This window comes from Medicago sativa, chromosome 7, assembly GCF_051527215.1.
Source record: "Medicago sativa cultivar Bolivia chromosome 7, Bolivia_mono, whole genome shotgun sequence".
Taxonomy (NCBI): domain Eukaryota; kingdom Viridiplantae; phylum Streptophyta; class Magnoliopsida; order Fabales; family Fabaceae; genus Medicago; species Medicago sativa.
Window position 1 is genome coordinate 47,768,614 of NC_140755.1, and position 72,089 is coordinate 47,840,702.

The 72,089-nt window shown below is 37.6% G+C and overlaps 5 protein-coding genes, 1 long non-coding RNA gene, 1 other non-coding gene and 2 pseudogenes across 18 annotated transcripts; 6 read left to right on the plus strand and 3 right to left on the minus strand.

The window, feature by feature from the left end:
- Positions 1–5,222: 5,222 nt before the first annotated feature.
- LOC146906304 (uncharacterized) lies at positions 5,223–10,176 on the minus strand (annotated as a pseudogene).
- A 10,985-nt stretch (positions 10,177–21,161) lies between these two features.
- LOC146906305 (uncharacterized) lies at positions 21,162–25,996 on the minus strand. 12 transcript variants are annotated; one of them, XR_015019457.1, is made up of 8 exons: positions 25,258–25,996; positions 24,512–24,736; positions 23,831–23,934; positions 23,627–23,715; positions 23,221–23,277; positions 22,469–23,062; positions 21,922–22,014; positions 21,162–21,466 (listed from the first exon to the last, which is right to left on the minus strand). It is a non-coding gene; the product is annotated as an uncharacterized LOC146906305 (long non-coding RNA). The 12 variants fall into 12 exon arrangements; XR_015019459.1 differs by lacking the exons at positions 23,627–23,715; positions 24,512–24,736 and adding an exon at positions 22,269–22,345; XR_015019460.1 differs by lacking the exon at positions 23,627–23,715.
- Positions 25,997–37,154: 11,158 nt separating this feature from the next.
- On the plus strand, positions 37,155–37,562 carry LOC146906306 (uncharacterized). The gene has a single exon (XM_085728788.1). It carries the CDS (start codon positions 37,155–37,157, stop codon positions 37,560–37,562), a length of 408 nt encoding a protein of 135 aa, XP_085584914.1.
- A 2,604-nt stretch (positions 37,563–40,166) lies between these two features.
- LOC146906307 (uncharacterized) lies at positions 40,167–41,206 on the plus strand. Its single transcript, XM_085728789.1, has 2 exons — positions 40,167–40,499; positions 40,733–41,206. Exons 1-2 carry the CDS (start codon positions 40,167–40,169, stop codon positions 41,204–41,206), a joined length of 807 nt encoding a protein of 268 aa, XP_085584915.1.
- LOC146906308 (small nucleolar RNA R71) lies at positions 40,529–40,635 on the minus strand. The gene has a single exon (XR_015020851.1). It is a non-coding gene; the product is annotated as a small nucleolar RNA R71 (small nucleolar RNA).
- Positions 41,207–41,640: 434 nt separating the features above from the next.
- Positions 41,641–42,261, plus strand: LOC146906309 (uncharacterized). The gene has a single exon (XM_085727131.1). It carries the CDS (start codon positions 41,641–41,643, stop codon positions 42,259–42,261), a length of 621 nt encoding a protein of 206 aa, XP_085583257.1.
- Positions 42,262–48,922: 6,661 nt separating this feature from the next.
- On the plus strand, positions 48,923–49,669 carry LOC146906310 (secreted RxLR effector protein 161-like). Its single transcript, XM_085728790.1, has one exon. It carries the CDS (start codon positions 48,935–48,937, stop codon positions 49,667–49,669), a length of 735 nt encoding a protein of 244 aa, XP_085584916.1. The 5' UTR covers positions 48,923–48,934.
- A 499-nt stretch (positions 49,670–50,168) lies between these two features.
- On the plus strand, positions 50,169–51,763 carry LOC146906311 (uncharacterized; annotated as a pseudogene).
- Positions 51,764–55,304: 3,541 nt separating this feature from the next.
- Positions 55,305–59,307, plus strand: LOC146906312 (uncharacterized). The gene is made up of 2 exons (XM_085728791.1): positions 55,305–55,334; positions 57,997–59,307. Exons 1-2 carry the CDS (start codon positions 55,305–55,307, stop codon positions 59,305–59,307), a joined length of 1,341 nt encoding a protein of 446 aa, XP_085584917.1.
- The last annotated feature ends 12,782 nt before the right edge of the window (positions 59,308–72,089 follow it).

Here is a 72,089-nt window from a genome sequence, read left to right on the forward strand (position 1 = left end):
GTTAAATCAAGTTCGAGAAAATTCCGCTGGCGATTCTGCCTCAAACCTGGTATCAGAGCCAGTAATACAATCTTAAGGGATAAATGGTGAAAATAAAAATAAAAAAGAAAATAAAAATATCTTTTTTCCAAAAACAAAAGCTTTTTAAAATCGCTTTTCCAACTAACCGATTTAAAAAGACAGTTACGTGTCACCCTACTATTAGGCCATACAAGCAACATCAGTTGACTTTTTAACCGACTTTAAAACTCGCAAACATGAGTTGTCAAAATTTCGTTGGCTGTGCCCAAAGACAGGTGTTAGGCTTGTGCCTATGCAAGTGTTTCTCTAATTCAATACCTTCTCAAATCAACCTTAAATATATATTAAATCATACTTCCTTTTCTTTGCCTTGTCCATCACCTCATTAACTATAAGAGCAAACAAGGATATCATCCCAAAATTATTTCATAAAACCAAATTAAAACTATTAAGAGCAGAGGTTTTGAAACTATTACCGTCTCAAACTACAAGTTTATATCTTCCTCCTCACTAAAAACTGAGATCAAAGTTTCAATTTCTCCTTGAGATAAAGGTTGAAAATCCATGTTATCCAACCCGAAATGAACTTGAGGTACACTCATATATCGCCGTCTATTAATTGTGTGTCTATCTATATATATATAACTTATCCCAAGAGTAACTCTACATAGTGTTACTCTATTTATTAATTTGTTACGGACATTAGATTTCTTCAATCCAACTGTTGAATTAAAAGTTGTTATTTACTATATTAGCTTAAATTTGTTTACAAAAATTCAACAATTGTAATTATGTAATTGAATAACCGGCATTTACTCATACTTTTGAAAAACTATATATTTTCAATTGAACTTAGTGATGCATTATCAAAAGTGAGCTTTGTTTTATCATACTCCCAGATCGTTGTTTTATCATACATATAGCTTTACACAATTGAGAAGAAATGAGATAAGAATGCATCAAAGGTTGTTTCCTTAACTCCTATGAACTTTCGCTCTCCGAATCACTACCCGGTTATGCTATTCTCTCAATAATGTATTTCTAAAATTTGTAGTGGTGAATTATGTTGGGTAAAATATGCATTTCATCCCTGCAATTATAGGCCATTTGATTTTTCATTCCTGAGCTTACTAATCCTCCCATTTTGCCCCTGTAAAAGTTAATCATTTGAAAATTCGTCCCTCATCAGAGTTACTAATTTCCTATCTTAAAAAGAATAATTTTCCACTTTTTATTCATCAAGTAGTTTCCACTTATTTTATAAATTAATTACATAAGTAAGCCACACGTTGCTTGCACTCGTTTTCAGTTAGGGCAGGCAGGCAGCCATGAGAGAGAGTGGAAGGGAAAAAGACAGTTAGACCCATGGCTGAGGTTGTTTGATTGTAATTTTTTACCTATTCTTTTATATGTTTTTCTCCCTTTTCTTTTTCAACACCTTTTGTCTTGTTTATGCCGGCCTTTTGGGAATTGCAATATAAAATTGGTAACATAGGCACAAGGAGGAATTTTTCCACTTTTTATTCATCAAATAGTTTCCATTCAATTATCTAGCATGCTCTACACGCACTCTGAGATGTGTAAACTGTACCATAATTCTTTCGTATTTTATTATAAAAAATATCACATTAAAAAAATATTTGTGTTTTATTATAAATCATTTTATATTGTTCCCGTGAGTTTAGCTCAGTTGGTAAGGACAATGCATAATGCAAGATCCGATGTTCGAATCCCGGACACCACAAAAAAAAATCATTTTATAAAATATCAATGCTTCATTAATGATTTTTTTCTATCATATTATTTACTATTTGTACTTTTTTTTTCTTCTTCTAATTTTTAATTTCTTTTACCTATATCATGAATAAATGATAATTTTATAAAATTATTCAAAAAAAATAAATTTAAATAGAAAAATTACTACATTTTTTAATATATGTGAAGATGTCGAAATGATGTATAATAAATTACAGAGAAAAATATTATATTACGCTACCAGATCCAATTAAATTAGTATATGATGATCACAAATCTCTTCCAAAAAAAAATACATAATCACAAAATCTAGGAGTTATCAAAAGTTTGATTGTCTCCGCTAAAAAAAGTTTGGCTGTCTTGGTGTGCATGTTCTTTACTATTTTAATATTAAACTAAAGCTAAAACACACCTTTTATGCATTATTAACAGAAACAATTTATATTAGTTTTTGTTGGAAAAATTATGACATAGAATTATCATTAACAAATAAATCAAAGAGAAATATTATCACAAATGAATTGACTCATAATAAGATAAAAATGAAGATTGGAAAACTTATCGATTTTGACTGAGGCATGCAAAATGCACTGGACTTGAGAGCATTTCGCCACCACATGTCAATCACCTGATGCAGTTGGTCTCAAAGCTAGTGCTATCCAGGATACAACAACCACTTCTCAAAAGTAAACTAATTAATTAATAATTAATTTTAAATAAATTATAAACAAAAATTCCAACAATCCCCCATAATTTATTTTAAAGTTTTAGGTGTTTTAGGTGTTCCCAAGAGCGTGACAAATCAATGCATAACTAGTGTCTTTTGGACTATGAACTAGCACATAGAATAATGAAATTTGACCCACTAGAATGTCGGTGAGATTATAACCTCTATGAACCTCATTCCGTATGTGAATCAGTGACCTCATCAGTCACATTGATCTCTCGTCCAAAGTTTGTTCAACGCGGTGTGGTGCATTTTGGCCTTGCACCTATGCCTGGATTTCATGAGTGGCTCTAGAAAGTCTGTCCAAGCTTTCATAGAGACGACCCCACCTCCAACACTCATATAGGTAAATCTATCAAGTGTACACCACAGTCAAGCACACCACTCAAATATATGAGCTATAGATTTATTAAGAGTTTATAAACTCAACCTTCAACGCTGTAGTTTACACTATCCTACACCATATGGATCAATTCTCAAAAATAAGATGGATAGTGTCTCATCAAATTGACAAGCAACTTGTACTTACCCATATGAACATAACCTTGCAAATTTTCACAATTTATGTTGGGTTATCATCGCTCTCAATTTTTGTATTGGACATAATCCATCCCCCTTCAATGTATATATATTTTTCACTATACAGCAGCGGTATCAACAAATCACAAATAATACATTGACCAAGACGTCTCTCAGTCAATATCTCATATTTTATCAAATCAACATCTATGATATATTATCATAGGTTTGCTTAATTACGTTATAAGCAACAACACCCCCACATAGGAGAAAATTAAATCTACATTCAGATTTATTATACAGGTCTACTGGAAAATACTTTCAAGCGACAACTACCCCACATTGGTAAATATAAATTCATGTGTGGATTTTTATTCAAGTCTACTTGAAGTACTTTTCAAGTGACGGGACTCCCACATTGGGGAAATAAAGTCACACATAGGTAAATCAAGCATTGTATTATTTTAATACAATGGATAATCCACAGTATGTCACCAACAATTTAAGATGAATCTCGTATATACATCACATGAGTTTAGCAAGTGCCACAAAATATATTCAGGTCTGCTTAAATTAATTTTAAGCGACAACATAACATCTATTTCACTTGTTTAACGTCAAAGAATTCAGACAAAAACTCACTAAACATGTTTGAGGATCAGACTTCTAGTAATTAGAATACAAGTATGAGACGTGCATGAATCAAATGCACACAACTATATGAATGCACAAAGCTTTAATACATAAATAAGAATGATTTATCTGATGTTGCTAACATTTGCATTAACTCGCCAAATTATAATTTCAACAGCTATCTAATTCAAACCACCATATTCCTTGAATCATAAAATTTCTTTATGGGTGACATAATTTATCATGTTAGTATGATTCCAAAATATGGACACACAAGAAAAACAATATAGTTTTATGGCAGTCTCAAGTGTAATGTAATTAAATAAGTAAAGTTCGTAACAAACTGAAGTAAGCATATCACTAAAGCTTATACTCACAAAACTGTAAATTTTGAAAAGCTTATCAAAGGAAAACATGTTCACAATGACACAAAATAAATACTCCACGTTAATATAGAAATTCTATACATACATTGAAAAAACATAGTCATGCAGCCATTGCTTTGAATTCTGTTATATGGACACAATGTTTTCAGACTCAACTCTACACATTTAACTCAGATATTATTCAGTTAAGAATGCAAACAATCAAATTAAACAATGGTTTCTTGAAATTTTTTTTTCATCTACAACATATATTTCTCAAAGTAATAAGTACACAACAACATATCTCTCTCATCAGAAAAAAAAACAAAGATTATAATTTCTTAATTACACCATATAATCACTATGTTTCTATACAAATTCAATACAATCACATATTCAACATAAAACTCAAGACTCTTGTGAGGATTAAAGGTTAAAATATGTACCTGGACCCTTGTGGATGATTTCAAGGGGATAAATTTTTTAAAACTTACAGGAAGTTGATCACTCCATACTCCAACAGTTGAGTTTAACAACCCATTGGTTCCAAACTAAAATTGATGACAATTCTACATCTACAAAGGATTCCTCAATCAAGGGCAACAATAACACAGCATGTCTTCAAGATTCATACTCTATGTTCGCCATTCCCGACTTTCAAAATCAACAACATTTGTAGATACTTATTAGTCATTTCCATGTACACCAAGTTCACTAATTAAACTCCTGGTCATCAAAATAATCACAACGGGTTAGTGCTAGTAATCTCTCATTCAAAGGTATAAAGAATTCTGAAATTAGAATTAATAACAAATATTCTTTACAATAATAATTCTATGCCAAAATACTCTTAAGATTGTTGGAAAAATTATGACATAGAATTATCATTAACAAATAAATCAAAGAGAAATATTATCACAAATGAATTGACTCAGGGGTGCATCCAAAAACCCCACAAACGAGGACGGAAGCACACCCACACCTACCCTAAAAGATCAAAAGCAACAGAAGAAAAACAAAAATCACCAACAAACCGAGAGCTAGAAACCGCGACCACCTGCAGGCACAAAAAAAAAACTGGAAAGCCTGAAAGCCACACCAAGGAGGGAGGAGATACAACCCCACCCCACCCCACAAGCAACCCCAGGAAAAAACAACCACCAAACACCCTACCGGTTCCAACACAGGACGGAATGCATCTCCTACTCATAGAGAGAACAGGAACTAGCAGGGCCCTTAGACCGGAACCACTTCCAAGCTAAGAGTTTCAATCTGTCCACCACTGGCTCCTCTCGGAGTAAGCCACCAACAAAGATAAGGTCATTCCGGGACGCCCAAATGGTCCAAATAACAGCATGCCAAACTAGAAGCAAACCTAACCTAACTTAACTCTCTTCCCCCTCCTAACCTTGTAAACGCCTGAAACTGATGAGCAAGCCCCAGGGGCATGACAAAATCCCAGCCCAACCACCTAGACACCTAGTACCACACCGGAAAGAAGGAAGGAAAAGAAAGGAACAAGTGCGCCGAAGACTCAGATGGCGCATCATAGAAAACACACCCCACCCCTCCCTCAGGGAGCGGAACTCCTCGCCTAAAGAGGTTACTACGAGAGGGGATCCTATCGAGAAGGAGTTGCCAAGATAAAACAATGACTTTAGACGGGGCCCAAGACTTCCAAACCCTCGATACCGCCTTCAAGACCTCCCCCTAAGGGATACCCGTAACCGTAAGACCCTTAATAAGGAACGAGTACGCAGAATTCACCGAATACCGACCACCAGGACTGAGCGTCCAAGACCAAACATCCTCCCTCGCAACCATTGATCGTCTAGTGACGACCACCAGGAGATCGGAGAGCATGTCCGCTTCCCAGACGAACAGAGCTCTTCTCCAGATAAGATTCCAAACCCAAGTCCCCCCTCCCAGTGACCAAGTTCCCCCACTTTCTGATCCACCTGGAGAGAAAGGAGGTAGAGCCGCCTAAAACTAACTCTAAGGATAGTCGGCCCACACCACGGATTATGCCAAAAATGAGTGGAAAGACCTTCCCCAATCACCCTGGCCACACCATCAGAAAATCAATCTCCGATCGCCTCCCTATCACCACCCAAAAGGGAGATATTGGACCACCAGGAGGACACACCACGAAGACGAGACGGTCCTCCACCCAGATGGGGGGAAGGATGACAATCCTCATAATGAGCAATTAGGATATCACGCCACAGACCACCATCCCCAAGGAGGAAGCGCCACCGCCACTTGGGCAAAAGGGCAAGATTCACCTGACGGAGATCCCTCACACCCAGCCCCCCTCACGCTTAGGCTTACAAACAACCGCCCAAGAGACCCAGGAAATACTCTTCCTCCTCTTAACCCCTCCCCAAAGGAACTCCCTTTGAAGGCGAACAATCTTCTTCAACACTGAGACAGGCATCTTCATGATCGACATGTAGAAGATAGGGATGGCATTAAGGATGGAATTCAGGAGAACGACTCTACCACCAAGGCTAACATACTTATTCCCCCAAGACCCCAACCTATTGGAAAGCAACTGAAGAAGAGGTTCCCAAGTCTTCTGAAGGCAGGGATTAACACCGACTAGTAACCCGAGGTACTTGAAAGGGACACAACCGACTCTACAATAAAGGAAGTGCTCAGCCAACCCCAGAAACTCAGCCCCCACATTCACTCCCATCACCGAACTCTTAGCAAAATTAACCTTAAGTCCTGAAGCAAGCTCGAAACAGCGGAGAATAGTTTTAAGGGACCACAAGTTTGCCATGGAGGCTTCCCCCAAGAATAAGGTATCATCCGCATAATGAAGATGAGTGATGGAGAGATCGGAGTTCCCCACCTTAAAACCACGATACAGGCCATGAGCTTCGGCGGACCGGACCAATCCACTTAGGCCCTCAACAACCAACAAGAAGAGGAACAGAGCCAAAGGATCCCCTTGCTTCAGACCTCTCTGGATATTGATCTCCTCTGTTGGGCAGCCGTTCACAAGCACATACACACTACCACAACAAATGCAGGCACGAATCCACCTACACCATCTGACATTAAAACCTAATCTCACCAACATATACTCGAGGAAAGCCCAACTGACTGAATCGTAAGCCTTTTCAAAGTCCACCTTAAAGATAAGGCAATCTTTCTTCGACTTCCTTGCAAAATCAATAACCTCATTAACCGCGACCACACCATCCACCAATTGGCACCCCTAAATAAAGGCAGATTGGTTGGAGGAGATACGATTATCTATAACGGGGGCAAGCCTACTCGCCAAAACCTTCGCCAACAACTTATAGAGGGACCCTAAGAGAGAGATGGGACGGAAATCACCTAAGCTAGAGGGGGAGGTGAAATTCTAGCGCACTAGTTTTAATATGTTCTGTCAGATGTTTTAACGTTTGCAATATTTCGTTCAATGTTCCAACATCACAGAATAAACAGAAATAAAAAGCAAGAAAATAAATGACAGGAAAGTAAAGAACACAATGAGTTTGTTGACCTAGTTCGGTGACAAACACACCTACTCTAGAGGCTACCAAGCCAGGAAGGAAATCCACTAGTGTAGTCCTTATTCAAAAGCTCTCAGCAAAGTCCTCGTTTACACTTTATGACCTAGGACCTACCTGTATAGACTTCAACCTAGGAACTCCTAGATCTGAGATCCCATCTCACTATCCTAAGGGTCAGTCACAGCCCCTGTAACCTATCAGACCTAAACACAAACACAAAGATGAAGTTAACTTCAAACACAAACAACTAACACCTTGTTTCACAACTTCGGTGTAGTACACAAGAATATCAAACTCACACAAACAGTCCTAAATAAGTATTACAAATGATACAAGAAAGGCTCACAATAAAGATTCTAAACTTGCATCAACATGATACAAGAGCAGAATACATATAGACTCAAAACCCTAAAAATTTAAACTTTTTAGTATGACGGCTTGAATGATCAATTAGGTCTTGAAGTCTTGTATATATACTGAAGCAGCTTGGGCCAAATACTTAGTTGGGCTTTAGAACAAAGCAGATCGGTTCAGCTAATCTGCAAAATAGAAATCAGAAACAAATATGGAAAGTCCTAAAATGTCGGAACATCTTTAGGATCGTTCCAACCAATAACAAATATTTCCTAAAATATAAATACTACTTTAGAAATATTCCACAGCTGATTCTGTATAGATATTCATGTTGCTTGGACAATAAGATAAGGAAATATTGTTTCCTTAAACAATAAAGGGCGTGCGTACAAATATGCATGAACCCAGGCACACTGAATCGTGCCAGGATGTTGGAACATTGTATCCAACATCTTACAGAGATGCCTAACCATATGTTGGAACATTGGTTCCAACTTACAGATCAAGGTTTAGCAATCATGCAACCAATACAAATACCCAACAATCTCCCCCTTTGACAAATTTTTGGCTAAAACAAATTAAGGCAAAATCCAAATAATAAAGAGGGATACAGAAAACAACCATTTCTCCAAGAGCATGAACACATACCAATGAAGAAACAGCTAGCACACACAATCCAAAGAGATACCTTAGATATACTTCCTCAAGTCATCACGAACACATATTCAAGAAGAAGAAGTAGGAGGCAGTATCACTAAAGAGACATCAGAAGTGTGCATACAAGAATACCTCACAGAGTTTTCAATCATAGCTTCAGCTGTAGAGGTATTACACTTATCAGAGACATGCAGCAGCGGATAAGATATATGCATAGTCTCACAAGAGCAGAGGAAAAATAAATTCCTATGCTATAACTAGGAACCCTAAGTTCCCATACATTGGATGTTCCAACATCCTTCACCACATAGAGCACAGGAAAAATACATTCCTATGCTACAGTCAGGGAAAACAAATTCCCACACAAAAATAGGATGTTTCAACATCCTTCATAACATCAGACAGGAGTACCTGCCACACGTAGAGGCAATGGAAAAAGTAAATTTCCCATACCTACAAAGTACTATCACCAACCAACCATAGAAGCACAGAGAAATAAATTCCCATTCTTACAAGTGACAGTCATGGATGTCTAAACATCTGACTCGACATCCTGTTAACCAGCTTGGATTAGCACAAACACACATAGAAGTATCACTCCCCCCGAATATAAGAACCTATGAGTGACTACTTACATGAATATTCTATTACTCCCTCTGAATACATGCATATTAAAGGATACAAACTTCTAATGCATATATAAAAGAATACTTCAGGTTCTGGGCATAAAATCTTTCAAGAATACTCACTAACTAGCATACAAGCTAGCATACCTATCGAGGTCACACAGAGCATCTAGACTTTTAAAAGTCATACACATAGACATGTTCCATTAAATAAAGCAACATCAGGGAACATGTACAGCAGAAATACTGAGAAAAATAAATTCTCGGAATCAACATAGGGATGTTGTAGCACCAATGCTAACATCTACACAAGTTTTCTCAGACACGTTCCAACATTCTAGAGAACATCAGCAAAGAACATGTACAAAATAAAACTACTGAGAACAGATTCTCAGATCATCATTAAGACCATCAAGATGTTGTAACATCCAAGACAACATCTACACAAAACCTGAAATAGTTGCAAAATAAATACAACAATAGAAAATACCATAACATTCAGGCATACACAAACATAGGTGCATATAACACACATATAAATAGCTGCAAAATAAATGCAGACAAACAGGCATATAGAGTACAGATATATCATTTTTCTCCCCCTTTTTAGCCATAAAATATGCCAAAGCAGAAAGATAGAGGACTTCAGGAGTACTTCATTACATGTATACCCCACAAAACAAAGATGTGCAAATAAGGAGAAATACTGATAGCACGCCTCACAACACTGACGATCAAGCCTCCTCATGCAGGCAAATTCCCAACTTGCCTCTTAGATTTTCAAACTGTTTAGCATCTAAGGCCTTGGTGAAAATGTCAGCCAGTTGCTCCTCTGTGTCAACATGTTCAAGTGTCACAACCTTTTCTTCAACAAGATCTCTGATGAAATGATGTCGAATGTCAATATGCTTTGTTCTGCTATGTTGAATAGGGTTTTTGGAAATATTGATAGCACTTAGGTTGTCACAGTATAAGTGATGACATCCTGTCATTACGTAATATTAGGGACTTATTGTGACATTTTGATAGAGTTCTCATGCAATTTATACTGTTCTGGAGTGCAAAAAGCTTAAAATTTGAAGTCTGTTCGAAGGAAATCGCGCCACGCCAAATTCAAGCCGTGCTGCGATTTTTGAAGAAAAATTACATCCTCCCTGTTTGAGGGAAATCGCGGCACGCCAATTAACAAGGCGCGGCGCGATTTTGATGGGTCAGGCCCATGACTTCTATAAATACTGCACTCAAGCTGAAGAACAAGGGTTACGATTTTGGAGAACGAAAGTGCGATTTTAACACCCAGAAGGCTGCAGCGGAGAGGATTTCATCATCTCTAACCCAGTTTATGTATGTTTTAATTCTTTCATTGATTATGCTATTTGTAAACTCAATTATGAGTAGCTAAATCTCTTAGAGATTAGGTCGGAGATGAACCTATGTAACCCTAATTGATCATATGTTGCTGTGAAACTCTATTACTTATTAATGATATTCTAGTTTTCATTCAATTCAATTGTTCTTACTGCTTTTTATATCCTGATCAAATATAAACATGATTTTGTGAGATCGAATGACTACTGACCATAGCTTTCGACTTAGACCTAATTGAATTGTTCTAATAAACATGGTACTATCAATAAGGTTAGAACATCTTGTTTAACATTATACACCTTCAGCATCTGCTTCATTCAGACAAGTTGAGAACAGCTACTTCGCACTGCTATGTATTCAGCTTCAACAGTAGATAGGGACACACAATTCTGTTTCTTACTAAACCAAGAAATTAAATTATTTCCTAGAAAGAAACATTCTCCTGAGGTACCTTTTCTGTCATCAGCACTTCCTGCCCAATCAACACACAGTAGCCTATCAGCTTAGAGTTTTCAGTGGATGAGTATAAGATCCCATAGTCACTAGTGCTATTGATATATTTCAGTATCCTCTTCACTTGAGTAAGATGACACCTCTTTGGTTCAACTTGATACCTTGCACACACACCTACAACAAAAGTGATATCTGGCATGCTTGCAGTAAGATATAATAAACTCCTAATTATGCTTCTGTACATGCTTTGATCAACAGATATACCACCTTCATCCTTTGTCAGCTTCAAGTGAGTTGCAGCTGGAGTTCTCTTGTGACCACCATTATCCAAACCAAATTTCTTCACAATGTTCTTGGCATATTTGCTCTGAGAAATAAAGATAGTATCCTCCATCTGTTTAACCTGAAGGCCAAGAAAATAGGTCAACTCACCAACTAGGCTCATCTCAAACTCAGACTGCATTTGTTGAATGAAATGTTGAACCATTTTGTTCGACATTCCAGCAAAAACAATGTCATCAACATATATCTGTGCAATCATTAGTCTTCCATTATCATCTTTTACAAACAAGGTCTTGTCTGTACCTCCTTTCCTAAACAAGAAACTGAGTGAATCTTTCATACCATGCTCTGGGTGCCTGTTTTAAACCATACAAATCTTTCTTCAATCTGTAGACATGGTTGGGAAAGCTAGGATCAACAAATCCTTTTGGTTGCTCAACATAAACTTCCTCATTCAAGTACCCATTGAGAAAGGTACTCTTCACACCCATCTGGAACAGCTTGAATTTGAGTATACAGGAGACACCTAACAACAATCTTATGGATTCCAATCTAGCAACAGGTGCAAAAGTCTCATCAAAATCCAGACCCTCTATCTGAGTGTAACCCTGAGCTACAAGTCTTGCCTTATTTCTGGTCACAGTTCCATGTTCATCAGATTTGTTCTTGAAGATCCACTTAGTACCTATCACATTCATACCATCAGGTCTTGGAACTAAATCTCACACTTCACTCCTTTTGAATTGATTAAGTTCTTCTTGCATTGCTTCAATCCAAAACTCATCTGTCAGGGCTTCTTTGACATTCTTTGGTTCAATCTTGGACACAAAACAAGAGTTGGCAATGACACCAACTGACCTTCTGGTTGTGATTCCTTGGTCAGGATTCTCAATGATCAGGTCTTGAGGATAATTCTTTTGAACTCTAATAGAGGGACCCTTAGTAGTGGACATCTGATCTTGCTCTGCATCTTCACTTTCGTCTTTCTCATATTCAGATTCATTCACCTGGGTGGGTGCATTTGTTTCCTGAACAGGTGTTCCAAGATCAGCATCGACATCAGGAACCCTCTCTTTTGGCACATCATCTATCACTACATTAATAGATTCTATCACAGTTTCAGTTTTGGAATTAAAGACCCTGTAGGCTCTGCTGTTGGTAGAGTAACCAAGAAAAATTCCTTCATCACTCTTAGGATCCATTTTTCTCCTGCAATCTCTATCAGACAAGATGTAGCACTTGCTACCAAACACATGGAAGTATTTCACAGTAGGTTTTCTCCCTTTCCATAACTCACAGAGAGTTGTTGAGGTTTCAGATCTTAGGGTAACTCTGTTGTGAATATGACATGCTGTGTTTATGGCTTCAGCCCAGAAACGATAAGGTAAGTGTTTAGCATGAAGCATGACTCTGGCAGATTCTTGAAGGGTTCTGTTCTTTCTTTCCGCAACACCATTTTGCTGAGGTGTTATAGGAGAAGAAAAGTCATGTTTGATTCCTTCACCTGTGTAATATTCATCAAATCTAGCATTCTCAAATTCAGTTCCATGATCACTCCTAATTCTCACAATGCCACAGTCCTTTTCTCTTTACAGTTGTGTGCACAGATCTTTAAACACATCAAAGATATCTGATTTTTCTCTAATAAAGTTCACCCAAGTGAATCTTGAGAAGTCATCAACAACAACAAGAACATACCTTTTTCCACCAATGCTCTCAACTTGCATAGGTCTCATCAGATCCATGTGCAGAAGTTCAAGAACTTTAGAGGTTGCTTGATGTTCCAACCTTGGATGGGACATCCTTGTTTGTTTGCCAATCTGACATTCGCTACATTTGATGCCTTCAAAAATCTTTAGATCAAGTAGACCTCTGATAGCTTCTGAAGATAATGCTTTCTTCATCCCTTTTAGATGTAGATGTCCCAACCTTTGATGCCACAACTTGATCTCTTCTTCTTTGGTTAGAAGATAGGTTGAGATAAATGACTCTTCCTGAGATACCCAAAGATAGCAATTTTCCTTGGACCTTGTGCCTCTCATAAGTACTTCTCCTTTCTCATCTAAAATCAGACATTCAGGTTTGGTGAAGTTTACTTACAGTCCTAGATCACACAGCTGACTTATGCTAATTAAATTGGAAGTTAATCGTTTAGCTAGCAACACATCATCAAGTCTTGGCAAACCATGTTTAATCAGGTCTTACATCTTCCAGATAGTTTTATACACCATTCATATGTCTTGAACAACCACTATTAATATACCAGTCCTCTTTAGATGATGCTTCGAGAGATGTGTGAGCAATTAACCCAGTGTTGATACTTCTAGGTTCCATCCTTTCTTGTAGGGTTTCTGCTGAAAATGCTTGGACTCACCATGCAGCTTGAAGCAATAAGGTCTAATGTGTTCCTTCCCTTTACAGTGATCACAAACCCAAGACTTTGGTTTCTTCTTGGTCTGATGTTCCTCTGGATGTTTAAACATTGAATCTACGGTCATCATTCCAGCCTGTTCTTTCATCTGCTCGACTTGAGAGTTCAATTTTGATAACTCATCATTGAGTTCTGAGATATGAGCTAGATTATCAAATATCCTGCAGTTGTGCAATTTCTTTTAGATGTTCCTCAACCTTTTGGGTTAACTCAGTATTTTTAGCCAGCATGTCATAGTAGGATATAGCAAGCTCATCATAATACATTTCCTTTTCACAAGACTCAATGTCTGACATAATTCTACCAGTTAAGGCAGAGACATGATTTGCAGATTCCGCTTTCACCTCGTCATCTGAGTCATCACCATCTGACCAAGACACAACTAAACTCTTTTTCTGTTTCTTTAGAAAAGTAGCACACTCTGTTCTGATATGACCATACCCTTCACATTCGTGACATTGAACTCCTTTGTAATGGGAGTTCATTTCATCAGATCTTGCCACCTTCTCTTTACTAGGTTGATTGTCAATGTTGGGTCGGATGTTCTGACCATTTGGCTTGGACCTTTTGTCAAACCTTTTGAAAATCTTCTTGAATTGTCTCCCAAGAAGTGCTAGTGACTCTAACATTTTCTCATCATCTTCATAATTTCCTTGTGTATCATCAGAATCCATACTAGAACTAAAGGCAATACCCTTCCCCTTATTTCAAAGTTTTACAAGGACCCTATTAATTCATCAACCTTTAAACTAGATATATCCTGAGCCTCCTCAATAGAAGTGACTTTCATGTCAAACCTCTTAGGTAGAGATCTGAGAATTTTTCTAACAAGTTTTTCATCAGAAACTTTCTCTCCAAGAGACTCAAAAGAATTTGCAATATCTAGAATATTAAAGTGATAGTCTTGAATGCTCTCATCTTCCAACATTTTCAGTTTCTCAAATTTAGTAGTAAGAAGTTGGATTTTAGCACTTTTTACCTTGGTAGTACCTTCATGTGCAGTTTTGAGAATCTCCAAGCATTCTTAGCAACAGTACATTGTTTAATCAATATGAACATCTTCTTGTCTACACCATTGAATAACGCATTCAAAGCTTTGGAATTTCCAAGAGCCAGTTCATCTTCAGCAGCAGTCCATTCTTCTTCTGGTTTCAAAACATCTATCCTGTTACCATCAGCATCAAGTGTCACAGAATGTTCCCAACCTTTCAGAACTGCCTTCCAGGTTTTGCTGTCAATGGATTTGAGAAAAGCACTCATGCATGATTTCTAGTAGTCATAGTTTGAGCCATCCAACAGACGGGGGTTTGTTTACAAATCCACCTTCCTTGTCCATAGTGCTAGATTGAAACTTCCCTGGAGCTCACCCTAAAACAAGCAGGGTGCCTACTCTGATGCCAATTGAAATTCTAGCGCACTTGTTTTAATATGTTCTGTCAGATGTTTTAACATTTGCAATGTTCCGTTCAATGTTCCAACACCACAGAATAAATATAACTAAAAAACAAAATAAATGACAGGAAAGTAAAGAACATAATGAGTTTGTTGACCCAGTTTGTTGACAAACACAACTACTCTGGGGGCTACCAAGCCAGGAAGGAAATCCACTAGTGTAGTCCTTATTCAAAAGCTCACAGCAAACTTCTCGTTTACACTTTATAACCTAGGACCTACCCGTATAGACTTCAAACTAGGAACTCCTAGATCTGATATCCCATCTCACTATCCTAATGGTCAGTCACAGCCCCTGTGACATATCAGACCTAAACACAAACACAAAGATGAAGTTACCTTCAAACTTAAACTACTAACACCTTGTTTCACAACTTCGGTATAGTACACAAGAGTATCAAACTCACACAAACAATCATAAACAAGTATCACAAATGATACAAGAAAGGATCACAATAAAGATTCTAAACTTGCATCAACATGATACAAGAGCAGAATACATATAGACTTAAAACCCTAAAAATCTAAACTTTTTAGTATGACGGCTTGAATGATCAATTAGGTCTTGAAGTCTTGTAAATATACTGAAGCAGCTTGGGCCAAATACTTAGTTGGGCTTCAGAACAAAGCAGATCGGTTCAGCTAATATGCAAAACAGAAATCAGAAACAAATATGGAAAGTCCTAAAATGTCAGAACATCTTTAGGATCGTTCCAACCAATAACAAATATTTCCTAGAATATAAATACTACTTTAGAAATATTCCACAGCTGATTCTGTATAGATATGCGCGTTGCTTGGACAATAAGAAAAGGAAATATTGTTTCCTTAAACAATAAAGGGCGCGCGTATAAATATGCATGAACCCAGGCACACTAAACTGTGCCAGGATGTTGGAACATTGTATCCAACATCTTATAGAGATGCCTGACCACATGTTGGAACATTGGTTCCAGCTTACAGACCAAGGATATTTGTTTTAGCAACAATGCAGCCAATACAAATACCCAACAGGAGGGCAGCTTGGGGATAAGGGTAATGAAATACGAGGAGAAGCAATGTGGAAGGGTCGCAGAGTGGTAAAACTGGTCAAACATAATCCTAACTTCCCCCTTCAACAGATCATAAAAGGTCTTATAGAAGGCGAAGTTGAAACCATCCAGACCAGGGCATTTTGAACCGTTGGAGGCTAACACCACCTCTCTAATCTCCTCATCCCCAAACGGGACCATCAAACTGGCAGCCACCTCCTCAGAGAGACTAGCAAAGGGCACACCATCATGGGTAGGGCGATCGACTTCCGGTTTTGTAGAGTGGTTTTGAAGAAATCCACCACCTCTACGCGGACCTTCTGGACCTTCTCAACCGATCTATTGCCCACTCTAAGATCAAGGATGAAATTACTCCTCCTCCTCATCTTGATACTAGCATGAAAGAAGCCAAAATTAACATCCCCCTCACGCAGCCACCTCGTCCTAGACTGTCGAAAGATCTACGACTCTCTAGCTCTCAACAGATCCCACAGATTATGAAACCCTTTAAAACAAGCTTCCGTCTTTGCGGCCGACAGAGCTACTGACTCAGCCTTAAGATCAAGAAGTTTAAGCGCATCCACATGAGCAGCAATCCTATTGCAACAGCCCGATTTTCGCTAGTTTTATTTTATTATTTATTTATGTGTGTTATATGTGTTTATACGTGATTACTTGCTTTTGTGTGTATTTTGGTTGGGATTCGTAGAATTCAGTATTGGAGGGGTATTTTAGTCATTTTGGACTTAGGGGCATTTTGGTCATTTTGAGAGCAGTGGTAATTTTGTAATTTTGTTGGAGGTTATTTTTCATGCTTAGTAAGAGTATTATTTGACCAAGTTACAAAAAGGTGTAGTAATTATTTTAATTACCGTTAAGTGACCATTAGTGATATAATTTACCATTAAGTGAGTAGTGACATTTTGGGTGTTAGAATAGAAATGGGTTAGGCCCATTAAGGTTTGAGAGGTAAGCCCAATTGAGGAGAGCATGTCTATAAACTCTAGTTGTTGGTGAAATTAGGTTTTACAAACATTTCACATTTCATTTCATTTGAGAAGAGAAGAGATAGAGGCTAGAGAGAAGAACAACAACAAGGGTTAGAAGGCAAAGAGGGGATTCATCGTCTAGGACCTAAATTGAAGCTTGGGTTAGAGGATCTTGGTGTTAGAGGTAAGAGGGTTAGATTTCAACCATAATTCACATCTTTTTCTTTTTACCCATTTTGTGAAATTGTTGAATTGAGCCTAATTGATTGTAAATTCGTGTACATGTTTTGATGCAATGTTTGGGTATGTGAATTAAATGTTAATTGAGTTGTTGATGATAAAATTACATGCTTAAGTTGTGGTTATATGTATGCTTTGCATTTTTGTCCAAAAATGATGATATGATGTGTTGTTGTGATGAATTGTTGATAAGTTCATGATAATTAGTTGTTGTTGTGGTTGAGAGATGTTGTTGTTGATGATTGAAACCTTGGGTACTCATAATGATGAAGTTTGTTATGAACTTGTGTTGTTTTTGAAGTTTTGATGAAAAATGGGTCAAATGATGATTATTGTTTATAGAATGTTTTTGGGACAAATTTGATATGCATTTGTGTGTCTTTCCATGTTTAGAAATGTTTGGATGAACCTTGGGATCAAATTTGGGCATTGGAGAGTCAAAATTGGGGTTTTGGGGTGAAAATGGCTCTTTTTCCCGAGACTAGATTGTCAGAACTCGCAGCTGCGAGCAAGCTTACTCGCAACGGAAAGTAACTGCTAACTCGTAGTGGCGAGTAGACCTACTCGCAGTGGCGAGTTGTCACAGGACAGGGTTCCTGTTTTGCACTCTCGCATCTTTTTCGCTCGTTTCAGTCGTGAACTGGTTTTTGGTGCAAACATGAGAATTGTAGATAATATTTTTATCTTTCTAAGGACATTGGTTTGACTTGAATACAATTTCTGGTTTGCAAGTTATGGAGAAAATACTCTTGAAACGTTTTGTCGAAAAATCCCGCATAACTAGTTCTAAGTCGACCCAATCCTTGTGGAATGTTTTTAATCTTTAAAAACTTGAATTTAAGAGTGCAACTAAGGTGGCTAAACTGTGATGTAGTAAACCTACTTGTTTTTACTTAGAAATTGGGAAGTTCTTTGAAAAATGATAATTGAGATGAACTTTGTGATTTTTATGAATTCGTCGTATTTGGCCGATGAAATGCTTATGTAACCTCTACTGCACGTATATGTGACTTGTGAGAACGCATGGCATAGGCAATTGATCTTGTTTACTTGGTTTTGACTTAAATGTTCAATTAATTTAATTGTTGTGATTTTGAGAGACGAACTTGACTAAAGATGACTTTTGAGAACCAATTGATTGTGAATCCTTTATGGATAATTATTATATGTTATATGAAGATGATTGGTGGTGTATTTATGTGACAACTTCATGTTGAGTGATTTTTGATGTTGTTGGTGATTGTATATATGTTAAATTGGTGGTGAATTGTTGATGATTGCATATATACAAGTATTGGTGATGGTGAGGTGATTATTGTTTGTGGGGACATATGCATTTGTAGTTGAGTCATATGTTCATGCATTCATGACTGATGGTGGTGGATTTTATAACCAAGACTGATGGTGGCGGATTTTATATCCAATTGAGGTGAGTACGATGTTTTTGTTGCATCGAAGGTCACGACCTGGAGGTGATTTGGTACCACATGCATCTAGATGAGTCTAGAATCATTGCATAAACTGTTGGTGGATTGAATTGCATTGCAATATGTTTTATGATTGATTGCTAACTGTAATTTGTGGATTGAATTATTGAGGGTTAATTGTTGATTGACAAGGTGAATTTGAGATATGTGTATGATACACTTGTTGAGATGAACTTGGAATGATGGTAAAGAATAATATGCATGCATGTGGATACTTGTGAATATATGTATGGATTGTTATTCTTGAATATATTCTTTCATTTCCAATGTTCATGATAAATGTTTTTCGTGGATTATGATGATGTAATGCTAACCCTCAGTGGTTTACCACCTACCTTTCCGTATGGACGGGTAGATGGAGTGCAGGATGCTTAGTTGTTTGCTTGATGATGCCGAGGAGTGGATTTCCTCTGTTTATGCAAGTGTCTAGATTAGGGCTCTGATCTAGGATAGTTCTTGCATGTTAGTTTTATTTTTGGACTATGTATTTGGAGTTGAGATGTTATTTGTTATTTGAGAATTGGAGAATACAATTGTATTTTGTTGAGATCCAGAGATGTTTTATGAATTATATATATGTTCCGCTGCTATATTGTGTAAACATGATCTTTATGCATGTATGTTTTGTGGTTTATTCGAAGATGTAGCATCTATTTCTAGAATATGTCTGATGTATTCGCACGTTTTACTGCTTATTAGAAATAGGGTGTTACAAGTTGGTATCAGAGTCGTGGTCAGTCATGTCCAGAGTAGTAGACTAGTTTTTGTTGATACTCTCTGTTAGTATGCGAATGGTAATGAGTTACCTTCGGTACTTGTTCTTGTGTTGTTGTGTTGTTGTTCTTATCTGTTGGTTGTTTTTCCCGTTGTATGCGACATGTCTGGAAGTACTGTCGGTACTTGTTCCGGTGTTTCGTTCTTTTAGGCGGGTTTGAGTTGAGTGAGGGAGAAGCTGCATACTCCAGGTGTTACAGGTCAGGTAGAGTTGTTTCTGGTTGTGGTTTCAGCGAAGTTTGAGGAGCTTTCAAGGTTTTGTCTGTACATCAATGCGGAGGATGCTATGGTTTCCAAGTGTGTGAAGTTCGAGAGCGGTTTGAGGCCTGACATCTATCAGTACATGTGTATTCAGGAGATCTGTGATTTTGATACTTTGGTGCATAAGTGTCGTATGTTTGATGAAGTTGGGAAGGTCAAGGTTAATCACTACAAGGCTCAGAATGAGAAGAAGGGAAAGAGTTATGGATTTGGGAAGCAGTACAACAAGGACAAAGGCAAAAAGAGAGAATCTGGTGGAGGCTCTAAGGTGAATGTTGCTGAGATGAGGTGCTACAAGTGTGGCACATTAGGCCATTTTGCTAATGATTGCAAGGGTAGTGAGAAGTGCTACAAGTGTGGAGAAGCAGGTCACAAGGTTGTTGAGTGCAAGAAGGAGATCACTTGCTACAATTGTGGTGAGAAGGGGCATATCAGTACTAGGTGTACCAAACCGAAGAAGGCTGCGGGCAAGGTGTTTGCATTGAATGCGGAAGAGGTGGAGCATCCAGATAATCTCATCTGAGGTATGTGTTTTATCAATAGTACTCCTTTGATTGCAATTATTGATACTGGTGCTACTCATTCTTTTATTGCGGTTAGTTGTGTTGAGCGTTTGGGTTTGGTTGTGACTCCGTTGTCTCGTGGGATGGTTATCGACACCCCAGCTAATGGTTCAGTGACTACTTCTTTAGTGTGTGCTAAGTATCATGTTAGTTTTGGCAATGTTGATTTTGAGTTGGATCTTGTGTGTCTTCTGTTGAAGCATATGGATGTAATTTTCGGTATGGATTGGATGTTGACTTTTGGTGTTAACATTAATTGTTTGACCAAGAGTGTAATGTTTTCTAACACTAGTGCAAATCAGGGATACAAGACCTCTTTTTTAAAGATTTAAGACCTGTTTTTTACCAGTGTTATATCAGCGGGTGTTGTAAGTTTGACAAACAACACCTGTTTTTTATCCGGTATGAAAAGATCTTTTCCTACCTTTTATTTAGAAAAAACAGGTGTAATCTGTGTATATATCACACCTCTTTCACACATAAAACAGGTGTAAAAACAAACATATAACACCTTTTTATTAGCAAAAAACCGGGGTAAAATGTGGACTACTTTTTTAAAAAAAAAATTTACATTATGGCAGTTTCAACTACCATAACTGCACCTGTTTTGGGTTAAAAAAAAATGGATATTTATGGCCATAAATTATTAGTAACATATCAAACTAATAGTACAAACTATTCAAGACACTTTTACATTAAAATACAACAAATTAGAGAACAAACATAAATAAGACTCCATAACTTGCAGCCTATAGCAGAACAACACCTGCGATACTAAATACACACTGCATAATCCTTCACATACAACCAGTGACACAATAGGCAAAAACTTCTTGCTTGTACCTCAATTTTCATAACAAGAAAAATAAAATTTTATACTAAACAAACAATAAAAAAAAAATGAAACATTCCTAGAACTAGATGATCCTTTTGTTCCTCGTCCCAAGCTACCTGCACATAATGCAATCTTTTTATGATTAGATAACAAATAAGAATAACATGTTTTGGACTACAACAATAGCAGAACCAAAATATATTATAATTAACGGAAGCAAACACAAAACAAAACTCGTAGTTTCCCAAGCTTCACTTTCTTATCATCAAATAACTTAAAGGTAAGTTCTTACAATTGTATCCTCTAATGTACAACAAGAATGTGATTTATTACAATATCGATTCATTTACAATTGTATCTTAGAATGTATAGTTCAAATAAATCACTCATTTTACCATCATTGGTTATCCTAAATTTTTCATACTTCCTTTAAGCAAAATGTAGGCTCCTTCTAATTCGAATTTTTTGCTATTAACTTTTATATAGTCCAGACATCAAAATTATTTGGGTAAAGCAAAAAGATAAAAGGAGGCAATCTACAAGAAGACAAATAAAGCTCGTTATCTAGTACCTTAATCTTGACGCCTAATTACTTGTAATCACTAGGATCCAATAACTTGTAGTATATCCTCACCAAAGTCCACATATGATTCCCATCCAAAGCCTAGTAACAAATTTCAATTTAGACGCATGAAGGAAGAGGCAAAAACACAAGAAAACACGGCCCTTAACAATCAGATTTTTTTTTTTGAGAAAAAGACCATAAATAGTCTCTGCTCAAAGGCAAATAGGCAAATAATCTCTGCTCATTCCTCAAGGATACTAAAAGACCATAAATTCTCCTATTATGTGCATAATAGCAAACATTTATATTTATTTGGATCACAAAGAAACTAATAACTTAGTATAAAGATATACCATTATCTAGTGAAAGCAGTTGATTACGTACAAAACTTCTTGCTAGGTAGTTGATACACAAGTGAACAGTGAAATAACTAGCAAAAGCAACATGTTAAAAAATAGTTACAATGAACATAATATTAAACCTAGTAATTCAATACTAAACCAAGTCAAAAAATCATAATGAATACATCATATTAAACATAATAAGATCAAACCTCTGCTTGAACGAAAATATCAACCTTTCTTGACCAAAGTTGTGACCGGTATGCACATGGAGTCATAAGCATAAACACTTGTAGGCAGATCCTTCGAATATGATGCAATTTTGATACTGCACATAAATACGTCTTTTTAGAAAGTGTGTGAATACCAAGCAGTATAAACAGAAAATACATACAAAATTTTTTAGCTGCGCTCCAAATCCAAAGCTTATGTTTCTTGCTGAAATTGGCAAAGAATCAACCCACCTTTTTTACAAGTCAAAGAATTAAACAAGTACCCACATATAGACACATAGTAGTTAAAAGCATGAAAAGTATATTTATGTTTCTGTATCAATTACAAGTAACTCTTCCAAAAAAAAAAACAAATGGATTATTAAAATTTCCAAAACTAACAACAGCAAAAATCGCAACAGAGACAACAGGTTAAAAATCTAAAATAAAATAAAAATCAGGGGTATAAAAAATTGGTAAGATTGAAAGGATACTCAAGAGTTTGTGCATATAGAGATTGAAAGAATATTCCTGGGCATAAACAAAAACTTCTGCAAAATCATATTCTGCAATTGAAATATGATCTATAGAAACCTAAATCAAAAGTATGTCAATTAGGTATATTGATTAGTTCAAAACCATTACTAACAATTGATTCCATTAGACACAACGCCAAAATTGAATAAAAAAATTAGATAAATTATTTATAATTAAATAATAGGACACTTTTAGTATTCGTAGAATGAACTTACTTGCTAATGCAATTGATATCAATAAGTCATGGTGTTATCGGTACTCTTTCGTATTTGCTGCAATGTAGCATTACAAAATAGAAACAACAACTTATCAATGTTTTTATCTAGATAAAAAAAAATATATATTGATACTTGGATAAAGCTAAAGTGGAATTCTCTCACATTATTAACTAGAACTAACTAATCCCAAGAGGCACAATACAAGCCGCTTTTATTTACAGCAGCAAACTCTTGAGATTACGACTCAAATATTCATACAGACACGAAATACAACAATTCTATTAAGTTTCAATTTGAAGAAATATTCCTTAATATTCTGGATTACTTTGAAGGTTTTTTTTGGCGGCTAACAACATTTTAAACACATAAAGTAAAACAAAATTGAAAATCTAGCCAAATGTACCTGCTTGAAAATCAGTTTAAAATCTGGTTCAGTTCAGCCAAGTATCACCTTGGTAAAGAGGTGACTCAAAACATTTAGAACTAGTTTTCCTATGATTCAATTCAGTGAAAGCTTTAATAAATTTCAATCAAGTTTTGCAACAATCAATAAAAAGTGTAGCTAATGAACCAGTTTGCAAACTGGCAATACAGAATTGTATTGTACCTTAATAAACCACACAATGCAGTCTAATACACGTAATACATAGCGAAAGACACCTCCGATCTCCGTAGCTTGCCCTATTTTCTTACTTTAAGAGACTCAAATACCTGTGAATTTGGAAGAATGCATCAAATTTTAAAATGATTTCAAATGTTAAAAGCTTGATTAAAAGAAGATTACCACAAGAATTAAAATCTTATGAGGCCTAAAGTTATAAGTAAGAATTTATAGTTATTATATACTAATCAGGTTTTCTCTCCAAAACAGGATTCCTTAGAAATATCAGCAATAAAAAAAATAGCGGCAAATGAGGGTATTCAGTGTATTGTTCTATCAAACATTTTATCAAACACCTAACATTCATACTATAAAATAAAAAAGAAACAAAGCTTATCACACGGTTTGGAGGAAAATACATGGTCACGGCGACGAGCAATCTTGGCTAAAGAATCTATTTTTGATTTTTTAGACCCATAAACTCATGTATGGCACTATTGAACTCAAGAAACCAATTCAAAATCCAAGTCACATTCACGCTAATTAAAATTACAAATTCTGCAGCAAAAATAAAAATTAATCAAAAGAATCAAACATAAATGAAACAAGACCCAAACGAAATTAAACAATAGATAAAATTTTTGTAAACTGAAATTGCTAAAAAGAGATAAAACTATGTTATTACACCTCATGGCGTGTCAGAACAAAGTGAACATCGTGGTCGAAGGCCACATTAACAAATTGGATAAATTGTGTGATAGTCGTGCTTGACGCTGCAGTGCAAATCGGTGACGGTGTTGATTTTTTTGGGTCCGAGTGCGTGAATCCATGAGTAGTGTATAGAGTATAGACGGTTTGATGAGTTGAGCGTGAAGAATCAGATCGAGAGTTTGCAACCGTTTGATGTAGAACCTAAATTGATGATGAAAGACATTTGAGATCAATGCCGCTCAATAGCTTATAACATCAACACAAGAGTATGTTTTGAACTAGCTAATAGCTTAAGCATACCCTCTCTTTTTTTTTTTATCAATACCAGTACTCTTTTTTTTTTATCAATTCCAGTACCCTCTCTAACATCAAAAGAAAAAAAAAACAAAAGATAAACATTAAACTAAAGGCATAAACACAATACGTATCCCACTCATCACAAAATTTCAAACAATAACTATAACAATAATTTAATGCACATTCTACTTGTTAACTTAAATTTGACTGAATCAGAAGGAAAAAAAAACAAAAATATAAGTGGATTTCATTGAAAATTGAAAAATCATAACCAAATGAAAAAAATAAAAATTTAACAGTTGTGATTAAATGGGTCATCAACAAATCAATGAAATTCATCGAATATATTCAGGTTTTCAAGCTTCTTTACCAAACAACAAATACATCTGAAACAAAGCAGTAATCAAAAGGGAAAGAGATATTACCTTAGAGTAAACCCCAAAGATTCGGAGAGATGAAACAGAAAAGATGCAGTGCGAGTTGAAATCAGCCCCTTTTCAAATTCAGACTTTCGATCGAAGGGTTTGATTAGGAACTGATGGGAGAGCTCAATTCAGGACCTAACAAGGAAAGGGACAACAGCAGATTTTGATTGAGGAATGGGAGAGATTGATTGCGAAACAGATCGATTGAGAGAGGGACGTATAGGACTGAAGGAATAGAGGAAACGTAATGATAAATATAATATAACAAAAGAAGAAACGTATTTTTTTTATGCCAAAAAAACATTTTTTTTGTTACAAAAAAAAAACAAAAAGAAACGTATGAGAGTGAGAGTTTTAGGGAAAATAGTGAGAGGGGAAAAGATTTAGTGAGAAAAAGATATGATACCCTTTTTTTCTTAAAATCAGGTTTGGAATAAGATGAAGGAGTTTAGATAGCTGAGTTGGTTTGAATAAAAGAATAAAGAGTTTGAGGTCAATGGTTCAAGACTTGCCAAGGAGAAAAAAGCTAATATAAATAATTTAATATATTATTAAAAATAAATAAAAAAGATTCAAAATTATATTTAATCTTTATATCACACCTTTTTCCTTAAAATCAGGTATAGAATAATATTTACAAGTTTGCCACCTTGTTTTTATTTCATATTTGACACCTCTTTATTCTTAAAATCAAGTTTAAAAACTTAGACACTAAAACAAAATTTTCAATATATTTACAAAATTGCCACCTTAATTTTATTTCACACCTATTTTTAATAAAATAGGTATAATATAATAAATTCTTTTGTCAATTTTGTACTAGTGTAAGCCGGTAACTGAGGAAGGTGGGAAGTTCTTGACCGCGGAGCAAGTGAAGAAGTCCTTTGATGGCGAAGCTAGTGTGTTCATGATGTTTGCTTCCTTGAAGGAAAGTAGTGAGAAAGGTGTTGGTGATTTGCCGGTAGTCCAAGAGTTTCCAGAAGTTTTTCCGGACGACATTACCGAGTTACCGCCGGAGAGGGAAGTTGAGTTTGCAATTGATTTGGTACCTGGTACGAGTCCTATTTCGATTGCGCCGTATCGGATGTCTGCATTAGAGTTGGGTGAGTTGAAGAAGCAGTTGAAAGAGTTGCTAGAGAAACAGTTTATCAGGCCAAATGTTTCGCCGTGGGGAGCTCCAGTGTTGTTGGTTAAGAAGAAAGATGGAAGCATGAGGTTGTGTGTGGATTATCGGCAGTTGAACAAGGTGACAATTAAGAATTGGTATCCGCTTCCGAGGATTGATGATTTGATGGATCAGTTGGTTGGTGCAGAAGTGTTCAGTAAGATTGATTTGAGATCAGGATATCATCAGATTCGAGTAAAGGCGGAAGATATATCCAAAACTGCGTTCAGAACGAGGTATGGACACTATGAGTATTCTGTGATGCCATTTGGAGTATCTAATGCGCCAGGTGTTTTCATGGAATATATAAATAGAATATTACATCCTTTTCTGGATCGTTTTGTGGTGGTGTTTATCGATGATATTTTGGTGTATTCGAAGTCTGAAGAAGAGCATGCCAAGCATTTGAGGATTGTGTTGGGAGTTTTGAAGGAGAAGAAGTTGTTTGCTAAGTTTTCCAAGTGTGAGTTTTGGTTGCGGGAAGTGAGTTTCCTTGGTCATGTGATTTCTAAAGGTGGTATTGTCGTGGATCCGTCGAAGGTTGATGCAGTGTTGCAATGGGAATCACCTAAGTCTGTTTTTGAAGTGATGAGCTTTCTTGGATTGACAGGTTATTATCGGAGGTTCATTGAGGGATTCTCTAAGTTGGCATTGCCATTGACGCAGTTGACTCGGAAAGGACAAGCTTATGTTTGGAATGCTAAGTGTGAGAAGAGTTTCCAAGAGTTGAAGAAGAGGTTGACTTCGGCTCCAGTGTTGATTTTGCCGAATCTGAAGGAATCGTTTGTTGTGAATTGTGATGCTTCTAAGATGGGTCTTGGTGGTGTGCTTATGCAGAATCGTCAGGTTGTGGCTTATGCTCGAGGCAGTTGAAAGTGCATGAGAAGAATTATATGACTCATGATTTGGAATTAGCGGCTATTGTGTATGTGTTGAAGATTTGGAGGCATTATCTGTATGGTTCTAGGTTTGAGGTGTTCAGTGATCATAAGAGTTTGAAGTACTTGTTTGACCAGAAGGAGTTGAATATGAGGCAGAGGAGATGGTTGGAATATCTTAAGGATTTTGATTTCCAGTTGAGCTATCATCCTGGGAAGGCGAATGTTGTTGCCGATGCTTTGAGTAGAAAGTCGTTGCATATGTCTGCTTTGATGGTAAAAGAGTTGGAGTTGATTGAACAGTTTCGAGATTTGAGTTTGGTTAGTGAGTTGACACCGGAGGGTGTGAGACTTGGAATGTTGAAGCTGACGATTAATATTTTGGAAGAGATTAAGAATGGTCAGAAGGAAGATTTGGAACTTGTAGATCGAGTAGTGTTGGTTAACCAAGGTAAGGGTGGAGATTTCAGGTTGGATGAGAACGGTGTTTTGATGTTTCGTGATCGTGTTTGTGTACCAAGTGTTCTTGAGCTTAAGAGGCAGATTTTGGAAGAAGGTCACAGAAGTAGTTTGAGTATTCATCCAGGAGCGACTAAGATGTATCAGGATTTGAAGAGGTTGTTCTGGTGGCCTGGAATGAAGAAAGAGATTGCGGAGTTTGTGTATGCTTGTTTGGTGTGTCAGAAGTCTAAGATTGAACATCAGAAGCCGTCAGGTTTGATGCAGCCGATGTTTGTGCCAGAATGGAAGTGGGATAGTATATCAATGGACTTTGTTGGAGCGTTGCCGGAGACTGCTAAGGGTTTTGATTCTATTTGGGTGATTGTTGATCGGTTGACGAAGTCAGCACATTTTGTTCCTATTAAGACCAGTATGTCTGTGGTGAAGTTGGCTGAAATCTACATTGAGCAAATTGTTAGATTGCATGGTGTTCCTTCTAGTATTGTGTCGGATCGGGATCTGAGGTTTACTTCTAAGTTTTGGGAGAGTCTGCAAGATGCTTTGGGAACTAAGTTAAGGTTGAGTTCTGCTTATCATCCCCAGACTGATGGTCATACGGAGTGGACTACTCAGAGTTTGGAAGATTTGTTGAGAGCTTGTGTGTTGGAGCAAGGTGTTAGTTGGATTGAATGTTTACCATTGATTGAGTTTACCTACAACAACAGTTTTCATTCTAGTATCGGAATGGCACCGTTTGAGGCTTTGTATGGTCGGAGGTGTAGAACTCCGTTGTGTTGGTATGAGTCAGGAGAAAGTGCTTTGTTAGGACCGGAAGTTGTGCAAGAAACTACGGAAAAGGTTAAGATGATTCAATAGAAGATGAAAGCGTCTCAGAGTAGGCAGAAGAGTTATCATGATAAGAGGAGAAAAGATCTTGAGTTTCAGGTTGGTGATCATGTGTTTTTGAGAGTGAATCCTGTAACTGGTGTTGGTCGTGCTTTGAAGTGTCGGAAGTTGACTCCTCGTTTTGTTGGACCCTTTGAGATTGTTGAGAAGGTTGGGGTTGTAGTGTATCGGATTGCATTACCGCCATCTTTGTCGATTCTTTATGATGTGTTTCATGTGTCTCAGTTGATGAAGTATGTGTATGATGCGTCTCATGTGATTCAAATGGGTGATTTAGAAGTAAGGGATAATTTGACCGCTGAGACTTGGCCAGTTAGGATTGAGGATCGTGAAGTGAAGCGTTTGCGTGGCAAGGAGGTCGTTTTGGTTAAAGCGATTTGGGTTGGACCGACCGGTGAGAGTGCCACTTGGGAATCGGAGAGTAGGATGAGGGTTGCGTATCCAGAGTTGTTATTTTCGCTAGTTTTATTTTATTATTTATTTATGTGTGTTATATGTGTTTATATGTGATTACTTGCTTTTGTGTGTATTTTGGTTGGGATTCGTAGAATTCGGTATTGGAGGGGTATTTTAGTCATTTTGGACTTAGGGGCATTTTGGTCATTTTGAGAGCAGTGGTAATTTTGTAATTTTGTTGGAGGTTATTTTTAGTGCTTAGTAAGAGTATTATTTGACCAAGTTACAAAAAGGTGTAGTAATTATTTTAATTACCGTTAAGTGACCATTAGTGATATAATTTACCATTAAGTGAGTAGTGACATTTTGGGTGTTAGAATAGAAATGGGTTAGGCCCATTAAGGTTTGAGAGGTAAGCCCAATTGAGGAGAGCATGTATATAAACTCTAGTTGTTGGTGAAATTAGGTTTTACAAACATTTCACATTTCATTTCATTTGAGAAGAGAAGAGATAGAGGCTAGAGAGAAGAACAACAACAAGGGTTAGAAGGCAAAGAGGGGATTCATCGTCTAGGAGCTAAATTGAAGCTTGGGTTAGAGGATCTTGGTGTTAGAGGTAAGAGGGTTAGATTTCAACCATAATTCACATCTTTTTCTTTTTACCCATTTTGTGAAATTGTTGAATTGAGCCTAATTGATTGTAAATTCGTGTACATGTTTTGATGCAATGTTTGGGTATGTGAATTAAATGTTAATTGAGTTGTTGATGATAAAATTACATGCTTAAGTTGTGGTTATATGTATGCTTTGTATTTTTGTCCAAAAATGATGATATGATGTGTTGTTGTGATGAATTGTTGATAAGTTCATGATGATTAGTTGTTGTTGTGGTTGAGAGATGTTGTTGTTGATGATTGAAACCTTGGGTACTCGTAATGATGAAGTTTGTTATGAACTTGTGTTGTTTTTGAAGTTTTGATGAAAAATGGGTCAAATGATGATTTTTGTTTAGAGAATGTTTTTGGGACAAATTTGATATGCATTTGTGTGTCTTTTCATGTTTAGAAATGTTTGGATGAACCTTGGGATCAAATTTGGGCATTGGAGAGTCAAAATTGGGGTTTTGGGGTGAAAATGGCTCTTTTTTCCGAGACTGGACTGTCATAACTCGTAGCTGCGAGCAAGCTTACTCGCAACGGCGAGTAACTGCTAACTCGTAGTGGCGAGTAGACCTACTCGCAGTGGCGAGTTGTCACAGAACAAGGTTCCTGTTTTGCACTCTCGCATCTTTTTCGCTCCTTTCAATCGTGAACTGGTGTTTGGTGAAAACATGAAAATTGTAGATAATATTATTATCTTTCTAAGGGCGTTGGTTTGACTTGAATACGATTTTTGGTTTGCAAGTTATGGGGAAAATACTCTTGAAATGTTTTGTCGAAAAATCCCGCATAACTAGTTCTAAGTCGACCCAATCCTTGTGGAATGTTTTTAATCTTTGAAAACTTGATTTTAAGAGTGCAACTAAGGTGGCTAAACTGTGATGTAATAAACCTACTTGTTTTTACTTAGAAATTGGGAAATTCTTTGAAAAATGATAATTGAGACGAACTTTGTGATTTTTATGAATTCGTCGTATTTGGCCGATGAAATGCTTATGTAACCTCTACTGCACGTATATGTGACTTGTGAGAACGCATGGCATAGGCAATTGATCTTGTTTACTTGGTTTTGACTTAAATGTTCAATTAATTTAATTGTTGTGATTTTGAGAGACGAACTTGACTAAAGATGACTTTTGAGAACCAATTGATTGTGAATCCTTTATGGAGAATTGTTATATGTTATGTGAAGATGATTGGTGGTGTATTTATGTGACAACTTCATGTTGTGTGATTTTTGATGTTGTTAGTGATTGTATATATGTTAAATTGGTGGTGAATTGTTGATGATTGCATATATACAAGTATTGGTGATGGTGAGGTGATTATTGTTTGTGTGGACATATGCATTTGTAGTTGAGTCATATGTTCATGCATTCATGACTGATGGTGGTGGATTTTATAACCAAGACTGATGGTGGCGGATTTTATATCCAATTGAGGTGAGTACGATGTTTTTGTTGCATCGAAGGTGACGACCTGGAGGTGATTTGGTACCACATGCATCTAGATGAGTCTAGAATCATTGCATAAACTGTTGGTGGATTGAATTGCATTGCAATGTGTTTTATGATTGATTGCTAACTGTAATTTGTGGATTGAATTATTGAGGGTTAATTGTTGATTGACAAGGTGAATTTGAGATATGTGTATGATACACTTGTTGAGATAAACTTGGAATGATGGTAAAGAATAATATGCATGTGTGTGGATACTTGTGAATATATGTATGGATTGTTATTCTTGAATATATTCTTTCATTTCCAATGTTCATGATAAATGTTTTTCGTGGATTATGATGATGTAATGTTAACCCTCAGTGGTTTACCACCTACCTTTCCGTATGGACGGGTAGATGGAGTGCAGGATGCTTAGTTGTTTGCTTGATGATGCCGAGAAGTGGAGTTCCTCTGTTTATGCAAGTGTCTAGATTAGGGCTCTAATCTAGGATCGTGCTTGCATGTTAGTTTTATTTTTGGACTATGTATTTGGAGTTGAGATGTTATTTGTTATTTGAGAATTGGAGAATACAATTATATTTTGTTGAGATCCAGAGATGTTTTATGAATTATATGTATGTTCGGCTGCTATATTGTGTAAACATGATCTTTATGCATGTATGTTTTGTGGTTTATTCGAAGACGTAGCATCTATTTCTAGAATATGTCTGATGTATTCGCGCGTTTTACCGCTTATTAGAAATAGGGTGTTACACCTATCATCCAGCCTACTTAAGACCTGGGAGTGCCACCCCTTAAGGTCAGCGTTAAAGGTCTTAAGCTTAGCGCAGAGCCTAATCACCATCCAATCCGCCGGTCTAGAGCGGGAACAACTGGTATTAACAACATCAGCAAACTAACTATTAGCTAACCAGAAGTTGTTGAAACTGAAAGGCTTAGGACCCCAACTCTGATTCGAGTACCGCAACACTGCTGGGCAATGATCAGAAACATCTCTAGAGAGAGCCCACTGAGCCGCCAAACCCCAAAGATTACCCCAACCATCCGAGAGGAGGAAACGATCCAATCTGCTCAAAGCTTCCCAATTTGGCTGATACCAGGTAAAACATCTACCGAGAAAAGGGGAATCGAACAAACCCATCCTTTCAACAAAAGTGGAGAACTGGTGGATCTCACTCCCTGAAACATTACCACCACCAAAGGGGGGTACCCCTTCTCTCCGACTCATGAAGGACCGAATTAAAAACTCCCGCAACGCACCAAATCTCCCCCTTCAGGGAGGCTTTGAGCTCAAGTAGCTTCTGCCAGATCACCCTCTTCTCCGAGATAGAACACTTGAAATAAACATTGACAATGAAGCAGCGATGCCTCAAGGCCCCCCACTCGATGCACACCCCAACAAAATCGGTCCCGAAGAAGGAAAAAGCCGCTTTACCTTTTGCACTACACCAAATGGACAAAATCCCCCCACTATTACCAACAGCAGGGGTAAATCTCCAGTCACAAAATGAGTTACCCTAAAGATAGTGACAAAGAGCCTCAGAAACAAAACCCAGCTTGGTCTCTTGAATCAACACACAATCCACACGATTAGAGGAAATGAACTCTTTAACCTTCCGCTTCTTAATCCTACCACCTAGACCTCTAATGTTAAAAGACCCAATAATCATGGAACACTCCTGTCAACACCCACGGCGTCCTTAGCCACACCATCTCTAACCTCAAGAGCCACTAATCTAGACTCCTCCAAAACATCGTCACCCTTAAAAGAAACCCCCAAAGCATTACCCACACTAAGAACATGATTGGTAATACAACTGTTAGATGGACCAAGAGTGCTCCCAGGTAAACCTACCTCTGGGGCCACAAAGAGAGGAACAAGCGGAGACGGTATACCCACAAGCTGAGTGGAATGGTAAGTGCACTAGGAAGTCCCCACCCCCACTAGAATGGGAATTGGGTCCCCCTCACCGTGTATAGAAAAAGTAGGAAGAAAGGTGGAAGTAATACCTGGTGCCACAAGAGAAGGCGAGACGGGATCAACGCTCCAAATCTCCCTGATGAGTCTATCAAACCATCCAATTGCTCTTCGTCCCTGAAAAGCTGTCGTGAAACACTAGCACCGTCGGCCTTGGCAACACTATAAAATTTCTTCGATCTACCTCTAGCCTTCTTTCGGGGCCTACCCGTCTTCCTCTTCTGCGGAGTATCTCTAGAGAACAAAACAGGCTGAATAGGTGAAGCCGATGTAGGTGAAGAAACGGAAGACAAAACCACATGATTCTGCTCACCCAAAACAAAACACCAAGCATCTACCAACTCCCCTTCCCGCAGGGACGAACCAGATAACTGTCCTGCTTGACCAGGGGACGGTTCGATAGGATCAGCAAGAAGCCGAGTCATAAGAGGCTTGGAGGCTAAAAACAGGGGTATAGATGAAGACTGGGGGGTGCCAAACCTTTTAACCATCTCCAAACTACTAAAAATGAAAGGCCCGTGAGTAACAGGGACCAAAATCCCATTTATAGGTGGGCCCAACATTAGGGTCGAAATTGTGAATAAAGCAGGAATGGCAGAAGCTTCACGCGCCTCCACGCGCTAACCCAGCACCTTGCAAGAATGTAGGGGCGCGTCTGGCTGCACACGCTGGACCACCACTAAAGAAACCTGCTGACGCGCATTTGAAGCCTCACCCAACTGACGCGCCTGACCGTCTTTTGGTGAACAAGGAGGCATCTTTGTTGACTTTCCAAAGGGCCCACTCTGCCATGTGTTTCCCAAAGCATCCTGATCAATTGACACCTTACGTCTCCTATCACTATCACCTTCTTCTTCAAAAGCTAATTGGACCCAATTAGATGGGATTAGGGAAGTATTTTGCTGATAAATATTCCTAGGATTTGAGTCTAAGTTAAAAAGGAGAATTTTGTCACAGGAGTTGTCCCCCTCACCCTTTCTAACTCTGACGGCTTGCACTCCCTCTCCCCTAGACAATTCAAAATCTAAAGAGGAGGCTGATGACCTCCATCTAGCCATCCTCCTCAAAACTACCATCTTATCCGACGACCGATTCGGCAGCCACCGCCGTCCCCGAAACTCCAACCACCGCTGTAAAGGGAAAACCAGGTGCAACCATGTACGGCTCCTCCTTGTTGGGTATTTGTGTTGGCTGCATTATTGCTAAAACAAATATCCTTGTTCTGTAAGTTGGAACCAAAGTTGCAACATGTGGTTAGACAACTCTGTAGTATGTTGGATACAATGTTCCAACATCCTGGCATGGTTTAGTGTGCCTAGGTTCATGCCTATATGTACGCACACCCTTTATTATTTAAGGAAACAATATTTCCTTAACTTATTGACCAAGCAACGCGCATAGCATCTAAGAATCAGCTGTGGAATATCACTAAAGTAGATATTATATTTTAGGAAATATTTATTATTATTTGGAACGCTCCTATAAATGTTCCGACATTTTAGGACTATCTAGAATTGTTTCTGAACCAATCTGCATTGTGCTGAAGCCCAACGAATTATTTAGCCCAAGCTGCTTCAGTATAAAAGGAAGACTTCAAAACCTAATTGATCATTCAAGCCGTCACTCTAAAAGTTTAGATTTTTAGGGTTTGAGTCTTCATGTACTTTGCTCTTGTATCGTTTGTGATGCAAGTTTAGAATCTCTTACTGTGTGCCTTTCTTATATCGCCTGTGATACTTGTTTAGGACTGTGTGTGTGAGTTTGATACTCTTGTGCACTACACCGAAGTTGTGAAACAAAGTGCTAGTTGTTTGTGTTGGAAGGTAACTTCTACTTTTGTTTTGGTTTATGTCTGATAGGTCACAGGGGCTGTGACTGACCATTAGGATAGTGAGATGGGATCTCAGATCTAGGAGTTCCTAAGTTGAAGTTTATACGGGTAGGTCCTAGGTCATATAGTGTAAACGAGGAGTTTGCTGAGAGTTATTGAATAGGGACTACACTAGTGGATTTCCTTCATGGCTTGGTAGCCCCCAGAGTAGGTGTGTTTGCCACCGAACTGGGTCAACAAACTCATTGTGTTCTTTACCTTTCTGTCATTTATTTTCTTGTTTTTATTTCTGTTTATCTCGTGATGTTAAAACATTAATCGTAACATTGCAAACGCTGAAACATCATACAAAACATATTAAAACAAGTGTGCTAGAATTTCAATTGGCATCAGAGCAGGCACCCTGCCTGTTTTAGGGTGAGCTCCAGGGAGTTATATTCTAGCATCATGGACAAGTAAGGTGTATTTGTAAACAGGCCTCCTCTGTTGGATGACTCAAACTATGATTATGGAAATCTCGCATGAGTGTCTTTCTCAAATCCATTGACAGCAAAACCTGGAAGGAAGTTCTGAAAGGTTAGGAACATCCTGTGACACTTGATGCTGATGGTAACAGGACTGATGTTTTGAAACCAGAAGAAGAATGGACTGCTGCTGAAGATGAACTAGCTCTTGGAAACTCCAAAGCATTGAATGCCTTATTCAATGAGGTGGACAAGAACATGTTCTGGCTAATCAAGCAATGCACTGTAGCAAAGGATGCTTGGGACATTCTCAAAACAGCACATGAAGGCACAACCAAGGTAAAAAGTGCAAGACTTCAACTCCTTACTACTAAGTTTGAAAGTTTGAGAATGCTGGAGGATGAAAGCATACAGGACTACCACTTGAATATTCTTGACATTGTCAATGCATTTGACTCTCTTGGTGAGAAAATCTCTGATGAAAAGCTGGTGAGAAAAATCCTCAGATCTCTACCTAAGAGGTTTGACATGAAAGTCACTGCTATTGAGGAGGCTCAGGATATCTCAAGTTTGAGGGTTGATGAATTGATAGGGTCCTTGCAGAATTTTGAAATCACAATTAACAGCAAGATTGATAGGAAGGGCAAGGGGATTGCTTTGACTTCGAGTGTTGATTCAGATGAGACACAAAGAAATCATGAAAGTGATGAAGCATGTTAGAGTCACTAGCACTTCTTGGAAGACAGTTCAAGAAGATATTCAAGCAGTTTGACAGAAGATCTAAGTTAAAAGGTCAGAAGATCAGATTCAACATTGACGATCAACCAAATAATGAGAAGATGACAAGGTCTGATGAGAAGAACTCTCAATACAAAGGTGTTTAGTGTCATGAATGTGAAGGTTATGGTCACATTAGAACAGAATGTGCTACTTTTCTTAAAAACCAAAAGAAAAGCCTAACTATTTCTTGGTCTGATGATGATGAATCTGAAAAAAGATGTGGAAAATGAATTCACCAAACATGTTGCAGCACTAACTGGAAGAATTCTGTGTGATGATAAATCTTGTCATGAAAACTTAGTTTATGATGAATTAGTTGTTTCTTACAAAAAACTGAATGACAAAAACACAGACACCTGCAAACAACTTGAGGAGCAGAAAAACATCACCAATCAATTGGAGAAGGAAAGGATAAGTCATCTAGCAAAAATTTCTGAACTTACTAATGAGGTAAATCTGCTGAACTCTCAACTTAGTCATGTGATGAAACATGTTAAAATGATGACCACTGGGACTGATATTCTGGATGAGATTCTGGAAGGGCAAATTCAAGGGAAACCAAATGCGATAGGATTCATCCCTGAACATAAAAACCAGAACCAAAAAATCAAGAGTGCTAGTCAAGCCCTATAAGAATATTGGATGGTTAAAAATAAAAGAAAAAAACCTGTCAAGAATATAAAGTTTGTATCTTCTACTGGAACGAATGATGTGACTGTTAGCAAAAGCATGTTGCAACATACTAAGGAACATCTGAGGCCAAAGATTGAAAAGGTATCTTCTCTTAAAATATGCCACTTCTATTAGAAGAAGGGACATATAAGACCTTTTTGCTATAAGCTGTATGAGCTTCCACAAAAACTACATTAGAAGGCACAAAAGCAGAGAGTAATAAGGTTCAAGAAAGTGTGGAAACCTAAAAGCAACAATGTAGGATTGATGGCTCACACCTCTCAAAAACCTCTCTTTAGGGAAAAATGGTATTTTGACAGTGGATGCTTTGGACGTATGATTGGACTTGAAGATCTCCTTGATGCTGAGGAGTCGTGCACAAACACCTATGTCACATGTGGAAATGGAACAAAAGGTAAGATTCTTGGCACCGGTAACTTACTCAGAAATGTCTTACCTAACTTGAACAAGGTCCTATTAGTAAAAGGGTTGACCTCTAACCTGATCAGTATAAGTCAACTGTGTGATCAAGGGATGAGTGTGAACTTCAGCAAATCTGCTTGCTTTGTGACTAATGAGAAAAGGGAAGTGATAATGAGAGGTATCAAATCAGAAGGTAACTGTTACTTGTGGATTCCTCTTAGAAAGGATCAGACAGAGAAGCCAACTAGATAATCAAATTTTGATTCCAGGGAAAAGTAATCATGTGGTTCAATCTACTGCTGAGTTTAAGTGCACAATAGTTGAGAACAGACTCTCAAAACTTGTGATATTGAAGAAGAAGTCAATAAAATGTTATGTTGAACAAGATGTTCCAACATTATGTTGTTCAACTTGGGCGCAGTTTTCGTTCTAAAGGATATTACTCAACATAGTTGGATAAATTCCTTTATCATCAAATTCCTCTTCTTTAGTTTGTCTCTTGAGAGAAATATAACAACTTGTAAAAACATTGGGTCCAAAGAAAAATTAGCAATTTTTCATTTAAGAATCTTGGATAACAAGCTTTTTGAAGATTTAAAGGGAAAATTAGAAATTATGCTACAAAAAGTGTGTCAGTTATGTGAGGGAAAGTTTGTTTCCTCAGTGCACGCCAATCTAGGGCAAGTTTCTCTAACCTCCCTAATACTACCAACCACACGTAATAACTTCCCCTTTATCATTGCCTTGCCTTTCTCTTCATCTAACTTCAGAAACATCTTTCGTATTCTCCTTCTTTCTTTGCGACTCTCCCTTGCTCACTTGGCTATCAGCTTTTGGCAAAACAACCAAATCACCATGATTTTCAAAAATAATCCTCAGACCATCAAAAAGAATGTTGTCTCTGAATCTCTTGAAACAAGTTCTTCCATTCCCAAGGTGATTGAACCTATCACAGCGGTCACCTCTGGAATTACTAAAAAGGGAACTAATACGAAGCCGTTCACTAAGACAAAGAAGTCAAAAAGGGGCGAATCAAAGTTTGCATTAAGCATGACTGATTTGTATGAGAAAGAGAACCCTTTCATATCCACTGTTATTGAACCAAGTGTTGGAGTCTCCGTGAAAAATCTAAAGAATGCAGATGTTGAAGCAATTCTCAAGACTGTCACTGATGTTGCAACCTTTACTGATGAGAAAGGTAATCATGATGAAACCCTAACTGTTCAAGTATCTGAATCTTGCAAAAACCAAGGTTTAGAAGACTTGAATGCTGCTATTGGGAGTACTGAGAATATGGACCTTGATGATTCAAAAATCGGTGATGAGAGTACGGGCAAAGATCCTGATCAACTGTCTCTTGAGAAAACTGGTGACCATAACGATGTTGTGCCGGATGTTGGAACATCCTTGGACCAACAGGAAAAACAACATGATGATGATGGATCTCCTGATAAAGACGTATCTGTACATGAAAATGAGTCAGAAAAAGATCTAGTGTCTAGAGATACTGCTATGAACTCTTCCTCTGAAGAAGAGAAACAAACTGAGGCAGAGCAGACTGAAGTGGAATCTGATCTTGAGGAGGATGAGTCTAGTAAGAAAAATGTAGTGGAGGTTGATGAGCTCAATTTTGATGACATTCCACTGGGAAAGAAGTATGGAGGAAGTGTTGCCAAGAGGCTGATGAGTCAATAATTAGTTATTTTTATATAATATTTAGTTTCGTTTTATATAGATTTAAGTTTATTTTAATTAAGTATTATTTCCTTTTTGAGCTATTTTATTTCAATTGCATATTATCATATTTAAGGAATGAATATTTGATAGATTGAGTCTTGGAGCAAAAGAAAGAGGATTAGGAGTTGATTCGGGTGAAAAATACGAAGATTGAAGACGAAAATATCATCTCCCCAAGTCAGAAGTTTGGTAGCCCAGTGCCACCAACTGGCACGGCTGTGCTACCCTCCAGGGCCTCTTTTGCTGCTTTTGCTTCATGTGCAAGCTACCTGTTTTGACCGAGATTTAACCCTAATTTTATGTAACCCTAGTTTCTAATCTAAATTCACCGCTTTAACATGAATTAACTATTATCAAACTGTGGAAATGAAAGTGGATGGTTTGATAATTGTTAATTCATCATCTCAAATATCAATTCATAAAACGAAAGTGGAGTCTTGATATTCGAACAAGTGAATTTAGACAAGAATTGCAAAGGCAGCGAAATAGTCTTTGCAATTCTTGAGATATTGGAAGTTTCAAACCTTAAAAGCTTCTAGTAATCAAATCAGCGAAATATGTTTGGTTGCTAGAAGTAAACTCTCACTGGACTTGGTAGGAAAAGTGAGGGGCTAAAGGGAAACCGGTCTTTAGAAATTAGGTCTAACATAAAGTTATAAGTTAAGGTTTTGGTTTGTGAAGGACTTGTCATTATGATGAACCAATAATCCCAAGGCTCCTTTTATTATTCTATTTTTTTTCAACCAACTGAAAACCTCAAACTTTGCAACTTAACTCTCTTCTAATCATCAACTAAAGTTAATTGAATTGAACAACTCCCTGTCGAAACGATACTCTTTTTATTACTACTTCGATAAATCGTGCACTTGCGGTCTTATCACATCAAGATTTTGGCGCCGTTGCCGGGGTGTTAACTAATTTGATTAACTTTTTCTTAGTGATTAGAATTCTTTCTTTTTCTTTTTCTCTTTTTCTTCTACTTCTTTCTTTCTTTCTGTTACCGTTAACTTCTTGGGTTCTCAATTTTTTATGCGAAGAACTAAAAGTCTTGGTGAATTCGTTCCCGAGATCGAAAGGTTTTTACATAAAAGAAAGAGAGACGAACGAAATAATACCGATATGGCTAAACGCACTCTCAAAGAGTATGCAACACCATCTATGGATGAGCCACAGGCTATTATTGTGTACCCGATGGTTGAGGGTAACAACTTTGAGATTAAGCCTGCACTACTTAACTTGGTGCAGCAAAATCAGTTTTCTGGATCGCCCGCTGAGGATCCAAATATACACATCTCTGTTTTTCTAAGAATCAGCGGAACCATAAAAGAGAACCAAGAAGCCGTAAGACTTCATCTCTTTCCCTTTTCCATAAGGGGTAGAGCTAGCGCTTGGTTCCATTCCCTTGAAGTTTGTTCCATCACTTCATGGGATCAAATGAGGCAAGCATTCCTTGCCCGATTCTTTCCCTGTCTAAAACTGCTAAACTAATAGACCAAATCACACGGTTCAATCAAAAAGATGGGGAGTCTCTTTACGATGTGTGGGAGCGTTTCAAGGAAATGCTTAGACTTTGTCCCCACTATGGTTTAGAGAAGTGGCTCATAGTCCACACTTTTTATAATGGCTTATCATATACCACTAAGATATTTGTTGATGCAGCTGCAGGTGGAGCTTCAATGAACAAGAATTATACAGCAGCATACGCCTTGATTGAAGACATGGCTCAAAATCACTACAAATGGACCGATGAGAGAGCCATCACCAATTCTTCACCCTCTAAAAAAGAGGCAGGTATGTACGAAGTCTCTAACTATGATCATCTTGCTGTTAAGGTCGATACACTAACCCAAAAATTTGAAAAACTAAATGTTAGTGCCATCATAACTGCTCTTGCATCTTCTTCTTGTGAAATATGTGGTATATTTGGTCATATTGGTGTTGATTTCCCACTAGGTAGTGCTATTAATGGTGTTGAGCAAATGAACTATGCTCAATACAACCAAGGAATGAGGCAAAACCAAAACTTTTATAAAAACCCTCAAAATTCCTATGGACAAGTAGCACCACCTGGTTATGCAATCAACCAGAGAGTCGCTCATAAATCAAATTTGGAAATTTTAATGGAAAACTATGTTGTAAACCAATCTAAACAGCTTTAAGAGCTCAAAAACCAAACCGGATTTCTGAATGATTCTCTTTCCAAACTCAATATCAAAGTAGATTTTATTGCTACCCACACTAAAATGCTTGAGACCCAAATCTCCCAAGTGGCCCAACAAATGGCCACCTCTTCTCAAAAAACGAGGGTCTTTCCTAGTCAAACCGAAGCCAACCCCAAAGCTCATGTTAATACTATTTCTTTTGGGGGTAGTAAGTTAGGAGAGACTATTGCTAAGGCTAAAGACATTGAGGGAGAGAGTGTTAAGCTTTTAGGTGAGAAAACTGTGATAGAAACTAAGAACCTGTTTGATGAGACCAAAGCTCCTTCCCCTTTAAAACTTGCTAAGCTCAACTTGGAGGCTCAATTTAATAAGTTTGTCAAATACTTAAGAAAATTTGCATTAAAATTCCCTTTGCGGAAGCTTTGTCTCGGATGCCTCTATATGCTAAGTTTTTAAAGGAATTTTTTTCAAAGAAAAAGACTATAGAGCATAGTGAGACAATAACCTTGGCTAGGGAAAGTAGTGCAATCATCCAGAAGGCACCTCCTAAGCTTAGAGATCCAGGTAGTTTTTCCATACCTTGTATGATTGGGAGTGAGACCATTGACAAAGCCTTGTGCGACTTAGGAGCTAGTGTTAGTTTGTTGCTTTTGTCTTTCTTTAAGAGGATGACAATAGGAGAGTTGAAACCTACCGAGTTGGTCTTGAAGTTAACTGATCGTTCTACTATAAAACTGGTCGGATTTGTTGAGGACATACCTATTAAGATAAAAGGGATATACATCCCGGCTGATTTTATAGTAGTTGACATTGAAAAGGACGATGACGTCCCTATAATCCTAGGAAGACCTTTGCTCGCCACTGCGGGAGCTATTGTTGATGTTAAAAATGGTAGGATTGTTTTTCAAGTGAGTGATAAAATGGTAGGATTTGAGTTGGAAAATGTTATGAAAGGTCCCGCTCTTTATTCTTGTTGCATGATTAAAGATCATGATATGAAAGAACGCTTCATAGCGTCATCTACACAATATGATCTCTTTGATCCTTTCTAAGGACACTTTCTAACCGTCAAGGTAATGACTCTAAAAGAGCGCTTCGTGGAAGGCAACCCACGCATTTATCTACTTTTATTTTGTTTGTTTTTCGTTGTTTTAAGTTGTTTTGTAGGTAATTGTCCAAGTATGATTCAAGGAAAATGAAAATTTTGAAGCCCCCTAGGTCCAGAACCTTGGCACGGCCCGTGCTCACACTAGCACGGTCGTGCCAGACATTGCCAAGCCAAAACCCAAAAACACCAGAAACTTGGCGTGGCCCGTGCCCCCAGCTGGCACGGCCGTGCCCGATCCCAGGTAGGCATATCAACAAATTTTTCTTCTTATTCCTTCATTCTCTAACACAAACATCTTTCTACATTCAAACTTCTCTCTAAAACCTCCATAACCAACAACCTTCAAACCTTCATATCTCCCTCAAATCTCCACCAAATCATAAAATTTCTTCACCAAATCAATTCCAAACATCATTCCAATCATAACCCTTCAATCAAAAACAACTTTCATCCACCCAGATCAAAAATCACCAAATTCGTAACCCTCATTAACCTAACCCAAAAACCACAAATTCTTCACCAATCCCCACAACCCAACTCATAAATCTTACTTAAACTTTAACCCCATAACAAAACCAACCTTTTCCACCAAAAAAATTAATCCCAAAACCTAATTTTCACCAAAACCACACAAAGTCAAAACAAGGTCAATGGCTTCAAAGAGAAGTGGAAAGGAAATAGCAAGCTCTTCAGGAGGACCTCAAGCAAAGAAGCAAGCACCAGCAAAGAATCATGGCATCCTCTTCAAAGATAACAAGCAAAAGGATAGGTACAGGAGGACACAATCTAGGTGAGGAGGAAGGTGCACACTGTTGGAACAAAATGTGTTTAACAATGAACCTTTGAGAGTTTTGATGATAACAAGGTATTAAAAATTATCAATTGGATAAGCTAATATTTGTTCAAGTGTACAGGACCATATACAAAATTTTGCATCTTAAATAGGTTTTGGATGAACAAAAGAGAGCTATGCAATCAACAAAAAGGAAGCTTAAAGCGTCTGAAGAGAAGTGCTCCTGAAGTGGTGACGTCATCAGAAGCTGAAGATCACCAGAAGCTGAAGTTCATCAGGAGATGCAGGACTTAAAGCTTCACGGGTTGTTCAATGGATTCAAACTAGTCTAAGCATTGCAGAAGGCTGGAAGTGTAAAGCAACGGTCATTTTGAAAGGATTTGAAGGCATTGGATGCTTATCTTCAAAAAGCGTTGACAAAGTACAACTGTACGAAGTGTACAACCACTACTTCCACTACTTTATTTTTGTCCCTGCTACAAGACAAGAAAAACAACTCTACCTGCAACGATGTTCCTTCACAATGGGAATGGATTTGAAATTGATCTTTCATAGGACAACAACCATATCAGGCAAAAGATCATTGGTGATTGCTCAAAGCTTCAAACGACTCTATTTTTGATGTGCTGGCAATTTCACAACGTCACTTTCACACCTCTATATAAAGGAGTGAAGACTTAGAGATTGGCAGAAGGACTCAACAACAATTTACAAAGTGCCAAAATTTTGCTGAAATTGTTCTGCATTCAAAGTTCACTTAGAATTTCTTATCAACTTTCATATGTTAGAAATTCTAGTCTTAAGAGTCTGTATCTAATTTGTATTGTGAACACAACTGATTGTATATCAAGTGTTCAATCTCAAACATTTTTCTTTGTAATTCTGTTTGATTAGAAGTCTCTTGCAGTTGTGCTTGAGCAATAGAAGTCTCTTGATTGTGTTCAGGAGCATAGGAAGTCTCTTGCAGTTGTGCTTGAGCATTTGAAGTCTCTTGCTAGTTGTAGCAGTGAGCAGTTGTAATCAGATATTACATTTTAGTGAACTCTCCTTGGAAGTGCAAGGGGGATAGGACTACTTCCGGTTTGTGGAAGGAACCTGTATAATTGCTTTGTGTCTTTCTTCTTTCTCTCTCTCTCTCTCTCTCTCTCTCTCTCTCTCTCTCTCTCTCTGTTTTTATCCGCTGCAAGTTAGTCCTGAACATCACTTTGGAAGCAGAACTCTATTTGCTTCTGGTCAGTGTTTTCAGCTTAGGAGAAAACGAAGAAAAAGATAACACAATTCAACCCCCCTTTTTGTGTTATTCTTACCTTCAATTGGTATCTAGAGCATTGGTCTGTTGTCTTAACACTTAACAGTGTAACAGAAAAAGATCTGAGAAAAACATGTCTGGTGATTCCTCCAATTCTGGACCTGCGCACAACAATGATGTTCCATTTGATTATGGTGACAACAAGAAATCTAACTTTGGAAAGATTCCTAAGTTCAATGGAGATCTTGAACAATATTCTTGGTGGAAAACCAACTTCTACAGCTATGTCATGGGTTTAGATGAAGAACTTTGGGACATACTTGAAGATGGTGTTGGTGACTTGGTCCTTGATGAAGAAGGAGTTGCTGTTGACAGAAAGAAACATACTCCTGCTCTGAAGAAACTTTACAAGAAGCATCATATTATCAGAGAAGCACTTGTCACTGCTATACCAAAAGCAAAGTATATGAAGATGAGTGACAAATCCACTGCTAAAGCAATGTTTGCTTATCTTTGTTCTAATTATGAAGGCAACAAGAAAATCAAAGAAGCAAAAGCTCTTAGGCTTGTTCATCAGTATGAGTTGTTCAAGATGAAGGATGATGAAACTTTTGAGGAAATGTACTCAACGTTTCAAACCCTAATCTCTGGACTACAAATACTAAAAAAGAGTTATGTTGCTTCTGATCATGTTAGCAAGATACTAAGAAGCTTTCCTGCTAGATGGAGACCAAAGGTTACTACTATTGAGGAAGCTAACGATTTAAACACTTTAAGTGTTGAAGATCTTGTCAGCTCTCTCAAAGTTCATGAGATAAGTCATAATGAACATGAGCCTGCTAAGAAGAGTAAATCTATTGCTCTACCATCTAAAGGGAAGTCATCAAAAGCTCTTAAAGTTATTGAATCTGAAGATGAGTCACCTGATGGAGACTGTGATGAAGATCCTACTGAGAAGATGGCTATGCTTTCCAACAAGCTTGAGTATCTGGCAAGGAAGAACAGGAAGTTTCTAAGTAAGAGAGGTGGTTACAAGAGCTCCAAGAAAGAAGACAAGAAGGGATGCTTCAACTGTAAGAAGTCTGGACACTTCATTGCTGATTGCCCTGATCTTCAGAAGGAGAAATCAAATGACAAGTCAAAGAAATCAAGTTTCAACACAAGGAAATTCAGAAAGCAGATTAAGAAGTGTTAAATGGCAACCTGGGAAGATTTGGATAGTGGATCTGGGTCTGAAAAGGAAGAAGCTGAAGAAGATGCTAAGGTATCTATGAGGTTAGTGGCTACTGAGACTTCAGAAGCAGATCCTGACTCAGACTCTAAAGATGAAAATGTGGTATATTCTAAAATTCCCAAAGAAGAACTTGTTGAGTCCCTTAAAAAAACTCCTTACACATTTTGAACTGAGAACCAATGAGTTGAAAGATTTAAAGGAAAAATATGTTGATTTAATGAAACAACAAGAATCAACTATATTGGATCTGAAGGCTTCTGAAGAAGGACTTAGAGGATTTGACTTCATTTGTAAAACTTATGAAGAGAAGCTCAAGTATCTTTGTCAGAAGCTACAAGAAAAGTGTAATGGAAAGTCTTTAAGCAAACATTAAATTGCTCTTGAGGATTTTATTATATCTGGTATTAACAAAAGCAAAGTTGCTTCAATGATTTACCACATTTACAGAAACAATGGCAAAGGGATTGGATTTTTAGGAGGGAAACCTAATGAAATCAGTCTCAAAGCATGTTGTGAATGCATCAAGGAAGGATTGAAAACCTTCTTTGTACCTGAAGGTGCTAAAGTTGAAACTGTGGTTCAATCAGAACCTGAAGCTTCCAGCTCTAAGGCTAAGATTACTTCAAAGCCAAAGAACTCTAAGCCAAAGGTTATGATTAACTCTGATTCTAAAACTTCAAAGATCAGGATTCTGAAGAGATCAGAACCTGTTCCTCAGAGTCTGTTGAAACATGAATCTGAGGTCCTGAAGTCTAAGTTTCAGAAGAACAAAGCAATTACTGCTCCTGGGAAATCAAAACCAAAGGTTCTTAAACCTAAGGTAATGATTAACCATAAGCTACCAAACTTACAGCACAAGGTACAAGAAGTGAAGAGTAAAACTTCTAGTACTAACCTGAAAGGACCCAGAAAACAATGGGTACCTAAATCTGAAAATGTCAATACTGCAGATATGTCTAAGAGCAAAGGAAAAGCAAAAATCATGGTACCTAGACAGCGGTTGCTCAAGGCATATGACAGGAGAGAAGTCTATGTTACTCACCCTCACAATGAAGGAAGGAGGAAGTGTGAAATTTGGAGGCAACCGTTCTGGCAAGATCATTGGTACAGGAACTATTGGTAACTCCTCTATCTCAATTAATAATGTGTGGCTGGTAGATGGTCTTAAACATAACCTATTGAGTATTAGTCAGTTTTGTGACAATGGTTATGATGTGATGTTTGAAAAGATCAGCTGCACAGTAATCAATAAAGAAAATAAATCCATAGTATTCAAGGAAAAGAGGATGGAGAATGTTTATAAAATTAACTTCTCTGAACTGGTTGACCAGAAGGTAATTTGCCTTCAATCAATGAATGATAAGAAATGGATGTGGCATAGAAGGTTGAGACATGCTAACTGAAGATTAATCTCTAAGCTTAGTAAGTTACAACTTGTCAAAGGCCTACCAGACATTGACTATCATTCAGATGCACTTTGTGGTGCATGCTAGAAGGGGAAGATTGTGAAATCATCTTTTAAAACAAAAGACTTTGTTTCAACCTCCAGACCCTTAGAATTACTTCATATTGACTTATTTGGACTAGTTAGCACTGCATCCTTATATGGAAGTAAATATGGATTAGTTATTGTTGATGATTATAGTAGATGAACTTGGGTAAAAATCTTGAAAAGTAAGGATAATGCTTATGATGTATTCAGTAACTTCTGCACTCAAATTCAGTCTGAAAAAGAAATGAAGATTTTAAAAGTAAGAAGTGATCATGGTGGAGAATTTGAAAATGAGCCATTTGAAAACTTTTGTGAAAAACTTGAAATTGTCCATGAATTCTCTTTTCCTAGAACTCCACAATAAAATGGGGTTGTAGAGAGGAAGAATAGAACTTTACAAGAAATGGCTAGAACCATGATTCATGAAAACAATTTGGCTAAACATTTCTAGGCAGGAGCAGTGAATACAACATGTTATGTCCAAAATTGAATCTATATCAGACCTATCTTGGAGAAAACAACATATGAACTTTTTAAGGGAAGAAGACTCAATATCTCTTACTTTCATCAATTTGGATGTACATGTTACATTCTAAATAACAAGCTCTACCTAAAGAAATTTGATGCCAAGGCCCAAAGAGGAATCTTTTTAGGTTACTCTGAAAGGTCAAAGGCATACAGAGTGTACAATTCAGAAATACTTTGTGTTGAAGAATCAATGGACGTTAAATTTGATGACAAAGAGCCTGGAAGTAAAACTCCAGAGCAAGATGAAAGTTTTACACATATACAGGTTCCTGAAGATACTCTAGAACCTGATCAGATAGCTGAATCTGAATATAGTCCGGAAGCTGAACCTATCTCAGAAGCACAAGATGAAGTTGCTTCTGATGAAGCTCAAGATGGCTCTCAGCAAGCTACTCAATCCAATAACACATTCAAGTACAAGTCTTCACATCATGAGGATCAAATCATTGGAAACAAAGAGATTCCTAGAAGAACAAGATCATACTTCAGACAAGAAGAGTCAATGATAGGACTGTTATCAGTGATTGAACCTGTTACAGTTGATGGAGCACTTTCAGATGATGGATGGATACTAGCTATGCAGGAAGAGCTTAATCAATTTCAAAGAAATGATGTGTGGGATCTGGTACCCAAACCTCAACATAAGAACATTATTGGAACAAAATGGGTATTCAATAACAAGCTGAATGAACAAGGTGAAGTAGTCAGAAACAAAGCAAGACTTGTTGCACAAGGTTACAATCAACAAGAAGGCATTGATTATACTGAAACATTTGCTCCAGTTGCAAGAATGGAAGCAATCAGGTTACATCTATCCTGTGTAGTAAATCATGGCATAATATTATATTAAATGGATGTCAAGAGTGCATTTCTTAATGGAGTCATTGAAGAAGAAGTGTTTGTCAAGCAACCTCCTGGTTTTGAGAATCTTAAGCATCCTGACCATGTTTACAAACATAAGAAATCACTATATGGCTTGAAACAAGCTCCCAGAGCTTGGTATGATAGACTAAGTAATTTCTTGATCAAAAATGATTTTAAAAGAGGCCAGGTTGACACGACACTCTTCAGAAAGACTCTTGAGAAAGTCATTCTTGTTATGCAGATATATGTTGATGATATAATATTTGGTTCTACTAATGCATCTCTTTGCAAGGAATTTTCTAAGTTAATGCAGGATGAATTTGAAATGAGCATGATGGAAGAGCTGAAGTTCTTCCTTGGAATTCAAATCAATCAAAGCAAAGATGGAGTATATGTTCACCAAACAAAGTATACTAAGGAGCTTCTGAAGAAGTTCAAGCTGGAAGATTGTAAAGTGATGAACAGTCCAATGCATCCAACCTGCACCTTAAGCAAAGAAGATACAGGAACAAAAGTAGACCAGAAGCTGTATAGAGGTATGATTAGTTCTTTGTTATACCTCACTGCATCTAGGCCAGATATTTTATTCATTGTATGCTTGTGTGCAAGATTCCAATCAGATCCTAGAGAATCTCATTTAACTGTTGTTAAGAGAATCTTCAGGTATTTGAAAGGAACAACTAATCTTGGACTCCTTTATAGGAAATCCTTAAATTATCAGTTGGTTGGATTTTGTGATGCTGATTATGCTGGTGATAGGATTGAAAAAAAGTCAACCAGTGGCAATTGTCAATTTCTGGGTGATAATTTTATATCCTGGGCTAGCAAAAGACAAGCAACTATTGTTATGTCCACAGCAGAAGCAGAGTACATCTCAACTGCAAGTTGTTGTACACAACTACTTTGGATGAAACATCAGTTGGAAGACTATCAGATTAATGCTAACAGTATTCCCATTTATTGTGATAATACTGCTCCTATTTGTTTGTCAAAGAATCCAATTCTACATTCAAGAGCCAAGCATATTGAAATCAAACACCACTTTATTAGAGACTATGTTCAAAGAGGAATTTTTGATATACAATTCATTGATACTGAGCATCAATGGGCTGATATATTTACTAAGCCTTTAACTGTGGAAAGATTTGATTTTATAAAGAAAAATTTGAACATGCACTTTGTGTCAGATTAAAATTTGCTTGCTCCTGAATAGGAATTTAGGTCCTGAAGTCTGACCAGAAGCTATGGTCCATCAGAAGCTCTTTATTGAGGTTCTGAGGAAAATGTGCTTCTGAAGATGACATCAACATTTGAACTCCAGAAGCTGGACTTTATGCTACTGAATAGCATAGTTAGTGGAAATGCTGGAAGTTACTTTTTAGTGACACCTGGCCCACTAACTTGGCAGTTACTCTTGGAACTTCTGACGTGGCTTATGTGTACAGTTGTATAACGTAAGAGGGCAATTCTGATTTTAGCTTTGAATATACTATCACGCGCCCCCTATGTCATTAATGCTGTGTTTGTTTGTCCCCTTTCTAAATTGTAATCGTTTTTACTAAAAACACTTAGACAATTCACACACTACTCACTTCACAACAAACACTTTCTACTCTCAACCATTCTCTGCGAAAATAAGCGCACTCTCTGCAACTTAAAACCTAGAACCCTAAAAGCTTTCTACAACATCAATGGTGTCATCAAGTTCCATTCCAGAATCAACTACACATGATGAACCTGCCTACGAAATCAAAGGGAGGACTATGTCCTTGGAAGAATGGGAGTTAAAGATTCAGACGGAGAATCCAGTTGATTTCACTTCTCTTGCATATCATGGGTGTGACATCAGAAGCTACTACGAAGAACAAGGGCTAATGGGGTACTTTGATATGTTGAATGGACCAACATACAAAACATTAGTAAGGCATTTCTAGGTAAGAGCTTCTGTGTATGATAGAGCTGCTTCTAAATTGGAAGAAACAAAAAAGATTCTGATTGATCCTACTCTTCAAGGGAAGACCAGAGAAGAAATGGGTTTGGAACCATTCAGATGCACGGAGATAAGGTCAAGCATCATGGGAATCCCAGTGTTCATCTCTGAAGGGGATATAGCTTCTGTTCTCAGAAGAGATGCTTCTGGTAAACACACTGGTGGCATAACCAATCCCAAGACAAGTCCTTGGAATGAGATTGTCAATCAATCCATGTTCAACAGTGACAAGAAAGCAGCTTATGCTAGCTTGAGCATGGAGAAGAAAATGATGCTGAAGATTCAGAATGAAAACCTGCTACGAAAAGGTGGTGGCAGTGATCAACCTTCATTGGAGCACAAGATCTTTCTTCACTACTTCATTAGGAAGGAGAAAGCAAACGTGCCCAAATACATTTTCAAGCATATGATCAAGGAGCTCAGGGAAAGTCAGTAGAACAAGAGGTGTTGGGTTCCCTATGGAAGGTTGATATCAGAAATTCTTCATCAAGGAGGGATTCTGAAAGCTCTCAGTGCTGTCAATTTTTTCACTGATAAGCAGCTTGAAACTGAAACAGGGAAGGTAATTAATGGCAAGACTCTCAGGAATATGTCTCTGATTCCTAAAGATGACTTCAAAAAGCTCAGCACTGACATTAGTGAATCTAGAGCAAAGTCAAATCTGATGGAAGATTTTCGTCCCATCTGCAAGAAGGACCCTCTTGAAGTCCAGATGCACCTTATCACAGACCACTTTGAAACATATGGTAGAGTCATCAAACTTAAAGATGTCCCTGATGAGATGTATGGTGGTGCTCTGCCTGTGCAAGGAGCAGGAAGTCTAAGAAGAAAACTACCACTAAAGATGAATGCTTGGAAGCTGAGCAACCTCCCAAGAAAGCAAGGAAGGAGAAAGCCTCTGATGAAGTAAAGGTTGGTGGTTCTATCTTACCATCAATTCAAGAAGAGGTTCAGGACTTGAACACTGATGCGGTTCTGAACAAAAGAACCGGGAGTAGCAAAGTTGTTGCTTCTTCACATGTTGCTCCTGAACAGCCTCCAATTCCCAAGAAGAAGAGGAAGACTATTGTCAGGAAGTTGAAGGAATCAGCTTATGTAGCTAAAGAGGAAGAAGGTATTGAAGCTGCTACTGAGCTGGTTACAAGGGAGATAAAGAGAAAGAAAGCTGAGGATGATGTTGCACTCCAGAAGGCTCTGGAGGTTGCAAAGGAGATTAACGTCCCTGCATCCAGTCTTGTTAGAGCAGATGCATTTACAGATGCTCAGGAAGTTGTCAAAGCTACTGAAGCTGTGTAAGAGCTAGTAACTTCAGAAGCTGGGAACATGTTGATGGTAGTTAATGTTGGTGAAGGTGTCCAGGAGGACAATACTGCTGGGTCAGATGCTGCTGCTCCAGAAGCTGTTACAGGTATTCCTGATTCTCCTCACTCTCGCAATGTTATAGAAGTAGAATCTAATTCAACCCAATCCACATCCTCCCAATCCACCTCCTCTTTATCATCTTCTGATCTAGATAACATACCTTTAGGCAAACTTTACCCATCCACTCAAAAAGGCTTTTCATCAACAACCAAACTCCACAGAAAGCCTTCTCAGAACATTCCATTTGAGCCTATGGTTCCTAGTGTCAATGAAAGAATAGGCCAAATGTCTGAGATGAGAAACAAAGTCTGTGAAAGACTACCCTTTAACCACCCTCTCCAACCACAGATAATTCCACCCCTCAACATAGTTCCCCCTGAGGTGAATGTTGAATCATCATCATCATCATCATCATCATCTCAACCACCCTCAACCAAACCAACACAAGAAACATCTGTGTTAGACAATCTGGTCAGCTACTATTCTGGTGAACTACCAGGTGTTGAGCCTACCTCACATAAAGCCTCTGAAGTTGCTTCTGATGAAGTTGCTTCAGAAATCCCCCAACATCAAACACCAAACCAACAAATGGCTTCAACAACATGTACTAAACATATCATACCTGAATATATTGCTCCTGAACAATATGTTCCTGGTCAAATCTTAACACCTGCCACCTCTAAAACCATCAGTGAATCTGACTTCATGATCACATCAGATGCTCCTGATGTAGAGGTTGAGCAATCATCCTTTACTGTGATTGAGAAGTCTATTCCTGATAAACCCTCATCTAGAACTCAAACTCCAACATCCACAAACAGCCAATCATCATCATCCTTAGCTATCCAACATGTTGCTCCTACCAAACCTACAAAGATAACCTCACCTCCAACCATCTTTCTAGATTCTACTCTATTACAAGATGTGTGTGAGAACATATCTCAAGAGTTGATCAAGCTGATCCAAGCTAGGAATAATCTTACTCACAAGGAAAGCTATGAGAAGCAGTGGAGAAGATTGAAGAAAAGAGTTGATTTTGTCTTATCTGAACTTTAGAGAACATGTTTGGATGAACAAGACTCAGCTTAACAGAAATTTAAAAACTGGCTGAAAGGAGTAGATAATAACTTGCAAGAAGTTAAGGTTCTCAGAACCTGGGTGCAGAATCCTCCAAGCATAAAAGGAAGAGAAGTTAATGACTTCATTCCTTCTGGTGTGCATCCTAGAAACCTGGATTTAAGCTTCTTGAGAAAGGTCAACTTCAAATCAGCATCTAGAAGCCTGGATTTATTGCAAAGAAATGTTGACTTGGAATCTGAGAAAAAGAACCTGAAGAAAGAGATAATGGAGCAAAAGCTACTTCTACTGGAGTACAAATCATCCACTGAAGTTAAGCTGGAAGAAGCTAGAGCTAGAGAAGAGAACTTGATCAAAAGCAATGAGGAATTCAAGAATGATATGAAGCTTCAGCAAGAAGCTATGCAGAAGAAACAAGAAGCGACCAACTTGATGATCAAACAGATGATGGACATGCTACATAAACAAGCCAACCCTTAGTTGCACACACAATTAGCTTGTTTAGTTCATATCTTAAGTTGTTTTGCTTGTCATCTTCTTACAATTATTGTGCCTCTGACTTCATGTTTGCTTCTGAACTAGTTTTCCGCTACCGATCAATGTTTTGCTTCTGATACCATTTGTCTTTGCTCTGCTATTTCTTTTATATTTATGCTCTGATTTATATAATTTTCATGCTCTGATTATAATTTTTTTTCTCACTATCTTTTTTTTATCTCTTTCTTTTTGTCTTTAGTTTTATAAACTTTTTGTTGATGACAAAAGGGGGAGTATATGTATAGTATTTATAGGCTCTGAGCCCCATTAATTTAATTTTTAATCATCTTAAATTAATAGGACCAACTTCTTATCTCTTAGTCTATTAATGTGAGAATATTCTGAGTGTTATTGCATTTTTAAATGATGAATTTAATTAACATAGATAGAACTCAGGGGGAGCTTACAAACCTCACCTTAAGTACTATTAGACTCAAGGGGAGCTTACAAACCTCAAACCCTTATAGTCAACTTGTTAATTGGATTGACAACAATTGCACATTTTAAATACTATTGTTTGTCATCATCAAAAGGGGGGAGATTGTTGGAACAAACTGTGTTTAACAATGAACCTTTGAGAGTTTTGATGATAGCAAGGTATTAAAAATTGTCAATTGGATAAGCTAATATTTGTTCAAGTGTACAGGACCATAGACAAAATTTTACATCTTAAATAGGTTCTGGATGAACAAAAGAGAGCTATTGAGTCAACAAAAAGGAAGCTTAAAGCGTCTGAAGAGAAGTGCTCCTGAAGTCAAAGTGCTCCTAAAGTGGTGACGTCATCAGAAGCAAGTTCATCAGAAGCATCTCATCAGAAGCTGAAGATCACCAGAAGATGAAGTTCATCAGGGGATGCAAGACTTAAAGCTTCAAGGGATGTTCAATGGATTCAAACTCGTTTAAGCATTGCAGAAGACTGGAAGTGTAAAGCAACGATCATTTTGAAAGGATTTGAAGGCATTGGATGCAAATCTTTAAAAAGTGTTGACAAAGTACAATTGTACGAAGTGTACAACCATTACCTCCACTACTCTGTTTTTGTCCCTACTACAAGACAAGAAAAATAGCTCTGCCTGCAACGATGTTCCTTCAAAATGGGAATGGATTTGAAATTAATCCTTCTAGGACAACAACCATATCAGGCAAAAGATCATTGGTGATTGATCAAAGCTTCAAACGACTCTATTTTTCATGTGCTAGCAATTTCACAACGTCTCTCTCACACCTCTATATAAAGGAGTGAAGAGTTAGAGATTGGCAGAAGGACTCATCAACAATTTACAAAGTGCCAAATCTCTGCTGAAATTGATCTGCATTCAAAGTTCACTTAGAATTTCTTATCAACTTTCATATCTTAGAAATTTTAGTCTTAAGAGTCTGTATCTGATTTGTATTGTGAATGCCACTGATTGTATATCAAGTGTTCAACCTCAAACATTTTTCTTTGTAATTCTGTTTGATTAGAAGTCTCTTGCAGTTGTGCTTGAGCAATAGAAGTCTCTTGATTGTGTTCAGGAGCATAGGAAGAATCTTGCAGTTATGCTTGAGAATTTGAAGTCTCTTGCTAGTTGTAGCAGTGAGCAGTTGTAATCAGATATTACATTTTAGTAAACTCTCCTTGGAAGTGCAAGGGGGACATGACTACTTTCGGTTTATGGAAGGAACCTGTATAATTGTTTTGTGTCTTTCTTCTTTCTCTCTTTGTTTTTATCCGCTGCAAGTTAGTCCTGAACATCAATTCATAAGCATAACACTATTTGCTTCTGGTCAGTGTTTTCAGCTTAGGAGAAAACGAAGAAAAAGCTAACACAATTCAACCCCCCCCCTTCTTGTGTTTTTCTCACCTTCACACACTTGCACCATGACGAGGAGCACCATGACCAAGAAGCCGGTGGGCTCAATGATAATGAAAGATGGGCATGGATGCAAATCGAGGTTGAGAGGATAAGCACCGAGCAACAAAGGCAAGGTGTTGAATTATCCGGGCTAAGAAATGATGTCCAAAGGGACAACCGCATGACCGAAGAGAACAATGAAATGCTCTGAAGGATGATGCAACACCTTCATCTTCAAGGTCCTCCTTATGGACCTCAATGAAAAATTGTGAGCTTTCTCCTATTCTTTCTTCTCCTCCTACTTCTACTCCTTCTTCTTCTTCTCTTTTCTTTTAATTTTCTTGTTTTTGAATCATTGAGTACAATGCTTCTCCTAAGTGTAGGGGGAGCCTGATAAAGTGTCTTGAGTCGTAGTGTGCCAAACTCCCTTGAACTTTATTCTTTTGTTTTGTTTTAATTGCGAAAGGCATGATTAAGCAGCTTGTTTTTATTGAAAATTATGACATAATTTTTTTTTTGTCTCTTCCAAATTGGTCGTTTCTTGTACATGAAAGTGATTTCTTGTGTTTTTAGTGTTCTTGCTAAACCCACATCATGTTTTATTGTGAAAATTCTCCAAAGAGAAAACCACTTAGTTGCAATCCTTGAGCAAGTGTATGAGTAGGTATTTTAAGGAACACGTTCTAACTTTAATGGTAACTTACACCCTTAAAAGTCTTCAGAGTAAAATTAGTATAAGTTTGTGTGGGGAATAATGTGCTATAATGTATTATAATGTGTAACGCATGGAGGAAAGGATACCCCCTCGCTGACTTCCTACGTGTGGTGATGCTTCTCTAATAAACTGAAGGTAATTCCTATAAATCCCTCTAAAAAGAGGAATTAATTGATACATCATCAACACATGGGGGAAAGGATACCCCCTCGCTGACTTCCTACGTGAAGATGATTAATTTGTAGCACTACTTAGGGTGATCATGGAATCTAGGAGGAAAGGATACCCCCTCGCTGACTTCCTACGTGTGGTGATGCTTCTCTAATAAACTGAAGGTAATTCCTATAAATCCCTCTAAAAAGAGGAAATAATTGATACATCATCAACACATGGGGGAAAGGATACCCCCTCGTTGACTTCCTACGTGAAGATGATTAATTTGTAGCACTACTTAGGGTGATCATGGAATCTAGGAGGAAAGGATACCCCCTCGCTGACTTCCTATGAGAATTGATATCCCCTAAGCAATCTGCAAGCCCCCAAGTATTTAAATTGTCAAATTAAATTTAACTAATTCCCACCTCTCTTATATGAAATGAAGAAAGGACTTTTCTCGGTTACTTTAGTGTTAAGGTTAGAACATGTTCCTCATAATATCTGTCTTACACAGGAGCAAGAAAAGGGTTGGACTACACACACACACACTCACTTGAGACTTGTTGTTGGGTTGAATAGGTTCACAAGGAATACTTGAAGTTGTGATTAGTGTACATTGAAATAAAGCCTTAGAGGAGACATAAGTTTTTAATTGAATTGTCATATGTTAATCTTTTGTTGCTGCTATGTCTATGCGTTTTGCTTGAGGACAAGCAACGATTCAAGTCTGGGGGAGTTTGATGAGTTAATAATTAGTTATTTTTATATAATATTTAGTTTTGCTTTATTTAGATTTAAGTTTATTTTATTTAAGTATTATTTCCTTTTTGAGCTATTTTACTTCAATTGCATATTATTATATTTCAGAAGCTTGGCACGGCCGTGCCACCCTCCAGGGCCTCTTTTACTGCTTTTGCTTCATGTGCAAGCTACCTGTTTTAACCGAAAAGCCCGTGGTTTCTTGTGGAACATGCTACTGAATAGTTGCTTAGATTTTAAGTCGACAATAAAACTGTAAATAGAGTAGCCATCTATCATTAACAATCATCTTTTATTCTTGGAATTCAATAAGTGACAATTGTCTTTCTAATAAAAGTTCTTTCTTTATTTCTTTATTTCTTTGTTATTTACTTTATGTTTTTCTTCTCCTTCTCTATGTCTACAATGAACATGAGTGAGTAGACTTCTCTTGTCTTGGGATTGTTGGATAAGTCTAATGACATAATCCTAATCAAACTGAGCTTTAACCCTAATTTTATGTAACCCTAGTTTCTAATCTAAATTCACCGCTTTAACATGAATTAACCATTATCAAACTGTGGAAACGAAAGTGGAGGGTTTGATAATTGTTAATTCATCATCTCAAATATCAATTCATAAAACGAAAATGGAGTCTTGATATTCGAACAAGTGAATTTAGACAAGAATTGCAAAGGCAGCGAAATAGTCTTTGCAATTCTTGAGACATTGGAAGTTTCAAACCTTAAAAGCTTCTTCTAGTAATCAAATCAGCGAAATAGGTTTGGTTGCTAGAAGTAAACTCTCACTGGACTTGGTAGGAAAAGTGAGGGGCTAAAGGGAAACCGGTCTTTAGAAATTAGGTCTAACATAAAGTTATAAGTTAAGGTTTTGGTTTGTGAAGGACTTGTCATTATGATGAACCAATAATCCCAAGGCTCTTTTTATTATTATATTTTCTTTCAACCAACTGAAAACCTCAAACTTTGCAACTTAACTCTCTTCTAATCATCAACTAAAGTTAATTGAATTGAACAACTCCCTGTCGGAACGATACTCTTTTTATTACTACTTCGATAAATCGTGCACTTGTGGTCTTATCACATTAGAGGCTGAGAAGTAACACAGGGAAAGGTGTAATAACTGAAATAGGAACTCCCAAGAAAAGTGATGAGCATGTGAATGTAACTCCCAAAACCAGAACTAAGACTGCTGGCATTGGACCCAAGAAAGGATGGAGCAAGGTGAAGGTCAGAACCACTGCTGGTAGGACAAGAAAGAGGAAGGTTGTTTCCTCTAGTGAATCTGATTATGACGTTGAAAATGATGTTCCGAACATCATCCCCTCAATCCCAAGGAAATCTGCTGGGAAGAAGGCTCAAAAAATTGTTGAAAATGTGTCTATTGATAAGGTGTCATTTCAATTACCTGAGAATACACAAAGATGGAAATTCATTTTTCATAGGAGACTGGCGTTAGAAAGAGAATTAGGGAAGGAAGCTGTAAGGATGGCAAATGTGATGAATATGATCAAAGAAGCAGGTCTGCTGAAAACTGTATGCAATCTTGGTAATTGCTATGAGAAATTAGTAAAAGAGTTCTTGGTGAATATTTCTGGAGACTGTGATAACCCCCTAAGTCAAGAGTATCAGAAGGTATATGTTAGAGAAGAATGTGTCCACTTCTCTCCCAACATTATCAACAAATTTTTAGGAATTGATGAACAGGATGTTGCAGAGTCAAAGGTGACAGAGAATCAGATCTGCAAGGAAATCACTGCAAATCAAGTGAAAGTTTGGCCCAAGAAGGGTAAGATTTATTCTGGAAAGCTCTCAGTAAAGTATGCCATCCTCAACCGAATAGGAGCAGTAAATTGGGTCCCAACCACACACTCCTCAGACATTGCTACAGGTTTGGGAAAGTTTATCTATTTTGTAGGCACTAAGACTAAAATGAACATTGGACAGTACATCTTTGAACAAACTGTCAAGCATGAAAAGACTAATGTTGTGAAGTGTCTCATAGCATTCCCAACCCTGCTGTGTGGAATTATGTTGGAACAACACCCTAGGCTTATAACTGTTGCTGATATTCCTGAGAAAAGGGAGTCTCCTCTCACCCTGCACTTCAAACTGTTTAGTGCTGACCATGTTCCAGACATTGTTGGAACATCTGAAAGTGCTTCTAATACAAGGAGAATGACAAAACGGGAAATTGTGAAGGCCCTCAAGGATACCTGTGTATTGCTGGATGAAAGGAAAGCTCAGTTTGAGATGATGATTCATTCTTTGGAAGATGAAAATCCAGGTGTAGATGAGAAAATAGAAAGTGAGGAAGAAATGATGTTGCTGATAAGGGTCATGAAGATGGAGCTGAAGATTCTGATAGCAGTTCTGAGGCTGCTGACTAATTTTCTTTGAATCTTTATTTTGTGTGGGATATGCCCTGAATATTGTGTGCCTATTTTGGGTCTGTAACCGTATATTTTACCGCACTTTATATTTCTCTGCACTTTATTTCCTTTGGTATTCTGAATTTATGCAATTTGCCTTCTAAATTTATTGTATGTTTGGCATATTTTGTGGCTAAAAAGGGGGAGAAAATGGTATATTTATACTCTCTATGCATGTATGTATATGTGCTTCTGCATGTATCTATGTGTCTGCATTTGTTTTTGTAGCTATGTATGCCTGATATGTTGTTATGATTGTATTCATTTTGTTGCATTTATTTTGCAACTATGTCAGGTTATATGTAGATGTTGACACTCATGTTGCAACATTTTGATTGTCTTAGTGATAATCTGAGAATTTGTTCTCAGTATTTTTTTTATGTACATTGTTCCTTGCTGATGTTCTCTGGAATGTTGGAACATGTCTAAGAAGACTCCGTGTAGATGTTAGCACTTGTGCTACAACATCTCTATGATGGTTCTGAGAATTTATTTTTCTCAGATGATGTACATGTTCCCTGCAGCTGCTCTATAGAAGGTTGGAACGTGTCTAAGAAGACTTATGTAGATGTTGGCACTGAAGCTACAACATCTCTCTGTAATTCTGAGAATTTATTTTTCTTAGAATTCTAAGTGTACATGTTCCCTGCTACTTCTTTATATTATGGAACATGTCTGTGTGTATGACTTTTTAAAGTCTAAGTGGTGTGTGTGACCTTTGATAGGTCTGCTAACATATATCTGATGATAGGTTTGCTAGTTAGTGAATATTCCTTGAAAGTTTTATGCCCAGATCCTGAGTTTATTCTGTCTATGCATTATGCATGTATTCAAGGGGAGTAATGGAATATTCCTGTAAGTAGTCACTCATAAGATCATATATTCAGGGGGAGTGATACTTCTATGTGTGCTTGTGCTTATGCAAGCTGGGTGAAGGATGTTGAGTCAGAAGTTTAGACATCTGTGTATGTCACTTGTAAGTACGGGAATTTATTTTTCCCTTGCTTCTATATGTTGTTGGTGACAGTACTCTGAAGACATCCATGTCTGTCACATGTAAGTATAGGAATTTATTTTTCTTGTGCTTCTATTGTTGGTTGGTGACAGTACTCTGTAAGTATGGGAAATTTATTTTTTTCCCTTGCCTCTATGTGTGGCAGGTACTCCTGTCTGATGTTATGAAGGATGTTGAAACATCCTATTTCTATGTGGGAATTATATTTCCCTGTCTGTAGCATAGGAACTTAGTTTTCCTCTCCTCTTGAGAGAACTTGTATCTCTCTATCTCTGTGTGGGAATTTGTTTTCCCTGAATGTAGCATATGAATTTATTTTTCCTCTGCTCTTGTGGTGAAGGATGTTGGAACTGTTGGAACAAAATGTGTTTAACAATGAACCTTAAAGAGTTTTGATGATAACAAGGTATTAAAAATTGTAAATTGGACTAGCTAATATTTGTTCAAGTGTACAGGACCATAATTATAAAGTTACATCATCATTGGTTCTGAATGAGCAAATAAAGAGCAAAGGAAACAACAAAAATTTGAAGCTTGGACGCTCCTGAAGGCAACTTGTTACTGAAGAGAAAAAGCGCTCCTGAAGTTAAGTCGCTTCTGAAGTAAGGATAGTGCTCCTGAAGTTAAGACGCTTCTGAAGTAAGAATAGTGCTCCTGAAGACAAGAAGTCCAGAAGTCATATCATCAGAAGCTGCATCATCAGAAGCTGCAGAAGTCATATCATCAGAAGCTACATCATCAGAAGCTGCCTCATCAGAAGCTATTTCACCAGAAGCTGAATCTCAACTGGATTTGCAAAAGATTCAAGAATTGAAGAATTATCAATGCAAAAACTGTCTATTGGATTCGAAAACACAAACAAAGGATTAGTGGAATTTTGCAACGGTCATTTCAAAGGTGTTTGAAGGCTTGTGCTTGCAATTTGGACGAAAGCGTTGACATTGTACTTTGTACGAATTGTACAACCACGTTCTCCACTACTCTGTTTTGTGTCCACGCTACAAGACAAGAAAACAGCTCCAGAATACGGTTTCGCCTGCATATATGTTCCTTTGGATAAGGAATGGATTTCAAATTTGTTCTTCATAGGACAACAACCAAATCAGGCAATATATCATTGGTGAAAGATCAAGCTTCAACAACGACTCTTTGGTGTGCTGGCAATTTCACAACGTCTCTTTCACACCTCTATATAAAGGAGTGAAGACTTAGAGTTTTGGTAATGCACGAACGCTGAACGAAAGACTCACAACATTTTTACAAGTGCCAAACCTCTGCTGAAATTGTTCTGCATTCACTTAGAATTTCTGTGTCTTATAGTCATATCTTAGAAATTCTTAAGTCCGTTTAGTCTGTATCTGATTTGTATTGTGAACACCTCTGATTGTATATCAAGTGTTCAACTTTAAACAATTTTCTGTGTAATTTTGTTTAGTTAGGAAGTCTCTTGATTGTGTTCTTGAGCAAAGGAAGTCTCTTGCTTGTGTGCTTGAGCAAAGGAAGTCTCTTGCTTGTGTGCTTGAGCAATTGTAATCAGATATTACTCTTAGTGAAATCTCCTTGGAAGTGCAAGGGGGACTGGACTACTTCCGGATTGTGGAAGGAACCAGTATAATTGCTTTGTGTCGTTTTTCTTCTCTCTCTCTCTGTTTTATTCCGCTGCATTTAGATTCTGATCATCACTTCAGAAGCTGTCTCACTTAGCTTCTGATCAGTGTATTCAGTTGTTTAGGTGAAACGAAGAATTTTTCAAAACACAATTCAACCCCCCCTTCTTGTGTTTTTCTCACCTTCAATTGGTATCTAGAGCCTTGGTCTGTTGTGTAACACTTAACCGTGCAACAGTCAAAGATCTGAGAAAAACATGACTACTCCTCCTCCTAATGGTTCTGGTGATACTAGCTATAAAAATGTCTCACATGATTATAGTGATAGTAAGAAAACCAGTGTTGGAAAAGTTCCAAAGTTCAATGGAGATGCTGAAGAGTTCTCTTGGTGGAAGACCAATTTTTACAGTTACATCATGAGCCTAGATGAAGAATTATGGGATATTCTGGAAGATGGTGTTGGTGATTTAGTCCTTGATAAAGAAGGAGCTGCTGTGGATAGAAAGAAACATACTCCAGAACTGAGGAAACTCTACAAGAAGCATCATATTATCAGAGGAGCTCTTGTCACTGCCATACCCAAAGCAGAGTACATGAAAATGAGTGACAAATCCACTGCTAAAGCTATGTTTGCTTCTCTCTGTTCAAATTATGAAGGGAGCAAGAAGGTCAAAGAAGCAAAGGCTCTTCTGCTTGTACATCAGTATGAGTTATTCAAGATGAAGGATGATGAAACTATTAAGGAGATGTACTCAAGGTTTCAAACCTTAGTTTCTGGGCTACAGATTCTAAAGAAGAGCTATGTTGCTTCTGATCATGTAAGCAAGATTCTCAGAAGCTTACCTGCCAGATGGAGACCGAAGGTGACTGCCATTGAGGAAGCTAAAGATTTAAACACTTTAAGTGTCGAAGATCTTGTTAGTTCTCTCAAAGTTCATGAGTTAAGTCTTAATGAACATGAGTCTACTAAGAAGAGTAAATCAATAGCTCTTCCATCCAAAGGCAAGTCATCAAAAGCTCTCAGAGTGGTTGAATCTGAAGAGGAAGAACAGTCAAGTTCAGATTCTGAACCAGATGCTGCTGAAATGGCCATGCTCTCAAACAGACTTCAATATCTGGCCAAGAAGAACAGAAAGTTTCTCGCCAAAAGGGGTAACTCCAGAAGCTCAAGGAAAGAAGATCAGAAGGGATGCTTCAACTGTAAGAAGCCGGGACACTTTATTGCTGAATGCCCTGATCTTCAAAGAGAAAAGTCAAAGGACAAGTCAAAGAGGTCTACATTCAAACCAAGCAAATTCAAGAAGCAGATTAAGCAGAGTTTAATGGCAACCTGGGATGATTTGGGTAGTGAATTTGGATCTGATAAAGAGGAAGCTGATGAAGATACAAAGGTAGCTGTTGGGTTGGTAGCAACAGCAACTTCAGAAGCTGGATCAGATTCAGACTCAGAAGATGAAAACGAGGTATATTCCAAAATTCCCAGAGATGAACTTGTTGAGTCACTTAAAGAACCTGAAGGTGAGAAAAACACAAGAAGGGGGGTTGAATTGTGTTTTGAAAAATTCTTCTTTTCTCCTAAAAACTGAACACACTGATCAGAAGCTAGGTGAGACAGCTTCTGAAGTGATAATCAGAATCTAAATGCAGCGGAATAAAACAGAGAGAGAGAAGAAGAACGACACAAAGCAATTATACTGGTTCCTTCCACAATCCGGAAGTAGTCCAGTCCCCCTTGCACTTCCAAGGAGATTTCACTATGAGTAATATCTGATTACAAATGCTCAAGCACACAAGCAAGAGACTTCCTTTGCTCAAGCACACAAGCAAGAGACTTCCTTTGCTCAAGAACACAATCAAGAGACTCCCTGCTCAAGCACAATTGCAAGAGACTTCCTAACTAAACAAAATTACACAGAAAATTGTTTAAGTTTGAACACTTGATATACAATCAGAGGTGCTCACAATATAAATCAGATACAGACTCAATGGACTTAAGAATTTCTAAGATATGACTTTAAGACACAGAAATTCTAAGTGAATGCAGAACAATTTCAGCAGAGGTTTGGTACTTGTGAAAATCTTATGAGTCTTTCGTTCAGCGTTCTTGCATTACCAAAACTCTAGGTCTTCACTCCTTTATATAGAGGTGTGAAAGAGACGTTGTGAAATTGCCAGCACACCAAAGAGTCGTTAGTTGAAGCTTGATCTTTCACCAATGATCTTTTGCCTGATTTGGTTGTTGTCCTATGAAGAACAAATTTGAAATCCATTCCTTATCCAAAGGAACATCTATGCAGGCGAAACCGTATTCTAGAGCTGTTTTCTTGTCCTGTAGCGCGGACACAAAACAGAGTAGTGGAGAACGTGGTTGTACAATTCGTACAGGGTACAATGTCAACGCTTTCGTCCAAATTGCAAGCACAAGCCTTCAAACACCTTTGAAATGACCGTTGCAAAACTCCACTAATCCTTTGTTTGTGTTTTCGAATCCAATAGACAGCTTTTGCATTGATAATTCTTCAATTCTTGAATCTTTTGCAAATCCAGTTGAGATTCAGCTTCTGGTGAAATAGCTTATGATGAGGCAGCTTCTGATGATGCAGCTTCTGATGATATGACTTCTGCAGCTTCTGATGACGCAGCTTCTGATGATGTGGCTTCCGGACCTCTTGTCTTCAGAAGCACTATTCTTCAGGAGCAGCTTACTTCAGGAGCGCTATTTCTTCAGGAGCAGCTTGACTTCAGGAGCGCTTTGCCTTCAGAATCATCTAAGCTTCATTTTCTTTTGCTCTTTATTTGCTCATTCAGAACCAATGATGATGTAACTTTATAATTATGGTCCTGTACACTTGAACAAATATTAGCTAGTCCAATTTACAATTTTTAATACCTTGTTATCATCAAAACTCTTTAAGGTTCATTGTTAAACACATTTTGTTCCAACAATCTCCCCCTTTTTGATGATGACAAACAAAAGTATTTAAAATTGATCAATTGTTGTTAATCTAATTAACAAGTTGACTTTGGGGTTCTGAGGTTTGTAAGCTCAGAATCTGAGGTTTGTAAGCTCAACTCCCCCTGAGTCTGATAGTCTTTAAGGTGAGGTTTGTAAGCTCCCCCTAAGTTCTATCCAGGTTAATTAAATTCATTTTTCGCGCAATAATATTATCAGAGCTTAAAAACAAAATTGAATCATTGAAAGAATTAACTTATAGATAAGAAGAATGGTTCAATTAACTTTACTTGAATTTTGATACTCCTTCGTTCGTTCATAGCTTATACCAATAAGGTAAAAAAAATGATAGAAGTTTTTCAAAATTTTCAAATGCCATTAATGGGGCTCAGAGCCTTTAAATACTTGTCACATATACTCCCCTTTTTGTCATTATCAAAAAAAAATTGAAATAAATTTAAGCATAAAAGACAAAAAGATATGAGAAAAACTCAAACATGAGAGAGTATAATAGGAAATTAACTAAATAAATCAGAGCAAAATATATGAACATGTATATTCAATTGTCAGAAGCAGCTAAACAGTCAGAATCAGTAAGCATTCAGAAGCAAGAGAAATAAGACAAGATGGTTTCAGAAGCAAGGACTAAGAAAATAAAACAAACAACAAACAAAAAGTAAAACACAAGGGTGTGCAACTAAGGGTTGGTTTGTTGTTGTTTCTTCATCTCCTCCATTTCTTCAATCTTCTTCTGCAACAGTTCTTCAAGTTGTTGTTGCCTCTGGAGAAGAGCTTATTCCCTTTCCTTAGCTTCTTGCTGCTGCTGTGCCATCTGTTTCTTCAGAAGCTTACACAACCTTGCTTCTCTGGTCAAGTAATCCGTTTCAAAGAAGAAAGGCTGGTTTGCCAGGAGCAGTGTAGAACTTCTTACTCTAAGACTCTGATTCACATGCTCCATTAGCCTTCTGACTGATGCTTGCTTGACTCTGATGCATTTAGCCTTGATTTCTTCGATAAGCTCAGTTGCCCGGTTCTGAAGAGATGCCCAGGAGTCTTCATATGCACCTGTGAGATCAATCGTCCTTCTTTGATCCACCAGATTATGCATCTGACTCAGAATTGTCAGAAGCTCAGAATTAATATATCCAGATTCCAGGATGTTTGTGGGTGGTTGATCAAGGGTTTCAAGATCAGAATCACTGATTTCCAGATCTTGAACAGGGTTAGGAACTGGAATGGTAAGTAGTGTTTGTGTGTTTGAAGATGAAGGCTGGTTAGAAACAATGTGTGTGGTGGAGGTTGAGGCTTGAACATTGACTAGAGAGATGTCAACATCCATGGGAGTTGGTTCTGGGGAGTGTTCAGGTAAAGGTTGAAATTCAGTTTCAGTTGGTGGTTGTTGTGGTGAATTTGTTGTTTGATTGTTGAGTTGGGGGTCAATGGTAGCTAATGGTGATTGTGGGGGTGTTGTGGGTTTATGTGGTTCAGGTGTTTGTTGATGGGGGTTTTCTGAAACAACATTTTCAGAAGCAGCTGCTTCTGGAGTTGTTTCAGAGGCCTTTTCTGAGGTAAACTCAACATTTTCTGGAGGAATCATGTTGAGAGGTTGAATGTTAAGAGGTTGAGGGTGAAGGCGAAAAATAGTATCAATGACTCTTTCTCTCTGCTCAGCCAGTTCAGCCAACTTCTCATTAATTATGTGACCAACTGGTTCATAAGTAGTTGACTGAGAGGGCTTATCGTTGGTTTTGGTTGATGTTGATTGGCTTTTTACTGGTTTTTGAAACAGTTGAGCTAAGGGTATATCATCATCAGAATCATCAGAATCTGATAATGATTTGGATGCGGAATCTGATGATATATTAATTACCTTCTCTGGTTCAGGATCAGAATCCTCCTTAGCAGACTCACTGGACATCTGCAACAGTTGCTTGGCTTCTGATACTACAGACTCTTGTAGCTCAGCAGCAATTTCCAAGACTTTTTCAGCTGCTGCCTTCTTCTCTTGTAACTCTTTTAACTCTAAATCAGAAGCAGCTTGAGCTGTTAAGGTGATATGAGGAAAATCTTTGGTTCTCCTCAAGGCTGGCTTCCTCTTCCTCTTTGGTATAGCAGGTTGATCAAGAGAAATGCCAACATCCATGATCATCCTGGAATCCATGTCTTCAATGGCTTCTTCAATAGAAGGTACTGATGAACTACCAATTTTGAGCTTGTCAGTAGCAACTTTTGCCTTTTTAGCAGATTGTTCAACCTCTAGATATTGCTCTGCAGTCATCTTCCTTTTTGACTTTCTGCCTCTGGCTCGTGGCAGAGCACCACCATACATTTCCTCTGGAATATCTTCCAATCTGATTCTCTCATTGGTTGCCTCAAAATGTTCCTTGATATAGTACATCTGCACTTCAATGGGATCCTTTTTGCAGATGGGTGGAAAGTCCTTCATAAGATCAGACTTAACAAGAGATTCACTTAAATCAGTTTGAAGTTTGGTGACTTCACTGATTAGCTTCATATTCAAGAGAGTATGAGCATTAATGAATTTTCCAGTTTTTGTGTCAAGTAGCTGATCTGTGAAGCCTTGAGATTGACTGAGACTGTCCAAGACACCTCCTTGATAGAATATCTCTGAGAGGAGTCTTCCATAAGGAACCCAGGGTTTATCCAGTAGCTGACTCTGTTTCAGACACTCTACCAAGTACTTGAACATGTATTTGGGCACATTCACCTTTTCCTTCTTGATGAAGTGCTGGAGAAGGACCTTCTGAGCTAGATTTGGTTTCACACAGTCACCACATGGAAACAGGTTCTCATTCTGAATCTTCAGAAGCATCTTAGTTTCCATGCTCAATTCAGCATATTTCTTCTCCTTCTCAGAATTGTATATCACCAAGTTGGCTTGCTTTTTCCAAATGCGTTTTTCGGCAGCATCTGAAAGATCAATTCCAGAGTAGTATCCAGAAGCTGCAGCCTTAAGAACATACTCTATGTGCCATTGTGCAATTCTTACTGGAATACCACAGATGCTAGACCTGATTTCATCTTCAACAAATGGCGTAAGACCCATTTCTTCTCTTGTTTTCCCTTCTAATTCAGGATACATTAACACCATCTGACTTTCCTCAGCTAAGGATGCCGCTTTGTTGTAAAATTTTGCTCTTACCCAGAAGTGTCTAACCAGAGCTTCATATGTTGGTCCATTCAACATTTTGAAATAATGCATGAGTCCTTGCTCTTCATAGTAGCTTCTGATCCAACACTTATGAAAATCCAGAGAATCAAAATCCACTGGATTCTCTATCTGAACTTGCAAATCCCATTCTTCCAATTTCATGCTTCTTCCTCTGTAGTCATATTCAGGGACCATTCGTGAAGTAGATACTGAATCTTCTCGTTGCGAGCTTGATGATGCCATTTGATGATTGACGAAGATTTGAAGAAGATGAAGATTTTAGGGTTCTAAGGTTGAAAGAATGCGCTTACTTCGCAAGAGGTTTGAGAGCAAATGTGTTTGTTGTGAGTGAGTAGTGTGTGAATTGTCAAAGTGTTAAAAGTAAAACGATTGCAATTCAAAAGAGACAAACACACATAACATTAATGACAAAATTGGGGGCGCGTGAAAAGTACTTTCAAAGCTATTAAATCATCATTGCCCTTTTTGTTATACACCAATACATACAGGCCACGTAAGAAGTTCACAGAGTAACTACCAAGTTAGTGGGCCAGAAGTTACTTTTTAAAAGGTAACTTCCAACGTTTCCACTAATTCAACTATTCAGAAGCAACAAATCCAGCTTCTGGACTTCAGATGCTGACGTCATCATCAGAAGCGAGTTTTCCTCAGAACCTCAATAAAGAGCTTCTGATGGACTACCGCTTCTGAACTGACTTCAGAACCTAAAATCCTATTCAGGAGCAAGCAAGCATTTAATCAGATACAAAGTGCATGTTCAAATTTTTCTTTATAAAATCAAATCTTTCAACAGTTAAAGGCTTAGTAAATATATCAGCCCATTGATTTTCAGTATCAATGAATTGTATATCTAAAATTCCTTTTTGAACATAATCTCTGATAAAATGGTGTTTGATTTCAATGTGCTTAGCTCTTGAATGCAAAATTGGATTTTTAGACAAACAAATAGCAGCAGTATTATCACAATAAATGGGAATACTGTTAGCAGTTATCTGATAATCTTCCAACTGATGTTTCATCCAAAGTAGTTGTGTACAACAACTTGCAGCTGAAATGTATTCTGCTTCTGCTGTAGACATAGAAATAGTTGTTTGTCTTTTGCTAGCCCAGGATATAAGATTATCACCCAGAAATTGACAATTGCCACTGGTTGACTTTCTTTCAATCCTATCACCAGCATAATCAGTGTCACAGAATCCAATTAGCTTATAATCTAAGGATTTCCTATACAGGAGTCCAAGATTAGTTGTTCCTTTCAAATACCTGAAGATTCTCTTGACAGCAGTCATATGAGATTCTCTAGGATCTGATTGGAATCTTGCACACAAGCATACACTGAATAAAATATCTGGCCTAGATGCAGTGAGGTATAACAAAGAACCAATCATACCTCTATACAGCTTCTGATCTACTTTAGCTCCTTCATCTTTTTTGCTCAGGTTGCACGTAGGATGCATTGGAGTGTTCATCACTTTACAATCTTCAAGTTTGAACTTCTTCAGAAGCTCCTTTGTGTACTTTGATTGATGAACATAGACTCCATCTTTGCATTGATTGATTTGAATCCCAAGGAAGAACTTCAGCTCTCCCATCATGCTCATTTCAAATTCATCCTGCATTAACTCAGAAAATTCCTTGCAAAGAGATGCATTAGTAGAACCAAATATTATATCATCAACATATATTTGCACAACAAGAATATCTTTCTCAAGGGTCCTTCTGAAGAGTGTAGTATCAACCTGTCCTCTTTTAAAATCATTTTTGATTAAGAAATTACTTAGTCTATCATACCAAGCTCTGGGAGCTTGTTTCAAGCCATATAGTGATTTCTTCAGTTTAAAAACATGGTCAGGATATTTAATATCCTCAAATCCAGGAGGTTGCTTGACATACACTTCTTCTTCTATGACACCATTTAGAAATGCACTCTTGACATCCATTTGATATAATATTATGCCATGATTAACTGCATAGGAAAGAAGTAACCTGATTGCTTCCAATCTTGCAACTGGAGCAAACGTTTCAGTGTAATCAATGCCTTCTTGTTGACTATACCCTTGTGCAACAAGCCTGGCTTTGTTTCTTGTTACTTCACCTTGCTCATCCAGCTTGTTTCTGAATACCCATTTTGTTCCAATAATGTTCTTGTGCTGAGGTTTGGGTACCAGATCCCACACATCATTTCTTTGAAATTGATTCAACTCTTCTTGCATAGCTAGGATCCATCCATCATCTGAAAGTGCTTCATCAACTGTTGTAGGTTCAATCATTGAGATTAGTCCAATCATTGACTCTTCTTGTCTGAAATGTGATCTTGTTCTTCTTGGACTATCTTTGTTTCCAATGATTAGCTCCTCAGGATGTGAAGACTTGTGTTTGAATGTGTTTCTGGGAGGATCTGCTTGATGTGAGCCATCTTGTGCTTCATCAGAAGCAGTTTCATCTTGCGCTTCTGATGTGGGTTCAGCTTCTGGACTATCTTCAGATTCAGCTATCTGATCAGGTTCTGGAGTAGCTTCAGGAACCTGTATCTCTGCAGAACTTTCACCTTGCTTTGAAGTTTTATCTTCAAGCTCCTTGTCATCAAATTTAACGTGCATAGATTCTTCAACACAAAGTGTTTCTGAATTATACACTCTGTATGCCTTTGACCTTTCAGAGTAACCTAAAAAGATTCCTCTTTGGGCCTTGGCATCAAATTTCTTTAGGTAGAGCTTGTTGTTCAGAATGTAACATGTACATCCAAATTGATGAAAGTAAGAGATATTGGGTTTTCTTCCTTTAAAGAGTTCATATGCTGTTTTCTCCAAAATAGGTCTAATATAGATCCTGTTTTGAACATAGCATGCTGTATTCACTGCTTCTGCCCAAAAATGTTTTGGTAAATTGTTTTCATGAATCATGGTTCTGGCCATTTCTTGTAAAGTTCTATTCTTTCTCTCTACAACCCCATTTTGTTGTGGTGTTCTAGGAGAAGAGAATTCATGGAAAATTCCATGTTTTTCACAGAAAGCTTCAAATGGCTCATTTTCAAATTCTCCACCATGATCACTTCTGACTTTCAAAATTTTTGATTCTTTTTCAGATTGAATTTGAGTGCAGAAGCTACTGAATACATCACACGCAACATCTTTACTCTTTATGAATTTCACCCAAGTCCATCTGCTGTAATCATCAACAATGACTAATCCATATCTACTTCCATATAAGGATGCAGTACTTATTGGTCCAAATAAATCAATATGGAGTAATTCTAAAGGTCTTGAGGTTGAAACAATGTCTTTGGTTTTAAAAGATGATTTCACAATTTTCCCTCTCTGACATGCACCACAGAGTGCATCTGAACGATAGTCAATGTCTGGTAGCCCTTTCACAAGTTGTAACTTACTAAGCTTAGAGATTAACCTCCAGTTAGCATGTCCCAACCTTCTGTGCCACATCCATTTCTTATCATTTACTGATAGTAGGCAAATCACCTTCTGATCAGCTAGTTCAGAAAAATTGATTTTATAGACATTGTCAACTCTCTTTCCCTTGAACACAATGGATTTGTCTTCCTTGTTGATTACTGTACAGTTGGGTTTTTCAAAAAGCACATCATAACCATTATCACAAAATTGACTAATGCTCAAAAGGTTATGTTCAAGACCATCTACCAACCATACATTATTAATTGAGGTAGAGGAATTACCAATAGTTCCTGTACCTATGATCTTGCCTGACTGGTTGCCTCCAAATTTCACATTTCCTCCCTCTTTCATTGTTAGGCTGAGGAACATGGACTTGTCTCCTGTCATGTGTCTTGAGCAACCGCTGTCTAGGTACCATGATCTTTGCTTTGGCACTGCTCTTAGACATACCTACATCATTGACATTTTTAGTTTTAGGTACCCATTGTTCTATGGGTCCTGGAAGGTTAGTACTTAAGGCTTTACTCTTCACTTCTTGTACCTTGTGCTGTGAGTTGGGTTGCTTCTGATTA

What these genes read in the sequence shown, in the direction of transcription:
- LOC146906306 (XM_085728788.1), top strand. Translation starts at nt 37,155, where the DNA reads ATGGCTCACACCTCTCAAAAACCTCTCTTTAGGGAAAAATGGTATTTT.
- LOC146906307 (XM_085728789.1), top strand. Translation starts at nt 40,167, where the DNA reads ATGGCTAAACGCACTCTCAAAGAGTATGCAACACCATCTATGGATGAG. An exon ending in AAATGAGGCAAGCATTCCTT is followed by an intron (nt 40,500 to 40,732) that starts GCCCGATTCTTT and finishes TCAATGAACAAG; the next exon opens with AATTATACAGCAGCATACGC.
- LOC146906309 (XM_085727131.1), top strand. Translation starts at nt 41,641, where the DNA reads ATGCCTCTATATGCTAAGTTTTTAAAGGAATTTTTTTCAAAGAAAAAG.
- LOC146906310 (XM_085728790.1), top strand. Translation starts at nt 48,935, where the DNA reads ATGAACAGTCCAATGCATCCAACCTGCACCTTAAGCAAAGAAGATACA.
- LOC146906312 (XM_085728791.1), top strand. Translation starts at nt 55,305, where the DNA reads ATGACGAGGAGCACCATGACCAAGAAGCCG. An exon ending in GCACCATGACCAAGAAGCCG is followed by an intron (nt 55,335 to 57,996) that starts GTGGGCTCAATG and finishes TTATCACATTAG; the next exon opens with AGGCTGAGAAGTAACACAGG.